Here is a 72089-nt window from a genome sequence, read left to right as displayed (position 1 = left end):
TTATGAAAGGTTACAGATTCAACCTCAAATCATTCAATGTGTCCCCTATAACCGCTAATCTCGCCGGCTTCCTTTCCATTTCATCGATTCAATTTGAATCGTGAACCTCAAAAACCCTAGACCTACATATGAAAGGTATTTCATCTGTATCTCCTTCGTTCTTTCAAATAAAGGCATACTTGATTGTGTCTTCGGCCTCATTATCACTATTGTTTGTCCAGAGGTCAAATACAGTGACCTCTGGACATTGGGGTTTGACCAACGATCTGATGGCTTCAACAGTTGGCTCTTCTCAAGTAAATCCTACACCACTTCCCTTTTTTTTCTTCTGATTTTCACCTATATTGCTATCATCATCCGTGCAATAGTCACACCCCACTACCAATTTGAAATCAATCGGAACCATATGACTTAAAGGCCACTATCATTCAATTCCTTCACCTAACACACGATCTACTACTATCAAAAACACAAAAGAAAGAAAGAAAAGAGTTAAAACTGCAGGTTTTCTTACTAGGATACTCTCTAATTCTTCTGTTTTTTCCTTTCAATCTCTGGTTTGAGTTCAACGGCTGTGTTGGTCTTGAGTTTGGATCCCTAAACGACTATTTAATTACTCTTACTTGGTTTGCTGCCCTGCATAAGGTCAGTATATACTGACCCCCTTCTACTTTGAATTAATCATATAATTATATGTCTGTAATTAATTCCTAGTTGATTCTCTGATTGTTCGTGTTAAGAACTAAAGTTGTTCTTGTTATATACTTATTTTTCATGCTATTAAATTAGGGATCTCCCGATTAAGTGAAGTTGTACTAAAACTGTTATCAAATCAATGTTAGTAAGTCCTACCTCCCATGATTTGATTCGTAAAATGACTCTATACTGGGTGATGTTCTTATGATTAACTTTATTAAGCCTCCATGATTAAGCTAAGCTAACTCTGTGCTAACTTTGTTCTTAACTTACCTCTGTCAGTTAATAATAATCATATAAGCACTACAGACTAGCTAAGATGGCTAAATCATGTTCTTGAATCTCCTTTGTGTTTCTGTACCTCCAGATTACTTGACTCTCCTGCTCGTGTCATTATTTATTATTATAAATAGATTCTTTAGCAGTTCATATTATGTTTGACCTGTCTCTTTCAATAGCTTTAGTCAAATAGGTCTGTTGCTAGTATCCTGTTTGTTCCACACTCTTAACAAATCATGTAGTATATTGCTATTACCTTTAAGACCTTACTGAGCTTCCTGATTAATTGACCTATATCTTATGCTAATAATGTTGTATGCAACCTTTCTGTTAACCAAGAGGTTGGAATATAGTCAGGCTTCTAAACTTCTTTGAAATGTTGTCAACACTTGCTACATTGTGCTATCTTGATACCTATGATGGTCTGCTGTTCTGATTCAGTTCTTACCCTCATGTTAACCTATTAGACCCTAAGTAGCAACCTGCTCATGTTCTTGTAGTAGAATAATCTCTATGTGTTCTCTGTAATGACTTGAAAACGTGCAATAAACATTGTTAATATGTTAGGGAACCTATATTCATGACTGAATATAACATGACAAGGATAAATCTCTATAGTGAATGTTGATGCTTGCCATTTGATGACTATTTGAGCTTTGTGAAACTACTGTTGTTATATTAATACTCTCCATGCATGAGTGCACATTTGTCATGTTAATTCTGTTGTGCTCATAGATCATGTATGACTTTAGGATTGAGGAATCGTACACTTATACCTGTGTGTTAACTCTCTACAACAACAATAATAACATACCCAGTATTATCCCACACCGTGGGGTCTGGGGAGGGTAGTGTGTACGCAGACCTTACCCCTACCTTGTGAGGATAGAGAGGCTATTTTCAATAGACCCTCGGCTCAGAAAAGCATAAGCACCACATTAATAAAAATATATACAAGAAGGGATAGTACCAAAAAGACATATAAAAGCAGAATAAAAACAACAAGATAGTAAGGTGATCAACAATGAAAGAAAATATCGGTTAGTCATAAAAACCTACTACTAAGAGGAAGCGAAACTGCGTGCCAATACTACTGTTATGAACACTCTAGACTACCTACTCTACTACCCTAATCCTCAACCTCCATACCTTCCTATCAAGGGTCATGTCCTCGGTCAGCTGAAGCTGCGCCATGTCTTGCCTAATCACCTCTCCCCACCTCTTCTTTGGCCTACCTCTACCTCACCGTAGTTCCTCCAATGTCAACCTCTCACACCTCTTCACCGGGGCGTCTTTGCTCCTCCTCCTCACATTCCCAAACCACCTAAACCGCGCTTCCCTCATCTTGTCCTCAATAGGGGCCACACCCACCTTGTCGCGAATAACCTTATTTATGATCCTATCTAACCTAGTATGCCCGCACATTCATCGCAACATCCTCATCTCTACTACCTTCATCGTCTGGACATGAGTGATCTTGACTGACCAACACTCCGCCCCATACAACATTGTTGATCTGACCACCACTCTGTAGAACTTACCCTTAAGTTTTGGTGGCACCTTCTTGTCACACAAAACACCGGAAGCGAGTCTTCATTATATCCATCCCGCCCCAATACGATGTGTGACATCTTCATCAATATCCCCATCCCCATGGATAATAAACCCAAGGTACTTAAAACTCCTTCTTCTAGGGATTACTTGTAAGTCCAGCCTCACCTCCCCTTCCTCTCCTTGAGTCTCGCCACTGAACTTACACTCCAAGTATTCTATCTTGGTCCTGCTCAACTTGAAACCTTTAGATTCTAGGGTCCATACCTTTAATTGCGCATTCACACCGTCTCGCGTCTCGTCAATCAATACAATATCATCTGCAAATAGCATGTATCACGGCACCTCCCCTTGGATGTGGCGCATCAGTACGTCCATCACCAGAGCAAACAAAAAAGTCTGAGTGCCGACCCCTGATGCAACCCTATCATAATCGAAAACTGGTCCGAGTCCCCACCCACCGTCCTCACCCGGGTCTTTACTCCATCATACATATTCTTAATCAACCTAACGTAGGCAACAAGTACACCTCTAACCTCCAAACATCTCCACAAAACTTCCCTCGGAACTTTATCGTACGCCTTTTCTAAGTCGATGAACACCATACGCAAATCCTTCTTTCTCTCCCTATACTGCTCAATCAATCTCCTAACAAGGTGGATGGCTTCTGTAGTCGAACGCCCCGGCATAAACCCAAACTGATTCTCGGAAATAGACACACTCATCCTCACCCTTAGCTCTACCACTCTCTCCCAGACATTCATATTATGGCTAAGCAGCTTGATACTCCGATAGTTATTATTATTTTGGATATCACCCTTGTTCTTATATACAGGAACCATCGTGCTCCACCTCCACTCTTAGGGCATCTTCTTCATTCTAAAAATGACATTAAATAACCTAGTAAGCCACTCCAAGCCTGCCTTACCCGTACTCTTACAAAACTCCACCGGGATTTCATCCGGCCCGGTCGCTTTACCCCTGATCATCTTATGCATTGCCTCCTCAACTTCATCAACTCTAATCCTCTTACAATACCCAAAGTCACAACGACTCCCAGAGATATCTAAATCACCTAGTACAATGCTCCTGTCCCCTTCCTTGTTCAAGAGACTATGGAAGTAGGTCTGCCATCTCCGACGGATAAGCCCCTCATCCAACAAAACTCTACCTTCTTCGTACTTGATGCACTTCACTTGGTCCAAGTCACGCGCCTTCCTTTCTCACGCCTTGGCTAACCTGAACAATCTCTTATCCCTATCTCGGCACTCGAGTTCCTCATACAAAAAACTAAAAGCTGCAGTCTTGACCGTCGTAATTGCTAGCTTTGCCTCTTTCTTAGCCAGCTTATAATGCGTGTTCACTCTCTACGTGCCATAATTATGACTCTGCTATGGTGTTACATTGGTTTATATTTGTGAATATCTCTCACTAAGAAGACTTGTTCCTAATGCTTATAATGACTAGTTCTTGTGACTCCAACTGTTAGACTGAATTGGGATACTATCCTCTTCTGTTCCCATATGGCTGGGGGAACAAGACCATGTATAGAATTATATTGATATACCTTGCTGCATGTCCAAATGTTAATGTAACCTCTTGGCCTTACCAAGTTAAAGAGATATCATTCACCTATTAGGCCCGCTCTTAACTATACTGAAACTTTTTAAAAGTGCTTGTGCACTGTTCTTATAGTGTGAACCTACACAAGAGAACTTTGAGCATCAAGTCTATAGTACAACCAATAGAACATGTACCCGAGCTCTTCTCTATTTAGTACTTGCCTGTTAACATCTCTAAGCCTAAAAAAACATGAGTAAAAACATGAGTAAGAAGCATGCCACTACCTGCACTTTGTGATATTGTGTCCCAGTAGTGATCTCATGCGTACCTTTTATCCTATACTTTGACTTGAACTCCCTTTCAGTCAATAATGTGCCCTTAGCTGCTGTTGTGCTTTGATGATGAACTGCAGTACCTTATTTCTCCACAGTTGTTGAGTTTTGTGTGTGTTTGAACTTTTAAAATGTTCACCATGACCCTTGTACCTATTGTGTGTATCTTAGTAGTATAAAATTACTCTGTTGATTATTTTGTTGGTGTTTAAACCTTTGAGAAAGATTAGAAGTAGGTGATTAATGGTATTTGAATGTGAAACTTATAGTGGTTATGATACCCCTCTTTGACACAAGCACTGCTCGGAGTCCCTGAGACCCTAGTGAACTCTGAATTGCCAAGGGCTCACAAGGGATGTCATATCCATAAATGAGGATTTATACCAAACCCTTAATCACTAGCTCCTATTAATCCTCATAGGATTAATATAAATAAAAAAATTGTCTCACCACATTCTTCAGTCCTTTATTTTATTATTATTATTATTATTATTATTATTATTATTACTATTATTATTATTATTATTATTATTACTATTACTATTACTATTACTATTACTATTATTATTACTATTACTATTATTATTATTATTATTACTATTATTATTATTATTATTATTATTATTATTATTATTATTATTATTATTATTATTACTATATTATTATTATTATTATTATTATTACTATTATTATTACTATTATTATTATTATTATTATTATTACTTTATTATTATTATTATTATTATTATTACTATTACTATTATTATTATTACTATTATTACTATTACTATTACTATTACTATTACCATTACTATTATTACTATTACTATTATTACTATTATTATTACTATTATTACTATTATTATTATTATTATTACTATTACTATTACTATTACTATTACTATTATTACTACTATTATTATTATTACTATTACTATTACTATTACTATTATTATTACTAGTATTATTACTATTATTATTATTATTATTATTATTATTATTATTATTATTACTATTACTACTACTATTATTATTATTATTATTACTATTATTATTATTATTATTACTATTATTATTTTTATTACTACTATTATTTTTAATACTATTACTATTATTATTACTATTATTATTTTTATTACTACTATTATTATTACTATTATTATTATTATTATTATTATTATTATTATTACTATTATTACTATTATTATTATTATGTTATTATTATTACTATTATTATTATTACTATTATTACTATTACTATTATTATTATTACTATTACTATTATTATTATTATTACTATTACAATTACTATTACTATTACTATTACTATTATTACTATTATTATTATTATTATTATTACTATTACAATTATTATTACTATTATTATTATTATTATTACTATTATTATTTTTATTATTATTACTATTATTATTACTATTATTATTTTTATTACTACTATTACTATTACTATTACTATTATTACTATTATTATTTTTATTACTACTAGTACTATTACTATTACTATTATTACTATTATTATTATTATTATTACTATTACAATTATTATTACTATTATTATTATTATTATTATTATTACTATTATTATTTTTATTATTATTACTATTATTATTACTATTATTATTATTATTATTATTATTATTATTATTATTACTACTATTACTATTACTATTGCTATTACTATTATTACTATTACTATTACTATTACTATTATTACTATTACTATTATTATTATTACTATTATTACTATTATTATTATTATTAGTATTACTATTATTATTAGTATTACTATTATTATTATTACTATTATTGCTATTACTATTATTATTATTATTAGTATTACTATTATTATTAGTATTATTATTAGTATTACTATTATTATTACTATTACTATTACTATTATTACTATTACTATTATTATTACTATTACTATTATTACTATTACTATTATTACTATTATTATTATTATTATTATTATTATTATTATTATTATTATTATTATTATTATTATTATTATTAATCTCTATCTTACCCCATTTTATATTTGATATACACTAATTGTCTTTTAATTTTGTGTGCATGTATCTGATGGTAGGCTAGAAATATGAATTTTTGGGCTTTACTTCACCTGTTATTTGCTGTATTTTAATTGTGTTTGAACTTAAAAGTAAAAAATTTATACTAATTAGGTGTTTCTTATTTGTAGGAGAAAGTTTGGAGGAAATTTGATCAAAAGAAATAAGAAAAATAATGGAAGCTGTTGAAGTAAAATTGCAAATTATTTTGGTGGGACCAATAATTATGTAATGATGAAGCATAAGGAAAGAGATATAAACAAATAATGGAGACAAACACAAAGAATTGGAAAAGAATGAGATTTGGATTTAAAACTTTACATAAGGCAGCAACGAATCAGAAAAAACGGCAACAGAGTTGGCATCAAACATAGAGGAAACGAAGTCCTCTGGAAATTCTCACTAAAGCGACGCACTGTGTGATGCGCACCGCGCCGCGGCTGCCTATTTCCTGCTGTCTGTCAATTGTTGAGCTCTCTGGAAATCCCCACTAATGCCTCGTATGGTGCGTCTCCCCATGTGACGTACCTGTATAATTTTTACAGAGCTATTTTCCTATTTCAGCTAGGAAAAGGTAATTTCGTCTGGACCTGACCCTACTTGGTATAAATACATGAAAAAAATATTATTTTCTGGACTTTTGACACATATTCGACCTAAGGAGGCGAAGGAGGAGCTGGAAGAACATGAGTTTGGATTGAATTTATATTTTCCTATACTTAAATTTTATTTGTGATGAATTTATCCATATCTGTAATTCTCTTTAGAGTTTGATGGATTTGGTGTTTTGATGATTGTTTGTGGATTATAACTCTAGTTTTATGTATTGAAGCGTTTTTGGATGATTTAATTATTACATCTTTATTCAGTAGTTCGTGTAATCGAGAGATGCATAACTTGTGATATCCTTGCATTATATTATTGGTTGAGTTCATAGATTCTTCTAAGTAATCGAAAGAGGCTAGTTGAATCATTGATTAAACCTAGTTAGGAGAATAATCGAAAGAGGTTTTCCTAAAGACCAATCCATTACACATTCTTACATATCTTCAAGTGCTTAAATTGGTTCATCTTGTGAGGTTGAGACTTAATCGCAAGAGGAGTTTCTACTAAACGTTTGAACTAATAATTGAGTGAATTCGAGAGACTCAATTGAACATTAGAAGTAAATTATCTAGAGTTAGATTCCGAACAATTATCTTGCACCTATCCTATCAAAACCCTATCTTCTCCCATTGATAACCTTCTTTGCTTATTCCTTGTTTCGATTGTCATTAGTCAATAACTTTAGATTCTTAGTTAATTTTAGTTAGACATCTTATAAATCTCAACTGTTGATCATCTTGGATAGAAACCAAGCTAGAAACTACGAGAATACTGTTTAAATCCAATCTCTGTAGATACGATATTATACTATACTATATTTGATTAGCGAGCAGAATTAAGTGTGTGTTTTGCACTCGTCAAATTTTGGCGTCGTTGCTGGAAATTGGCAATCAATAGTGTTTGAAATAGTTTGTAGTTCTAATTGAGGAATTTTTATTTTTATTTTTCTTTTTTCTTTTACGTTTGGTGTTCTTTGACTGTGCGTAGATTGCAGGTTGAGGTTGGTGCATGACTCGAGCTTCTGCGAAAGAAGTGCTACCATACAAGCCAGAGATAGAAAAATAACTGCGACAACTGAGGAAGGAAAGAAATCTTACTGAGATATTAGAAAAGGTTAGGCATGTCACGCCCTAAAACCGAGGATCACGACCGGCGCTCAACCGAGTGGACCCGATCGAGCAAGCCTGTTAGACACTATCTACCCGACTCACCTATGATCCAGATAAGGCATGCTTTCATTAGTTAGAGAGTAGAAAGTTCATACATATATACATTACTAAGTCGTTTCATTTTGTTACATCATTGTTAAGTTTCAAAATACATCCATCCTTATGACTGAGCGGAATAAGATCCCAAAACACAACATGATCCGTTGACCTTTCTAACACCCATATACAACCCACATAATGTCTACGGAGCCTCTAAAGATACAAAAGAGAGTAAAGATGGTGCCGGTAACAAGGCTCCGGCTATACCTTAAAATACATAAGAAACAAAAGATGCACAACCCCGAAATGAGATGGGGCTTACCAAGTTAGCTGGGAAGATTGAGCACTGCTATCACTCGTCAGTATCCTCCGTTGTGGAACCACCTGTATCCATTAAAGATGCAGCGCCCCCGAAAAAAGGGACGTTAGTACATGACGAATAGTACTAGTATGAAAACCAAACATCAATTTAAGAACTCGGAAATATAGTGTAAATATGATGAATCATGGCGACAATAGAATAACATAGATAGCCGTTTAAACCAAAGCAAGCTTATCAAGAGCAATCATTAACATTTATAGGATTTAAGATGAGATCCTCTGTAACTATTTTCACATAAAACGGCCCCTCCGTCTCACACCAATATATGCGGGTAGAGGTGTAAACACAATACCAAAACTCTACTCAAGCGGCCCTGCCGCCTCACCCCAATGTATGCGGGTAGAGGTGTAAACACAATACCAAAACTCTACTCAAGCGACCCTTATGCCTCACCCCAATGTGGGTGGAGGTGTAAATACAATACCCATTTTCGCACAAAGCGGCTTCGCCGCCTCACCCCAATGTATGCGGGTGGAAGTGCACCAACGACACCAATACCTACACAATGTGGCCATGCCGTCTCACCCCAATATATATATATGTGGGTGGTGGTGCAACGATAATACCAAAATCATACACAAAGCGGCCATGCCGCCTCACCCCAATATATGCGGGTGGAGGTGTAATCCCAATCACAATCTCTACACAATTTGGCCAAATAGTTTTCCACATAAATCACGACTTGGAATCATAATACGTAGATACACAATCCATGGTTTGGAGCACATCCTCAATTTATAATACAATATCATGAGAGCATTTAAAACACGAATTAAACATATATCTTTATCATAAAACTTATTCGGAATACTCAACTTGTAATAAATATCTTGGAACTTAAAAGGATATTGGGGTTCCAATTCTTAAAGAAGATTTTAGCCAACATACCTCAATGGAGTTTCCTTAAACTCTAAAATGTTCCGAAATTCTTAGCAACTTCAATCTATTTTAGAAATATAACAAATTGAACCAAAATTAGGAAGATGCTCATGGTTCTAGCTCATTTGGGCATTTTATCAAACACTAGGTGTGCATTAAGGTTTCAAGGTCCTTTTATGGAGGATTCCATCATCCCATTTAGCTCAACAATATTCCTATACCCTTTGATAACGCATGCATGTAAAATAAACAACTCTCATGCCCAAATATTATCTTGCTAATTACCCATTTCTAGATAAAATTCAAAATTGAGGGTTAGGGTGTATAATCTTACCTCTAGGATGAAGACCTAGTGAGTTTTCCTTCTTAATCTTCCAAAATTTGAGCAAGAATTGAAAAACAATTATTGAGGAACACTTTCTCACTCTAGGGCACTCTCTTTCACTCTAAAATGTTAGATTTTAGCTCAAAAATGGCCCAAAGCGTGTATTTAACGAAGTAGGGTCGTGTTTTAAAAACCCAAAAATGAAGCTCCGGAATAAGGTCTGCGATCGCATATGAGATCGCATAATCGATATTCGGACCGCATAATTAGTGTCCAAAACTGGCCAAAAATCTATCTGGGTCTGCGGTCACTATACAGTTCTGTGGTTGCATAATGTACCGCAGAACGGTTCTGCGATCGCATAGTGCACCACAGAACCTCCCTTCGAAAAATCCCAAAGCGGGATATGCGACAAGAGTGCGGCCCACGAAGTGGTTATGCAGTCGCATAATGGCTGCGAAATTGACATAAAAAATGACCCAGAAAACTGACTCACTCTGCGACCATTCTGCGGTCCGCAGAGTGGTTCTGCGGTCGTAGAATAGGCCGCAGAATGCCTACTTCTGCCCAACATTTTCTTCAACTCCCCAGGGGCCTTATAGGGCAATCCTCAACCAAAGAAACTATGGCTGGAAACGGTGATGATAATGTGGATTTGGCTGCAAGAGAGGCAGCCCAACAATGAGAACAAATTGTACGGGATGCTGAGGAAGAAGCTATTAGAGATGCGCAGATTATCTATGAAGAAGAGAGGGGTCGGAGAATTGCTCAGAATCAACCCTTGGCTGTAGATCAGTTCGGAAATATAACTCTTATGCCTGGGAGATCATTGGGCAATTATGCTCGACCGGTCTACAATCAAGGCTTATCAAGTGTTAGACCACCTCCAATTACAGCTAACAATTTTGAGTTAAAGCAAGGGTTGCTTCAAACCCTGCAGGATTGTTGTGTCTTCAGAGGGAAGATGAATGAAGACCCAAATACACATCTAATGTACTTCGAGTAGATTATGAATACCTTTCAATATAATGGTGTGTCACGAGATGCAATTTACTTGAGGGCATTCCCCTTCACACTCAAAGATGATGCAAAGTAGTGACTTCGAAGCTTACCCACAAGATTAATTAGAACTTGGGAGGAGATGACCAAAACATTCCTTGATAAATATTTCTCCTCAGCTAAAACGGGCAAGTATAGAAGGGAAATCCATAATTTCTACCAGAAAGATATGAAAACTGTTTTTGAAGCATGGGAAAAGTTTAAGGAGATTGTTCGAAAGTGTCAATATAGCGTAATTGAACTATGGATGCAACTCTAGGACTTTTGGGATGGATTGACACCGGCCTCACGTAGAACATTGAGAATTGCAGCTGGAGGCCCTTTGATGAAAAAGACTCCAGGGGAGATAGTTACAATTCTTGATGAGTTATCTGAAGATGCAAATCAGTGGCCCTCTGAGAGTGCTGAAAGAAGAAGATCAACTGGTGTTCACCAGGTTGATGCTAACACATCTGTGCAGGTACAACTTGATGCTATGGACAAAGAGATAAGGAAGCTGACCTTAGCCTCGATACAAAGTGAGCCTCACGCAGCTTGTGATATATGTGGAAGAGAACACCCTACTCATGAGTGTCAAGCCTCAATTGAGGAAGTAAATGCTATGGGAAACTACAATTTCAATGCAATGGGTCAGAGGCACCCTGGTTTTTCATGGATTTCACCTGGAGGTACTGCGAATGCTTGGCAACAAAACAACTCTAGACCCCAGGGATAAGGAGCTCCATCATACCAAAATCAGTAGAGGCAGCAATTTCAGCCTCAACAGCCCATTCACCCTGGTCTAGAAGATCTAATGAAGGCCTTCATTATCAAGACAAATGAGAGACTGGACGCCCATGGAGCAGCTATCAAAGAGTTGGGCACATCTTTTCGAAACCTAGAGAGACAAGTGGGACATATTGCAACAATATTTTCTGAGAGGGCTCCAGGAACTCTCCCTGCTGATACTGAGAGAAAAGAAACGGTGAATGCTGTGACCTTGAGAGGTGGGAAAGTGTTGAAAGACCCCACCCGATCCAAAATGATGTGAAACATGAAAACGAAAGTGGGGAGCAGCATAAAAAGAAGAAGGGCCAGATAAAATCTGAGGAAAAGAAGAAGGGAGAAACTTCGAGAAGTGAGGAACACGATGAGAGTGAGCATATGCTTGATTTACCTTTCCCTCAAAAGCTATGTAGAGAAAAGCTGGACAAGCAGTTTGCGAGATTTCTGGATGTGCTAAAACAGGTTCATGTAAATTTTCCATTCACAGAAGTACTCTCACAAATGCTTGCTTGCGCAAAATTTTTGAAGGAGATCCTTACAAAGAAAAGGAAAATCGAGGAGACCTCAGTGGTCAAGCTCACAGAGCATTGCAGCGCGATATTACATAAAAAATTCCCATAAAAGTGTGGAGATCCAGGGAGTTTTACTATACCTTGCTCTGTAGGAACTATTCATTTTGATAAATCATTATGTGATTCTAGTGCCTCAATTAATTTAATACCTCTATCTATTTACAGGAAACCGGAGAAGGAGATTGAAGAGATAAGGTGCCAATATCTTTGCAGCTGGCAGACCAAATGACTTTATTACCCTAGGGGATAGTGGAAGATATATTAGTTCGGGTATATAAGTTTGTATTTCCTATAGACTTTATAGTGGTGAATATGGAGGAGAACAATGAGGTCCCCCTTATCCTAGGAAGACCATTCTTAGCAACGGGTAGATCTATATTAGATATATATGAGAGAAAACTCATGCTTAGAGTGGGTGAGGAAACTGTGATTTTCAAGATGAATGTAGAAAAGGGGGCATAAAAGGAAAAACCACCTGCGAGTGTTGAGTGGAAAGTGAAGGGCTCAAAAGAGAAGGATGCACTGAGTGAGAAAGATAAGTGTGGGGTGTACCCCAATAAGGCTGAGAAGAAGCTGTCTGCATGGATATGCACATTAGTTCGAAGGCGAGGAATGGATCCCAATTTCGAGTCAGACCCCGACTAGATATTCAGGAAAGTTTCCTTTACCTTATGCTTTTTAATTGTGTGTCATGGGGACATGCCACAACTTAAAGTATGGGATGGGGGATATGTTGTATGTATGCATGCATGCATGCATGTATGTATGTATGTATGTATGTATGTATGTATGTATGTATGTAGTTTTAGTTTTTGTTAGTTGCAGCAGTTAGAGATAGAAAATAATTGAAAAAACCATAAAAAATTTAAAATTTTCGATTTTTCCCGACAATGGATATCATCGACATGTTTCTTGAGGGATTAAATTCGAAAGAAAAAGACAAAAAGATTTTCTTTTGTTAGGTATGTATGTAGTTTTAGTTTTTGTTAGTTGCAGCAGTTAGAGATAGAAAATAATTGAAAAAACCATAAAACATTTAAAATTTTCGATTTTTCCCGACAATGGATATCATCGACATGTTTCTTGAGGGATTAAATTCGAAAGAAAAAGACAAAAAGATTTTCTTTTGTTAGGTAGTGTAATAATTCCCCCTTGGTTTTTCTTTGTGTTGCGGTTCTTTTTCAAGGGTTTTGTTTGAACCGGGTGTAGTTAGTTTTTTTATTTTTTTAGGAGTAGGAAACCTTGTGCTATGGCTTGAATGGAAGGCAATATCTCATGACTTTATTATACCTTGAGAATAGTGAGTATTTTAGTGTGACGCTTAGGCTCAGTTTTTGACTCTTGTAAAAGTACCTTAAGTTGTATGATCTTAACTCTGCTTAACTGCTTTGACTAGAGTGTCTTGATAGTCCGATCTTGAGTGAGTTTTGTGCCATGTGTGTGTGAGGTTTTGTATTATTCTATGCATTGTATTTGATATCTAGAACTTGCCCCTTATATTTGCAAAGCGAAATGGTAGTTTTATTCAGTCTTGGAAGTGATTTAGGCGTTTCTTTGTTGAGCCAGTTATAAGCTTTTACCCACCTAATTGTTATGTATCGTAGTTAACTCTTTTGAGCCTGTAATCTTATTTCTTTGACAACCACAATACAAGCTTTTCCCATTTGTTCGAATTGACCATCTATTTGAACCTTGTACCTCTCATGAGCATTTGAATTTGTTATGAACTTTGTAAAATTTGAAGTGTGGGGTGGTTGGTTTGGCTGTTAAGTGGAACTAATGAAATAAGGAGAAAGGTGCACTGTATTTAAAAAGTAAGAGCCACTTGAATTGAAAGAGAAAAGAGAAAAATGTTTTATTGTTGTGCAAATTACTCTTTGATAGTGGTAACTCTTGATGTAATTGTGCTTAAAGAAGTAGGGAGTTAATGTATATTGATGTGAATGTGGAGTTATGGTTTGACATATGTGTGGAGTTTTTGAATGGTTAAATGTATGTATTAAAGTGCTTAGGGAGGTGTAGTCACTCTTATATCTAAAATGTATCCTACCCATCTCGCAGCCTATATTACAACCAAATAAAGTCCTACTTGATCCTTGATTGAATGATCTAAATTAGTAGAGTATTACACTACGGGCAAACCTATGGTACGTCTTTTGTGGCATATGAATGTTATTTCTGAGAGTGCGTGAATTCTTTCTATCTTGAGTTCCTAATTGTTCTTAAATTCTATTATGTGTGGAACTACTTTCTTTTGTTGTGTGAGGGCACTTAATTCATGAAGGAAAGGTAATGTCATTGACCTTTGTGTAGAGTAAGTGAGCGGGTTGTGAAAAATGCATGGTGTTTTTGAGTCAAATCTTGAGGCGAGGATGTTACGGTATTGTGCTTAATCTGTTTTAATTATTCTTGGTGTAATTTGTTAGGGAAGTTATTTGATGAAAAGGTCATCTCTATGTGAAGTGTAGTTTGATTAATCGGGGACGAGCAATGGTTTAAGTGTGGGGTGTTGATGGTTGGCTAGAAATATGATTTTTTGGACTTTACTTCACCTGTTAATTGCTATATTTTAATCACTTATTGCACTCTAAATCACTGCACTTTATTTGTGTTTGAGCTTTAATTGGTAGTGTTTTGCACTTATTGTGTGTTTTATGCCTTGTAAGAGTGATTCTGAGCTATGTAGATGTTATGGAATGAATCCGAGCTATTTAGAGCTTTGAAGTCTGAGTAAAAGCCTAAGGGATTAAGCCAAGATCGTGTTCGGGGGTCGAGGACTAAGTCTGGACGTCAAAATGCACCAAAAATCCGTACTTTGAGAAATCCTCACTGCTGCGGCACGTGGGGCGTCGCGACTGTACTAAACCTTCTGTCTGACAGATGTTGAGCTCTCTGGATTTTCCCACTAATACCCTACATGGCGCGTCTCCCCATGCGGCGCGCCTGTGCAATATTTACAGAGTAAATATTTTATTTTGGTTGGAAAAAGGTGACTTCGTCTGGGCCTGACCCTACTTGGTATAAATACATGGAAAAAATATTATTTCCTGGACTTTTGACATATTCGACCTAAGGAGGCGAAGGAGGAGCTGGAAGAACACGAGCATGGGGATTTCATCATTCCTTCCTCACTCAAGACACGAGTTTGGATTAAATTTATATTTTCCTATACTTTACCTGTATTTGTGATGAATTTTTCCATATCTATGGAGTAGTTCTCTTTAAGGTTTGATGGATTTGGTGTTTTGATTATTGTTTGTGGATTATAACTCTAGTTTTATGTATTGAAGCATTTTTTGATGATTTAATTGTTGCATCTTTATTCACTAGTTCATGTAATCGAGAGAGGCATAACTTGTGATATCTTTGCATTATATTTTTGGTTGAGTTCATAGATTCTTCTAAGTAATTAAAAGAGGCTAGTTGAATCATTAATTAAACCTAGTTAGGAGAATAATCGAAAGAGGTTTTCCTAAAGACCAACCCACTACACATTCTTGCATATCTTCACGTGCTTAAATTGGTTCATCTTGTGAGGTTAAGACTTAATCGAAAGAGGAGTTTTGCCTAACGTTTGAACTAATAATTGAGTGAATTCGAGAGACTCACTTGAACATTAGAAGTGAATTATCTAGAGTTAAATCCCAAATAATTATCGTGCACCTATCCTATCAAAACCCTATCTTCTCCCATTGATAAACTTGTTTCAATTGTCATTAGTCAATAGTTTTAGATTCTTAGTTAATTTTAGTTAGACATCTTATAAATCTTAACTGTTGATCATCTTGGATAGCAACCAAGCTAGAAACTACGAGAATACTGTTTAAATCCAATCCCTGTAGATACGATATTATACTATACTATATTTGATTAGCGAACAGAATTTAAATATATGTTTTGCGCTCGTCAGTATTGAATTGGGCCATTGAGTTCCATTGGGAACTCAGGCCCAAATTCAAATCCAGTCTGCCTCTTTATCTGCATGATGAAGTTGGCCGAATCCAACTGGGCCTTGTTGAGCTTACCAGGCCCAATTATCAAGAGTCCAACCTCTTTCTCTCTCTTATTTTATGCAAACTCTATTCGTTTCTGTTTGTTACTTCGCATATGTGTATCCTTGAATGATTAACTTTTTATTAGTAGATAACTTTAATACTTTGATTAGGTAGGAACATAGGCAAACCAAAGCCCATAGGTAAACCAAAGCCCATAGGAAAAATAATCAGAATCTAAAATTTTGCTCGCTTTAAACCCTTTAATATTTGATCACTTATTTATTTTCTGAACAAATGAAAGATCTTATCTTTCTATCACTAATTGTTTCAATAAGTTTGGACTTGGAAAGATCCAAAAGCAAAACGAATTCTCTTTGAAAAAAAATCAGAATTGCGAGAATAATTACGAAGCTGTTTTCAAGAGACAAAACCAAACACAACCGATGTTTGTGAACTAATGGACCTCAACAAGTTTCGAAACATAAAATTCCGATTGAAATTGATTTTCAAATTAGGTATACCCATCCCAACTTAAGGTATATTTTCAAATGGTCTCTTGTTTTACAAAGTTACATATGAGTAACCACATTTTCCAAAAACACTCAACTTTCTTTCAAACATAGAATTCTTGACAAGATTTTGCTAAAAAAATAAAGCATATCTAGTTCTCAACTTCATAAGAATATACATTTCAAAAGGGGAATTTACATAGATTATAAAACCTTGAAAACTTATAACTTCTATTTAAGGTACATACATAACCTCTTCCTCAAATAGTGAATTTTAGACAAGAGTTAGGATATTTTACAGACTCTAAACATAGAATTAAGCAGAATATAGTCATTTCGTTCCTCGAACCTAGCTTAAACCTAAGGAGCTACCTTAGGTATATTTTAAGGGATACCTAACACCTTCCCCTTAGAATAACTAGAACCCTTATCCAAATCTCACCGGTTAGTAGACCATTAGGATAATAATAATAATAACATATAGGTACCCTTATATACCTTAAAAACTTAGGTGGCGACCCTCTTTTATCAACTTCAACCATTAGTTGTATTTTGTTTGACTAGTTCAACATAGGGTGCAACAATATGGCGACTCCACTGGGGAATTTTAAACTTAGGTTCTGACCTTAGCAGAGTTAGGCTAGACTTGAAATTAGGGATATTTGTTAATATTATGCTTAATTTTGCAAATATGTGTCTACTTGTCTTACCTGTTTACGTTTCTATAACCTGCCAATATGTACTTACTTGCTTGCCTTTAATATTATTACTGCTCCATAATTATCTGTTACTGCTTTATACACTGTCATCACATTTTTCATATCGAGTCCTGACCGTACACAATCACACACAATGGCACATGAGGGTTGTCTTTTACACCCCTCGGAACCTTCTTTCAAAAGCTCTCTAGTTTCAGAGAACGGCTTTGTCAGGCCAACTGACATAACGTCTCGCAGTTGTTCAGTCCAACTCCAAGATTAGGAAACACTCCACTCTTAGCAAACATAGGTCATGTTGCATAAACCTTAGGTGACTCGGTCCTTGTCATCGACTCATAATTAGGAAAGTCACCTTAATGTCAACGGGTTATGCACCCAACGACATGCTTTCTGTGGAATGACAAATCAATCCCGATAAGACACTAAAGATCCGGGGCAAAACTTATCAAACCTTTCACCTCTTTTAGATGGAGATCAACTGCAACATCTCGGAGAATAACATGGTCATGGGTGCACCTTACAAATTGAAGCAATGGTGGAGGAACGTTCGACAGGAGCACAGAGACGAAATAAGAACTCACCTAGGAGCACTGACAGAATTGATGAACATCCGAGCAGACAGAGTAATCACAAGCTACTGATAGAGTTTTGGGACACAACTAAGGTGGTCTTCAAGGTTTTTGATTGTAAGTTGACGCCAACACTAGAGGAGGTTACTAGCTTCACGGAGTTACCATTCACCAGGCAAAAAACAATACTGTCGGTCATCATTCCAGCCCACGAGTTCCTCCATGCACTAGGTCTGACAAGTAAAAGAAATCTGAGAAACGTCGAAGATGGATGGGTGAGTATGGATCAGCTATTTGACAGATTTGGGCACCGGGAGAGCTACGAGTGGCATCTGGAGGAATTCTAATGTGATAAAGCAGCATGGGAGAGCCTCCGCCCCTAACCTTTTGTCTAGCATTGTTGGGACTTCTGGTTTCCCCGCAAAGGAAGAGGCGGATCAACATCAGCCTATTACCCCTAGTTTTGGCTACCTTCCGAGGAAATTTGCAGGTCACCCTTGTTCCCATGATACTTGCAGAGATATTCCGAGCACTATCGGCATGTTTGAGAGGATATGTTCTTTCCAGAGGCTACAACTTGCTACTATATAAATGGGCTACAGAACATTTCTTCCAGAGGGAGGTGACCGTTGACTGCTTTGTCAGTGTTAGTAACATGATCCGTATCCATAATGAAAAGATGAGGCATTGGGATACACCACTTGGCCCAGAGGTGTCGTGGGAATTTTTGACCCATCTGAGTGGAGAATTCGTTAATTGGAAACTTTCCTGGTTGAATGGCAGAGCAATACTAAGAAGCCCGAGGAAATACTTCATCGAGTTAATAGGTTTGGAAGGGATTCAGTCATACGCACCACTGAGGGTTTTGAGGTAGTTCAGTTTTATTCAAGACGTGCCTCTCTAGTGAAGGACAGCATTGTACGAGGATGATTACAACAGGGAGATTCTGATCCCAAGGGTAAGAAGACTCCAGGATTAGTGGAACGATTTGATCATAATGGGAATGGGGCAAAACCCCTGGTGCATGCCTGAATACTTTGGATTGATCAACGAAGAAGACGAATTGGCAAGGCCTAGCAGAGAGGGATTGACCGATTTGGAGGATTCAGTGGCATCTCTGTAGATATGCCACGAGATCCTGCCCCACTATCTCGTCACTATGGCCATGCATTGACAGGTAGTTCCGAGACCGGTCGACCACATGTTGCCACCGCCGGGTGACGGCAACCCGGTAATTGAGTACATAGAGATCGAGTCTGAGGCAAAACCATAGAAGGATCTAGAGGAGGAACCAGAATACAACAATGATGAAGACGAGGAGGAGGTTGAAGAGGACCCTGAGGAAGATCCGGAAGAAGAGAGTTTAGGACGAGACTTCGGGGATGATTAATAAGTTGGTGGTTGATTTCCCTTCTTGTACTTTTCATTCCCTAAGGGTGAGTCTATAAGCCTATGCAACCTTTTGTAAACCTTTGAAAATCATATTATAGCCATTAGCAACTATCCCTATCTTGTTCCAAGCAATGAAACCTGGTTGTAATCTACAAATCTTAGCAGTGAAAATTAAAATTTGCTCTAGATCTGAAGGTAAAAACTGATTGATTGTCAAAATGTTCGCGATATAGGCCTACCTCCGGCATAGAGAGGTCCCTACGTATTTTAGGAAACACACTTGTTTGGATACGTGAGCTAATTTCTCTATGTGCTTATATATGTGCACTCCTTGATACCGACTTCTATTTTTCTTCATTTTTCTTGCTTTATCGCTTTATTTATTTATCTCCGAAATAGAGGTTGATTAGTGTTGATACTTAAAACTGGCGAGCCACCGTACAATCTAAGGTCCAAAGGGAAGATAACTTCTACAGACGACCCGACTGGAAATTCTCTGGTGGTAGCCAATAACCTAGGGATCGGGGGAGAGACGAGACTCAGAATGATGACCACGTTGTCCGATTGGAAAAAGAAATAGAGTCATTAAGGGAATAAGTACAACATATTAGGGAGTTGGCACACCTGGCTGTGACGACGCTTCCACAACCACCCCTCTTTCCATCACTTGGTTCACTTCCCAACCATTTTCCTTCATCAACCCGACAGCCTACTAACACCCCAACAACTATCACCATAAACCCTGCCATAACTCAAGTCATACCGCTAGTAACCTCCGCAAATCCACCAAACCCTCCTTTATATACACTCTATGTTCCTAACTATGTTCCAGCTCCACAAAATCCCCCAGCCAGTACCAATTTGGTTCACACCACTCCCCATGACAACGTCACTTTCACCAACAATCATATGCAGTATATACCCTCGGAACACAATTACAACCATGAGCGATATGTTCTTCCCGTATATACCACATATGAACCTACCTTTATTGCGCATGTCACAGTCAGAGTTACTTGTGAGATAGACCAGTATGTTGAAATGGAAAGAGAGGCGAGGACCAAAAAAGAGAAGAATGTCAAAAAGACTACGAGTACTGAGGAAACATATGAAAAACCTGCAAGTTGCTCTAGGGAGAGAAAGTTTTGATTATGAAAATATATGCATACACCTTGATGTTGATATGCCTATAGGGTACAAGACTCTGAAGTTCGATATCTTTGATGGAACTGGTGATCCCCACTCTCACTTGAGAGCATACTGTGACAAGTTGGTCAGAGTGGGAAGAAATGAGAAATTAAGAATGAAACTGTTCATAAGAAGTCTGACTGGAGAAACGCTTACTTGGTATACTAGACAAGACCCCATGAATTTGAGGGAGTGGCAGGACATGGCTGAAGATTTTATGTTTCGCTTCAGATTCAACACTGAGATCACTTTAAATAGAAAAAATGGCTCGCCGTTGGAGATGCTGCTCTGAGTCATTTCAATAATACGCTCGCCGTTGGAGATCGGAAGCTGCTAGGACTCAACCTCCATTGGATGAGAACGAGCTAACCAAGTATTTTATCCGTGCTTAAGAAGGGATCTATTTCGAAAAAATGATGGGTATGATGGGCCAGAAATTCCCGAGATGGTTAAAATGGGAGATTCTTGGAGGAAGATGTAGTACCCTGGTGCTCACAAAAGGTATCAAGTCAGGAAAGATACAATCAATAGCGGTGCTACAAGCTGCTAGCAAGGCTATACAATCTGGTTCCATCGGCAATGGGAAGAAGAAGAAAGAGGAAGTAACAACGATCGTCCCCTACTATCAGTCAAGTCCTCCCCGTCGAACCAACTCCTACCCCACAAACACTCATCCTCCCCATCAACCCGCATATACCCAAGTATATAACGCCCAACCGTACTACAATGCTTAACCCCATTAGAACCCGGACCGAGCCAACATACATCCAAACCCACCACGACCATACGCTCCTATCCAAACTACCACCCACCAAAATAGACCCGCATATGCTCCCAAACCATGTCCAAATATTAGGGTAAGGAACCCCAGAAATTTCACCCCAATTGCCGAACCTTTAGTTAACTTATTTGAGAGATTGAGAAGATCCGTACTAATATACCCAGTGGAATAAAGAATCCTTGACCAACCTTACAAATACTTCGATGCAAACATGCGCTATGCCTATCATTCAGGTGTTCCCGGACATGATACTGAGGATTGTTACAAACTGAAGAATGGGATCGAAGAACTGATCAAGTGTGGAGCTATCCAATGCACCCCAACCTCACCAAACATAAACTGTAACCCACTACCAAACCACAGAAACCAAGGAGCAACACGATCGTATTAGACGAGGACTATGACTTGAAAGGGAATAACGTCACTATCGGAAATGCTGAAGCGGCAAGGGCACCTCCTCGAGCAACCCCATTGATTAAGGTACAACTAAAGCCTCCTGTGATGGTTGAGACATACCAATAATGGCCCGTCGTAGCCATGTAAAGTGAGGAGCACCAAGAGTACTAAGCGGTTCCATAGACTTATCTGTCGAAGGGAAAGGCAAAATGATAGATACCGCAACTGCTCATGGTATTACTAGATCTGGAAGGTGCTACGCTCCAAAAGAGGTGAATCTAGCGGAAATGGTATGTCTGAAAGGGAATAACGTCACCATCGGAAATGCTGAAGCGGCAAGGGAACCTCCTCGAGCAATCCCATTGATTAAGGTACAACTAAAGCCTCCTATGATGGTTTAGACATACCAACAATGGCCCGTCGTAGCCATGTAAAGTGAGGAGCACCAAGAGTACTAAGCGGTTCCATAGACTTATCTGTCGAAGGGAAAGGCAAAATGACGGATACTGCAACTGCTCATGGTATTACTAGATCTAGAAGGTGCTACGCTCCAAAAGAGGTGAATCTAGGAAATCCGAATAGAGAACAGAATTAGAGGAGGAATATAATAGACACGGATGCAACCGAGTTTTGAAGGAAGAAGCCAGTTAAGGAATACTCTGTAGAAGAACAGCTGAGGAAGACCCCTACTCACATATCAATTATGGATTTGTTGATGAGATCCGATAGTCACAGGGAATCTCTGGTGAAGGTAATAAGCAGAGTAAGTATGCCGGACAATACTACTAGCGAGGCGTTAGCAGCAACCATTGGAAAAATGGTAGAAGCAAACAAGATTTCCATTCACAGGGGATGAACTTCCTGTGGAGGGGATGGATTACAACAAAGCTCTACACATCACTGTCAAGTGTGGAGATAAAGTTATATCCCGAGTACTTGTCAATGAAGGATCTGGAGTAAATATTTGCCCATTCTATACTCCACGAGAATTAGACATTCACCTGAGAGAAGTAAAAAAGAGACATGTGAGGGTAAGAGCTTTCGATGGGTGGCAGAAGGATGTCATCAGAGAAATCTATTTAACCTTGCAGATTGGACCCGTTGAGTTCCCAATATTGTTTCAAGTAATGGATATTTCATCTTCATATAATCTGATACTCAGAAGGCCTTGGATACATACGACATGGGTTGTTCCTTCCACTCCCCACCAGTGTATAAAATTTGAATGGGATTGCCAGGAGATCATAATACATGGGGAGTGGAGCCGGTCAACTTAATTGTAGCATGCGGTTCCTTTCATAGAAGGATTAGATGAGGTCACCTTCCGTCCGAGAAATGATAAAGTATGGATACAGACCAAGGACTGGTTTGGGAGCCCGATCTGATGGGATAATGGAGCCAATTTAACCAATGGGGCAGAAAGGTACCACTTGCTTAGGACACCAACACATAGCTAGGAGAACCTACAACGGTAATCTTGGGAAGAAGGTTTTTGTACCAGAACATGTTCTGAGCCCGACTCAGAGTTCACCACCAGAAGAGGACATCATTGACGGGATGGGAAGATTTCTCATGTCACTGATCGAGGAATGCTATGGCGAAGCTCATATCAAGATACCAACCATTCAGGATGCCGAACCAGGAGATGACTTGCAGAACTGGGCAACCAATCTATCTCTGGTTCGCCGGGAGTCTTGGTAGTGTGGAATTGTAGTAATTTTGAAAACTGCATGGTCAATCGAGGCTTGAACCATGCATGTTCTTTTTTGTCAAATTGCCTCTTTTGAACACTGAGACGTTCCTTTTGATGAAATAAAAGAATTATTTTCCTGAATATCATCGCAAATTTATCTTTGCCTTTATTAATACTCAGTTTTTCTTTTTAGTAATCAAACCGATAAAAACGCATGTTTCTCGATTATGACATGTAATGAAACCCTTGAGCAAAAAAATCTGGATTACGAAGAGTACGATGAGAGTATGATGCCCGAGAACCTCCCGTAAGAGATAGAGTAGCATGAAATCTAGAAGAGGCCCAATCTTGAAGAGACAAAAGTGATCAATCTTGGAAGTGAGGAAGATGTGAAAGAGACTCGAATCGGCATCCACTTGAAAGCAGAACATAATAAAGAATTGGTGGAGCTGAGTCTGAGGATGTGTTCGCTTGGTCATATGATGACATGCCCGGAACCGACATCGTTTCGCATCAATTGCCCACCGACCCTGCCAGACCACCAGTCAAGCAGAAACCCAGGAAGTTCAAGCCCGACCTGAGTCTGAGGATCAAAGAAGAAGTCACCAAGAAGATATAAGAGAATGTGGTGAGGTCACCAATTACCTTACATGGTTGGAAAACATCGTACCGGTACCAAATAGGATGGGAAGATCAGGATATGTGTGGACTACCTAGATCTCAACAAAGCAAGTCCTAAGGAAGACTTTCCTCTGCCAAATATTCATATCCTTATCGGCAACTGCGCGAAACATGAGTTACAATCATTTGTAGATTGTTTCGCTAGATATCACCAGATCCTGATGCACAAATATGATGCAGAGAAGACATGATTCACCACACCATGGGGAGTTTATTGTTACAAGGTCATGTCGTTCGGTCTCAAGAATGCTGGTTCTACCTACATGAGAGCCATGACAACTCTCTTTCATGATATGATCCACAAAGAGATCGAGGTATATGTGGATGATGTCATCATCAAGTCTTGAATAAGTGTGAATCATTTGAGTGACTTAAGGAAGTTCTTTGAGTGGTTGCGATGGTACAATTTAAAGTTGAATCCTGCAAAGTGTGCATTCAGAGTTCCCGTAGGAAAATTGTTAGTTTTCATCGTCAGCAAAAAAGGGATAGAGCTGGACCCGTCGAAGATCAAGGCCATTCAAGACTTGCCTCCACCCAAAATCAAGAAGGACGTGATGAAATTTCTCAGAAGATTGAATTACATCAGCCAATTCATAGCCCAGTCTATAGTAATCTGCCAGTCGAATTTTAAATTACTGAAGAAAAATGCTGCTATGAAGTGGACAGAGGAATGTCAGAAAGCTTTCAATAAAAATCAAGGAGTATTTGTCAATTCCACCAGTATTGGTTCCCCCTGAACCTGGGAAGCCACTGTTACTATACCTATCCTTCTTGGATAATGCATTCGGATGCGTGTTGGGACAACAGGATGAGACCGGAAAGAATGAGTAAGATATCCATTGACTGAGCAAGAAGTTCACACCATACGAAGCCAAATATACCTTGTTAGAGTGGACCTGCTGCGCTTTGACCTAGATCGCTCAGAAGCTAAGACATTCCTTGTCGGCATATACCATATATTTGATATCCCGACTCAACCCGCTCAAGTACATATTTCAGGAACTGATGCCCACGGAAAAATTAGCTAAAGGCAGATTCTTCTCTATGAGTTCGACATTGTGTGCATGATGCAGAAAGCTATCAAGGGAAAAGCATTGGTTGATCACTTTGCAGAAAACCCGATGGACAAGGATTACGATCCGCTTACCACATATTTCTCATATGAAGAAGTTTTGTTAGCTGGAGAAGATATTTTAGAGTCATACCCAAGGTGGAGAATATTTATCGATGGGGCGACAAATTTAAAGGGAGTAGGAATTGGGGCAGTCCTAATTTCTGAGTCGGGACAGAATTATTCGGCTTCAGCTAAGATAAGGTTCCCTTGCACAAATAATATTGCAGAGTAAGAGGCATGCATCCTCAGAATTAGGATGGCAGTGGACATGAACATTAAGGAACTTTTGTTCGTAGGAGATTCTGATTTGCTGATACACCAAGTTCAAGGTGAATGGACTACCAATAATGTCAAGATCCTTCCGTACCTTCATTGTGTAAAGGAGTTGTGTAAAGAGTTCACCAAGATCGAGTTCAAGCATGTTCCCAGAATCCAGAATGAGTTCGCTGACGCTCTCGCAACTTTGTCATCCATGATCCAACATCCAAACAAGAATTATATCGACCCTATCGAGATAAAGGTTCGTGATCAACGCGTATATTGTTTCCATGTAGATGAAGATCCAGATGGAAAGCCTTGGTATCATGACATTAAAGGTTTCTCTAAGCAAAGGAATATCAAGAGAATATCATTAACGGTCAGAAGCGAGCATTAAGGAGACTAGCAAATCAATTTTTCCTTAACGGGGACGTCCTGTATAGGAGGACCCCAGACTTGGGTTTTTTAAGGTATGTAGATGTTGCTGAAGCAACAAGGTTATTGGAATAAATACAAGCAGGAACGTGTGGGCCTTACATTAATGGTTTCACTCTAGCCAAGAAGATTCTGAGGGTCGGATACTTTTGGATGACCATGGAAAGTGATAGCATTCGCTAAGTGCAGAAATCTCACCAGTGTCAGATTCATAGGGATTTCATTCGAATACCGCCGAATGAGTTAAATGTAATGGATTCTCCTTGGCCGTTTTTCGCTTGGGGCATAGATGTGATTGGACTTATAGAACTAATAATGTCTAAATCCACTACTAATAAGTAAATGGACATGGTCACATGCAATATAATTTACCCAACTATGAGTCGGGGTCGAATCCCACAGAGAACAATATGTAGGCGATTAGGCGTGTAAGAGAATTATCACTTATTATGCTAAGCCAAACACTTGGAATGATTTTGAGAAAATATTTATAACTAATTGCAAAAATATAAACTAACCTAGAAAGCAAGTAAAATGATCAATGGCTACAAGCATGGATGCACTGGGAATTACACTCAAGTAGCGATCCAATGTATTTCACGATTTTATAAATATGAGCGAGTTTATGTTAATTAGCCTCATGTAATAATTCTATATTATCTTCTTTCGAAGACTAACAAGACTTCCTAATTGAATTATCCCTAAAATAATTAAGAGATTAAGCACACCTGAATATGGCTACAAGTAGTTCAATCCTATTCCTAGGTAGAATCTATAAAGTGAGGGTTAACGCCTCAAGATCTTGTTAATTAATCTTTCCCAACCCCAAATTATCTTTCCCAAAATTAATTCGAAGTGAATGGGCGAGTCCTAGGGTTAGCTAATCCCTTTGAAAACATTAAAGAACAAGAATAATTAAAGAAACAATAACTCATTTCATAATAAATAAAAATCGTTCAATACATAAGCGCAACAAGATATTTAATCTACACTTTAAATATGAATATTCCCATAAACACGATTTAAGTGTTGGAAAAAAATACTACACACTTAGATATTCAATACAAAGTAAGGAAATAAAGAAATGAACATAAATGGGTAAGAAATTCTTAACCAAAAGCTTCAAATCTTCAAGACCCAAGTATGTGTGCAAGAACCCTAGCTCCAAAACTTGTCTTCTCTAGTTAAGAAACTCAAAAATAATTCAAAGATATGCCAAAGATATGTTTCCAATAAGCTAGGTCGTGTATTTGTGGGTTTGGAATGGAGAAAATGTGAATTGCCAAATCTGTCCAGAGTTGGAGCCCGTTGACCGCACCTGCGGAAACAATAATCGCAGGTGCGACTCTGCAAAAGCGAACATTCATTCGCAGATGCGAAACTTGAGGAGAATTGCCTAGTCCGCAGAAGCGGACATGTCGCCGCAAAAGTGGCTTCGTAAATGCGGACCTCAACCGCAGAAGCGGTTCCACAGAAGCGGATTTGTGGTCGCAGGTGCGCTTCTAGTGCAATTTCTCCTATTCCGCAGACACGCCCTTTTCTCGCAGGTGCGAGCCTGTAGAAGCGGGCACCCTTCCGTAGATGCGGTTTCACTGAAGAAATTTTGCACTTCTTTTCCTCTTTTTTGCTCAATTCCACTTCAATTCTCTTCAAGACTCGTTGTACCTGAAAATCTAGCAATACACACCATAAATCACCTCATTTTATAATTAAAGGACACAAAAATTAAAGAGAAGAGACTAGAATAAATAGTAAAATCACCACTCATCAACACTTCCAACTTAAAGCTTTTGCTTGTCCTCAAGCAAATCAAAACCAAATACTCAATGAGGCTCTAACATTTAAAGCTCAATTAGCATCGCTTTCATCTTCAAATTACATTCTCCAATTAAGCACAACACTTATGGTTTTAGTTGGTATTAATAATTAGGCTCAAGCATGTGAACTTCAACCAAATAACTCCCTCATTTAAAACAATCTCAAGAATGCAATGGAGTTTCAAAATAATCAAGTGACAACAACCAAGTCTCAAGTGACTCAAAAGCACTAGTCTACTACATATGCTCAATTTTCTCAATTCGGAATATAGCAATGTCATCAATCCATCATAATCCATGTGCCTTCACAAGAAAGAAAGTCCCAAAATCACCATATTTACAATAACAACACAAGGGACAAATGCACAAAGACACTCACTCTCAACAAAGAATTTTAAGTGTTACAAAATATCATGCCATAAGCTTGCTCTTATTTTAATCCACCGCCTATTCAAGAACATTCGGTTGGAGATCCCATAAGAACTTTTTAAGCTTGTAACGTAGGCTTAGGGAAGAGTAGGATAAGCATTTGGGATACAAGTGACTACACCCTCCTTGAACACTACTCACATTTGTCTTTTCTTTTTGCACTTTGCTTCTTTTTAAACTACATAGCCCTTATTGAAATCTAGTTACCAACATAGAACCACCTTAAAGTACCTCTCTAATTTTCTCAAGAATCCTTATATTTTTATTTTTTATTTTTTTATATAACTATTTTCTTTTGGAGCTTGATTATCTTCATATAAACAACTTTGAGGTATATATTTCTACACACAATGTACATCTTCACCATTTTCCAATTAACACCAACACCCCCAACTTAGGCTTTTAGCCTCATTCTTAACATTCAAGGAGGGACGGGTTCAAAAGAGGGAATTATTTCACAAAAAAGGGTAAAGGTTTGTAATGAGGTAGCCAAAGAAAAGGTTAAAGGCTCAAATGGGATTAACTAGTGATAGTATTTATGCAATGGTAGGTTTGAAAGGCTAAAGAGGCTTTTTCAAAGATCACAAAGAATGCCTAAGGTCATTCCTCCAACTAAACATAATTAACATTAGCATTGAAAGACCAACCGGGTAAGTTCTAAATGATAAAAGTAAACACAAGAATTATTTTTTACAAAAACTAACACACATGGCACATGAACTAATCAAGACGGATCAATTTCACTTCTTAATAAGAACAATTAGAGCAATATCATGCAAACTAGTGGGCAAAGAGTCACAAAATGAGTCAAAACGTTATCACAAAAAATATTTTCCCCACGCAACTTACATTTTCAATTTACAACCACAATTTGGAGGGGTATTCTTAATTCACACATAACATACAAGAGACTAATTTTATTAATACCAAACAATCCAAAAGTCTCCATATAACAAAACAAGACTAATTCCCTTAAGAAAGTCGTCACGCCATCCATCATAGGGAAAAGTCACCCAGTTCAACACAAAAATATTCCTCGGAAAAGAACCTTAGCATAAAGAGAACCCAAGAATAATTTATTGAAAATTATATTACTACTAAATAGATAAAAATAATATAAACTAAAAACTACTAAAGAAAATAAAATAAACACTAAAGGAATAAAAATAAAAAAACTAAAAACTACTAAAGAAAATAAAATAACAAAAGCAACTAATACTAAAGGAACAAAAATAACATAAACTAAAAACTACTAAAGAAAATAAATAAATAAATAAAAATAAAATAGAATAACAAAAGCGTCTAATCCACAATTATATCACCAATCACAAACTACGCCCGACAAAGGCACATGATAAACAATAGTAGAACAAGACCGACACGGGCACACAATATCCATACAAAAGCATAAGCCCGGCAAGGGCACACGTTAAGCATCAATGTACAAATAAAGTATATTCCCTAAAGCTACTCCTAACTAAAAACACTATAGTGTCCTCACTGTACAATATCAAAGTAAATTAAGAGTAGTTTGAGGGTCTCCCTAAGGTCTGCATCAGACTAGCAGACTGCGGAAAAAGGATAATAACTTCCGTGTAGAGCTCTCGGCCTCATCATCATCGGAGCTTCAGTATCAGCATCAACAGAATTCAACAACAAGGAATACTCTTCACTATCATCTTTGTTCTCTACCGGTATCTTCCTGTTCGGCTGCCCCCATTTGAAGATGGCCTTGATGCCTCTCCACATCTTTATCATGAACTTGCTCTTCTTCTTATTTCTCTCTTTCTCCTTGTTGAAGTCTTCCTAAAGATCTACATGTGCCTTGGCTATATTGCCATAGGCTTCCTCGAGCCTGCTAACAGAAGCTGCCAACTTCTCATGCGACTCTGCTTGCTTCTTCTGGTTCTCCAGGTAGGTCTTCATTTCTTCTCTGGTAAAATACTCGGGAATAGGCTGGGAGTGTAAGGGCCCACTAGGGAGATGTGACACTAAGTCACGAATGGAGGCAAGCTGGGAATTTAGCATCCCAAATGGTCCATCGACTTGAGTAGCTTGTGAGGAGGACCCCTCACCTACAACAATCTCCATTTTCCTCGTCTTACCTTTTACCACATTGCCTTCTCCTGTCACTCTCAATGGATGAAAGGGCTTGTCCGCCGGTATCAAATGATGTCCATTCCATTCGTCAACCTGCATACGCCTGAACAACTCTGTAATCAATGATGGAAATAATAATGTCGAGCTACCTTGAAGCACATACTCCTTTAGCTCCTGAACGATGTAATGACCAACATTCAATGGAATGCCATCAAGGATGCAAGCAATTATCAGGCCTCTGGTATATGTAAGATCAGACCCGTTCCCACAAGGATACACTATGATCGCAACGATATACAACCACATTTTTGCTTAAGCTGTGAAATCACCACATTCGATGCTTTTTTCTTTTTTAGACCAAGTCACTGTTTGACCTGTAGGACAAAGCTTTGAGACTAGCCAATCACCATTGTCGCATGTATCACTTTCTCGCATTGGCTCGAGCTAATGATTTTGAAGCCCATAAACATCATTTATCTCTTTAACTCCAAATTTTACAATCTTGCCCTTTATTGTAAGTTCATGGTTTTGGAAATGTGTACACTTTAAGTTGGTGTAAAACTCCCTAACCCATTCCTCATTGGTCTTGCATGGAGTGGGGATGAAGCAGGTCCAGCCGCTTGAAACTAGCCGGCCATAGAAATCCGAAAAGAGCTCGGCCACTTTGTCATCGACAATTACTTTCTCAAGTTTGAGCTTCTTCGTGAGGAGATCATCATAATACCGGTTTTGGCACTCAGAAGACATGAATCTGCTGGCATCATAGTTCAAATCCTCAGCAACTTCTTCAATTTCATGATCAATCGCCTCATTTTTATTCATGTTCGGGTCCATGTTAGAGAAGAGACTAGAATAAATGGTAAAATCACCACTCATCAAGAACCGGACGCATCTAATGGGCATCATTTCATCTTGGTAGGCATCGATTACTTCACCAAATGGGTCAAAGCCTCTACATACAAGGTTGTCACGAAGAAGGTGGTGGCAGATTTCGACCGTAAGAGCATACTCTGGGGATTTAGGATTCCTGAGTCAATCATAACTGACAATGCAGCCAATCTCAATAGCGATCTATATGAGGGATATTTGCAAGAAGTTCAGAATCATCCGTCGTAATTCCACAGTATACAAGACACAAATGAATGGAGCCGTTGAAGCAGCCAACAAAAACATCAAGTGCATTTTGCGAAAGATAGTAGACAATCACATGCAATGGCATAAGAAATTATCATTTAATCTACTTGGTTACTGCACTACCACGAGGATATCCACTGGGGCGATGCCATACATGTTGGTATATGGCACCGAAGTAGTAATACTCGAAGAGGTCAAGATACCATCTTTGAGGATTATCCAGGAAGCCAAGTTAGATGATGCAGAATGGGTACGTATCCGGCAAGAACAACTCATTCTCATTGACGAAAAGAGAATTGACGTAGTATGCAATGGTTAGCTATATCAAAATAGGATGGCCAACGCATTCAACAAAAAAGTAAAACCTTGACAATTTGCACCAGGGACTCTGGTCTTGAAGAAGATATTTCCCCATTAAGAGGAGGCCAAGGGGAAGCTCGCACCGAATTGGCAAGGTCCTTATGTAGTCCATAGAGTATTTTCGGGAGGAAAACTAATCCTAGAAGAAATGGACGACAGAGTCAGTATGAAGTCTATCAAATCAGACGCAATCAAGAGATACTACATCTGAAAACAATAGAGTTAGATTTTTGTTGTAACAGAACTACGCCCGACCTGACTTCCCACTGTGGGATACGTAGGCAACCCACACAGGATCCGTTCCTATTCTTGTAATAGAAATTCCAAATATCATTTTGTATGTATTAGGAACTATGGCATGACTTGATTTCCTATGGCATGATTACGTAGGCAATCCAATTCGGATTCAGTCATCTATTGTAATTGAACTACGTTTTGGCCTGATTTCATTTGGATACGTAGGCAGTCTAAGTTAGACTATGCCATATCATTTTCAAATTTCACCTCCTTGCATCTATTATAATCGAACTACGTTTTGACCTGATTCAATTTTGGATACGTAGGCTGCCCGAGTCAGGCTCGGTCACTCTATTCGTTTCATTTCATACCATCATCCTTGAATTACGTTCAGAACTAATTCCGCTCGGATACATAGGAAACCTGAAAAGGTTCGATCATAACCCTAGGAAAGCCTTTATAATGCATTTGTTTAGATTAGGACGAGATCGTGATGGCAAGAAGCTACGTCATCAAGGGCATCTCCAGAAATCATCATCGACAGAACAGAGCCACCTATAAATGATACTTACGATGGAAAGAATTTCAAAGCATGTCATAATCCAGAACAACAACGTTTGCCATAACCATAAACAATTTTTCAAATAGCTTTTAAGAAATTCTACTCTTCCACCTTCCGAACTTCGTGGCATAAACCACCAGGTCCGGGGCAAGGCCAGATCTACCATCAACACAAATCAACGTCCCCCCTACCAAGAATTTTCTTTGAACGCAGGATTGACAGGAATCAAAGGATAACATAACATACCGGGGTCAAGGACGGACCCGCTACAATTTCATGAGCCCCTATCTCGCCTTCATTATTTTACTTATTTTCTCATATGGTTAAAGACTAACTTATAATTCTTTGTAGGTATTCCGGAGTCAAGACTTCGACGCAATCGAGATTCCCTATATATATCAAATCGTATACTCTACCAATCAGAGCGTCCTATACATATCAAGCCGCCAGCCCTGCCAATTAGAGCTTTGTATATAGCAAGACATCTACTATACCAATCAGGGCATCTTGTACATATCAAGTCACTAGCCCCACTAATCGGAGCCCTGCATATAGCAAGTCATCCGCTTCGCTAATCGGATCCCTGTATATAGGAAACGCTTTGCTTCGCCAACTGGAGCACTTCACACAGATCACACTGCAACTCCTCCACATCGGAGATTCCAAGTAGATAGTTTCACATCTCATCGCCAACTTCGCCAATCAAAGGATGGACCATCCGATTTTGTCACACGTTCCGCTGATCAATGGTCGCAAATTAGTTCTGCAATCAAGAGTATCTCTAGGGTGTGCTCATTTACTTCTTTGCTTTATCTTGAATGTTTTGACATTTTATTTGTGCAGCTTACATGCATTTTTTACATTCAATGTCAAATACTCCCGTCGTGCAGAGATTTTACATTCAAAGTTAACTACTCCCATCGCGTGGAGATACTCCCATCGTGCAGAGATTTTACATTCAAGACCAATTGCTCCCATCGTACGGAGACACTCCGATCGTGCAAAGATTTTAAATTCAAAGTCAACTACTGCTATCGCATAGAGATACTCTCATTGCATGGAGATTCAAATGCTCCAACAGCTGCAGAACGGTACACCGCTCAACTAACAATCAAGTCAAATTCAAAGGCCCTACCCCGGCATCCCAAATTATGCTCTAGAGCTCGGAGACTTCAAATTCAAACATCTTGTCTCCCCAAGATCCCGATAATGGCTAGCCGGAAGCCAAGCATCATCATTCCTACATATTTACATCATATCTTAACGTATTTGCAGTAAGATATATGGGTATGTGTGTATCTTCTTTTTGCAAGTTCAAACACTACAACATGGAATTACTTCTAAGCAGCAAACCAAGTTACACCGCTATAAGGGATGACAAATTCATAAACGAGCCAAGGATCCAAATGCCAACCAATCCAATCAGTAGAACACCAAAATTGTTGAGTCCTTCAAATCTCATCATCAAGCTACAATCTGTGAAGTCATTCGGGTTACAAAATCATTATGTCGTGCAGTATCGCCATAACACTATACTGGGGCAATTCCTACAAGCGCAACCCTCACCAAATCATTCAAGAACTACACGAGGATGGATCCTCGTTAAGCCCGAGGTATGTAGGTGATTCAAAGCCAGAATTCGGCCCCTAATCTCATAACTCATGATCTTTCCCAACCCCGTATACCATCTCTGCAATACATGCTTAGAGTCAGGACAAAATTGGTCATTAAGTCAATTTCTTTGCTCGCAATCTCTTTCATCGTCTCCGGTCCAAGAGATATAGTTGTTGACGACCAATTTTGGCCCTCTCTTTTAAAATTAAATTTGTTATGCTTATTAATTAGCAAAAAATATGGTAAAATATTTTTAATCAATAATACATATTTTCTTAAACATGAAATAATAATTAACATTATTGAATTAAGAATAATTTGATATTAAATATTTATAAATTATATTACTCTTACTATTTTTGAGTTATTAAAATAACCTTTATATTTTAATAAAAAACTTTTACAATTAATTTAATGAATTAGTCTTTAATTTATAATTATATCATTTTTATTACTTTAATTAATCAAAATTAATTTCATAATTCAATAATAAGTGTTTTAATAAATAAATAATTAGTTACAGTAATCTATAATATATTTGATTATTATATTTTATCATATTTAATTAGAATTAATTAAGATTAATGAAGTTTATCATTAAAAGGGTTAAAAGCTCAAAAGGCTACAATTGTAATTAATTAACTAAACTCAAAGTGGCTATGGTTTAAATTCTATTTCCACTGTTCTTGGTCCAAATACACAAGTCCAAACCCTTGACCCGGTCCAGACCCACCTCCTCTATTCCATGATGGCAATCCTGGCCATCTCCTTTGAGCCAATGACATCGTACCACGTCGCTCATCTCCCACACTCACAGAGAAAGCACAAACAGATCCGGACCGTTGATCCAACTCATCAACGGTCCGTAATTCAATTTTATTTTTCGCTTTCTTTTAATTCTTATTAAAACCCTATCTCCATCGTCGGATTACAAGGATCCAATGGCCGTCTTTTTTTTCATAATATTTTTTTAATTAATTCCTATACCCTGAAATATTAAGACCGTTGATCAAGCGATCCAATGACTCAGATCCATTCGTGCACTTCAAACTAACCTAAGACCCCTAAACCCTAATCATTTCGATGTTACCCCAGCCTCCTCATTTCCCTTTACTTACTCTTTTCTCTTATCCCATCAGAACCCTGTCAATCAAAATCCTTGCACACATTTGTGCAAGGACACAAATTCGACCTCAAATCATTCAATTTATCCCCTATAACCGTGAATCTCGTCGGCTTCCTGCCATTTCATCGATTCAATTTGAATTTTGAACCTCAAAAACCATAGACCTGCAGATGAAACTTAGGATTTCGTTTGTCTCTCCTTCGTTCTTTCAAATCAAAACATGCATGACCGTGTCTTCGAACCCATTATAAATATTTTTTGTCCAGAGGTCAAACACGATGACCTCTGGATATTGGGGTTTGACCGACTGTCCTGTGGCTTCAACAGTCGACTCTTCTCTAGTAAATCCTACACTGCTTTTCCCCTCGTTTGCTTCTGATTTTCACTTATATTGCTATCATCATCCATATAATCCTCACACCCCACTATCGATTTGAAATTACTCAGAACCCTAAGACTTAAAGGCCACTATCATTCAGTTCCTTCACCTAACACACAATCTAATACTATCAAAAACACAAAGAAAGAAAGAAACCAGTTAAAATTGTAGGTTCTCTCACTAGAATACTCTATAATTCTTTTATTTTTCCTTTCATTCTCTAGTTGGAGTTCAACGGTTGTATTGGTCATGAGTTTGGATCCCTAAACGGCTATTGAATCACTCTTATTTGGTTTGCTGCCCTGCAGATGGTCAGTACACACTGACACCCTTCTACCTTGAATTAATCATATAATTTTGTGTTTGTAATTCATTCCTAATTGATTCTCTAATTATTCATATTAAGAACTAAAGTTCTGCTTGTTATATCAAGCCTTGTTATGCTATTAAATTAGGTATCTCCTGATTAATTGGAGTTGTACTAAAACTGTTGTCAAATCAGTGCTGGTGAGTCCTACCTCCCATAATTTGATTCGTAAAATGACTCTATACTGGGTGATGTTCTTGTGATTAACTTTATTAAGTCTCCATGATCTAACTCTGTGCTAACTTTGTTCATAACTTACCTCTGTCAGTTAAACAATAATCATATAAGCACTACCAGGCTAGCTAAGATTGCTAAATCATGTTCTTGAATCTCCTTTGTGTTTCTGTACCTCCAGATTACTTGACTCTACTACTTGTATCATTATTTTGATATTATAAATGGATTCCTTAGCAGATCATGTTATGTTTGACCAGTCTCTTTCAATAGCTTTAGTCAAATAGGTCTGTTGCTAGTATCTTGTTTATTCTAGACTCTTAGCAGATCATGTAGCTATATTGCTATTACCTTTTGCACCTTAGTAAGCTTCCTGATTTATTGACCTACATCTTATGCTAATAATATTGCATGCAAGCTTTATGTTAACCAAAAGGTTGGAATAAAATCAGGCTTCTAAACTTCTTTGAAATATTGTCAACACTTACTATATTGTGCTATCTTATTAGCTATGATGTTCTGCTATTCTGGTTCAAATCTTACCTTCATGATAACCTGTTAGACTCTAAGTAGCAACCTGCTCATGTTCTTGTAGTAGAATAATCTCTATGTGTTTTCTATAATGACTTGAAAACATGCAATAAACCTTGTTAATGTGTTAGGAACCTGCACTTATGACTAAATATAACTTGACTAGGATAAATCTCTATAGTGAATGTTGATACTTGTCATTGGTTGACTGTTTCAGCTTCGTGAAACTCTTGCTGTTATATTAATACTCGACATGCCTGAGTGCACATTTGTCATATTAATTCTGCTGTGCTCATAGATCATCTATGAATTTATGATTGAGGAATTGTACACTTATACCTGTGTGTTAACTCTCTACGTGCCATGATTATGACTCTTCTATGGTGTCACATTGGTTTGTATTTATGAATATCTCTCACTAAGAAGACTTGTTCCTAATGCTTATAATGTCTAGTGCTTGTGATTCCAGTTGTTAGACTGAACTGTGACACTATCCTCTTCTGTTCCCATATAGCTGTGGGCACAAGACCATGTATAGAATTCTATTGACATACCTTGTTGCATGTCCAAATATTAATATAGCCCCTTGGCCTTACCAAGTTAAAGGGATATCATTCATCTATTAGGCATGCTCTTAACTATGCTGAAACTTTTTAAAAGTGCTAGTGCACTGTTCTTATAGTCTGAACATACAAAAGAGAACTTTGAGCATCAAGCCTTTAGTGGAGCCAATAGAACATGTACCTGAGCTCCTCTCTGTTTAGTACTTGCCTGTTAACATCTCTGGGCCTAAAAGAACATGACTAATGAATTATTCCTACTACCTGCACTTTCTGAAATCCCTTTCAGTCAATACTATGCCCTTAGTTGTTTTTGTGCATTGATGATGAACCGTAATACCTTATTTGTCCACAGTTGTTGAGTTTTGTATGTGTTTGAACTTTTAAAATGTTCACCATGACCCTTGTACCTACCGTGTGCATCTTAGCAGTATACAATTACTCTGTTGATTCTTTTATTGGTGTTTAAACCTTTGAGTATGATTACAAGTAGGTGATTAATGGTACTTGGATGTGAAACTTGTTGTGTTTCTGATACCCCTCCTTGACACAAGCACTGTTCGGGGTCCTTGAGTGACACGACCTGGCCGATCATTTTGAGTATTGTAGCACAATTCCCCTATTTATTGCTTATTCTATGTTCACTTATAGCTATGTGACTTTCCAGGGTGATTGGTTTGGTTTCGGGGATGTTTCGGAATGAATTGGGACACTTAGTCCCAATGTTGGAAGCTTAAGTTGAAAGAGTTCACGGGTTGTTGACTTATGAGTAAACGACTTCGGAATGGAGTTTTGATAGCTTCGTATGGTAATTTTGGACTTATGAGTATGTCTGAATATTGATTTGGAGGTCCGTAGGCCGTTTTGGCTTGAGTTGGCGAAAGTCGAAAAGTTGAAGGTTTGGAACGTTGAGAAGTTTGACCGAGAGTTGACTTTATTGATATCGGGCTCAGATTTTTGTTCCAAGAGTTAGAGTAGGTCCTTTGTGTCATTTATGACTTGTGTGAAAAATTTGAGGTCAATCGGAGTTGGTTTGATAGGTTTCGACATCAATTTTAGAAGTTGGAATTCCATTAGTTTCAATAGGCTTGAATTGGAGTGCGATTTGTGTTTTTGATGTTGTTTGGTGTGATTTGAGGCTTCAACTAAGTTTGTATGATGTTTTAGGATGTGTTGTTATGTTTGGATGGGGTCCCGGGGGCCTCAGGTGTGATTCAGATTGAAATCGGATTGAGAGTTTGATTTATGGAAAATCTGCTATGTTTCAATTCTGGTGCAACCGCACCTGCAAGTGCGAGGTTTTTTCCTCATCTGCGAGCCCGCATATGCGATGAAGTTGCCGCAGATGTGGATCTTGATCAGGAGCAATGGAATCGCAGAAGCGGAAGGCTTCCGCATATGCGTTCCCGCAGGTGCAGGGCATGGACCGCAAAAGCGAACCACCGGCGGCTGGTCGGGAAGTTTAATGAAATCCTGCAGAAGTGAGCTTTCTTCCGCAGAAGCAGAGCTGTAGGTGTGGCTGGTGAGCCTGCAGAAGCGGGAATGCTGGACATAATGATATAATAGAGGGTTTTGAGATTTCTCTCATTTTTGGACTTTGGAAGCTCGGCTTGTGGCGATTTTTAGGAGGGATTTCACTATATTTCAGAAGGTAAGCAACTTTTGATCACTTTTATCGATTAATATTGAATACCCATTGATTTTTCCACCTAGACTATGTCTTTTTGAGGTAAAATTTGGGGGATTTGTGGTCTATGTATTGGAGAGTAAGATTTGAGGATTTGAGGTTAGAATTGGATGATTTTGGTATAGCGGACTCGTTATTGAATGAGTGTTCGGATGTTGTGAATTTTGTCGGGTTCCGAGGCGTGGGCTCAGGGTTGACCTTTTGGGTTTACTTTTTGAATTTGGTTAAAGAAGTTAGCTTTATCGTATGGAATCAATTCGTATAGCTTGTATTGATTATATTAAGTTGTTTGCGACTAGATTCGACTCGGTCGGAGGCCGATTCCCTAGGCAAAGGTTTGTTGGAGTATTGAGTTGCGCACTTTGAGGTAAGTAACACTTCTAAACTTGAAACTGAGGGTATAAATCCCTGGAAAATGTGTTATATAGTTTTTGTTGGGGTGACGCACATGCTAGGTGACGGGCGTGTGGGCGTGCACCGTGGTATTCATGATTCGGTTGATTCTTTTGGACTGTGTTGTTAGCAAGTATTGTTCTTGTATAGGGTAAAATATGTTATATTAAACGATCGCATAAGAAAGTGGCACGTGGAGCCGAAGACAGAAGATAGCTGAAACCGAAAGCAACTATCCTGTTTGTTACCAGAGAGAATGATACTCATAAAGATGAAATAAATGCTTGCCACCTGGTAGCATTTAATGAAGAATATTCTACATCACTAAGTACACAGCCCGTTACAAAGAATATGGACTTCATGCCCGCCGTTACACATTCTTCAATGGCCCTCATAATTGACACTAAAGAAGGGCTTGATCCTAGGACCTTGTTCCCTAGGTGCATCTATAAATAGTGAGCTATATTGTCATTGTAAATGACACAAATTTTCTGGCAAACATACGCTACACTCTATTCAAAGCTTAATATAATCTTATCTTCTTGCTTTTTGATTTCATTGTTGTTGTGCCTGGAAGCCCTGCTCCCGGAACTATTATTTCTGCTATTTCATTTTCATCTCAAGGCTAAGTATTGCATATTTATATAATTCATCTATTATTTCAGGATTAAATTAATTCACTTGTCTAGAAACCACGTATAAATGCAACTGTACCATTTTACGGTTAAACAATTTGGCGCCCACCGTGGGGCCTAGACAGTTGTGTAATTAAGTTAGTCCTTGCCTCTTTTACTAACGTGTTTTGATTATTTGTTCTTAGCAAAAAATCATAGAAAATGGCAGATAATGGTGTTAATAACACATACAATCTTGAGGCCCAAAGAAACAGCCTCAGCACGAGGATTCAATCAGTGATACCCGTGTTAGGAGAACGATGTCACACTGGTCCACGACAGTCGATACCCGCGACATGTTCGGGAGGCGAATCCAGATGATGCTGAAGAGGAGCATGTTGTTGAAGCGGTAAGGGTCCTACAGGAGCAACAAGAGGTCATTCTAGTCCATCTCACATGGAAGGATAAGGTTATGACAGAACTAAAGCAGGCGTTATCGGGTGCTTCCAATAACATGAACGGACGAGGTCCAGTTCCTCTCTGTACTCCTGCAAACCAAACAACGCAGAGGGTCGACAATAACACCCTAAAGGGCGAGGTCGGCTTCGATGGGGCCGGGGGTAGTGGATCCGGTCACAACAATGAGAGTGATCCCTTCAAAAGAGAACTCATACGGTTTATGAGGGAAGTGAACGCCCGCATGGACCAAATCCCGAGTACACCACCAGTACTGAAAGGGCCGGACTCAAAGAAGTACACTCAATTGCCGTACAAAGTGAGCGCGACACCAGAATTTATCCCGAAGCCGTTTAAAATGTGTGACGTACCAAAATATGATGGGACCTTGGACCCTCAGGAGAATATTACCACCTATACAATTGCGGTCAAGAAGAACAATTTAGTTCCCCACGAGATCGAATCAGTTTTGCTGAAAAAATTTGGAGAGACTCTCAAGAGGGGAGCCTTTACATGATATTCGCTGTTGCCCGAGCATTCCATAGATTCCTTTGAGATACTCGTAGATTATTTTATTAAGGCCCATGCCGGGGCTAGAAAGGCGTAGGCCCAGAAGGCTGACATATTCAGAATTGCACAAGGAGAGTCCGAGTTGCTGCGGGATGCCGTAACCCGATTTCAGAAGGAAAGGATGTTGCTCCCGGCTATTCCGGATGAATGGGCGACTAAAGCATTCACAAAGGGTTTGAATCCGAAAAGTTTTGATGCTTTCCAAAAATTGAAGGAAAGCTTGCTCGAGTTCCAAGCGATGACTTGGGAGGATGTTCACAAATAGTACGAGTCAAAGATAAGGATTGCGGATGATCAGCTTGGCTTCCCAGCGTCGACTAAAGGTCGGGAGAAGAATAAAGAGAAATCAAAAGACAATTTTGAAACAGATTGACAATCTTCGAGGGGCCGGTTTTTGCCCTATGAACGGGCCGAAGGACTCGACAGAGGTTTTCGGTCGGCAGATAGGTTCGTTACCGATAGAAGAACTGATCGCAGCTGGAACAACACATCATTACATGACAAGGAAATGTCAGGTTCTCGAGATCCTTCCTACCCTAGACTATCAGAATACAACTTCAACGTTGGTATAGTAGAGTTGGTATCGGCTATGAGGAACAATGAAGAAGCACGATTCCCGAAGCCGATGAGGTCCAGTCCCAGCCAGAGGGACCCTAATTTGTGGTGCGAATACCACGGGACAAACGGCTATCAGACTGGGGACCGCCGACATCTGCGTGAAGAGGTGGCGGCACTACTAAAAAATGGCCATCTAAGGGAATTCTTAAGCTACTGGGCCAAAAACAATTACGGTCGCAACTGTGATAAGATCCCCCGCGCAAGACGATCAACATGATTTTCGGGGGGAACGAGATTAACGGGGTTACCTTCTCGGTAGCAAAGAAGACGAATGTATCAGTAACCCACAACAAGAGGCTTCAGGAAGTCGCTGAAGACGACATCACTTTCATGGAGGAAGATGCAGACAGATTGTTGCTACCGCACAATGACGCACTGGTAATTTCTTTAAATGTATTAGATTTTAAAATTAAACGTGTTCTAGTGGATCCAGGAGGTTCGGCCAATATTATACAATGGAGGGTATTGGAACAAGCCAAACTTACCGGAAGCATCAATCCGGCCACAAAGCTCCTCGTCGGGTTCAACCTCGCAAGCGTGACAACCCGAGGAGAGATCCTGCTGCCCACAAATGCCGAGGGGGTGATGAAGACGACCCTTTTCGAGGTTGTGGATGGTGATATGAGCTATAACATTATCCTGGGAAGACTGTGGTTGCACGAGATGAAAGATGTACCATCGACGTATCATCAGTTGCTAAAATTCCCAGCTCCCGAGGGGATTAAATAGATAAAAGGCGATCAACCGGCGACAAGGGAGATTAATGTGATTTCGGTCTCCAGTAGCAAAGGAAAGGAGCATGCGGCATAGCAATTACAAGAGCTGGCTCCTGCTCCCGAATCAAGTGAAGTCAATCAGGGGGAAGAGGTGTCAGAATCTTATCATGTGCCAAGATATTTCCAGGTACCAGAAGAGACAGACGCAATGAAGTCCACGACGGAAGAGCTTGAGCAAGTCGCATTGTTCGAAAAGTTCTTGGAAAGGAAATTCCACTTGCGGACAGGACTGCACATAAGGGTGTTCATGGTTAGGTTTAGATCGGTTTTTCCTTAAAAATAAACCAAACCAAGTTAGTCGGATTTTCAAATATTAGAACTAAACCAAACCAATTAAGTTGGCTTTTTATCGATTCGGTTTATATCGGATTTTGTCATTTTTTTGGTTATTTATCAGATTTTTCTTAAATATGATACATACACTACCAAACACATATTTCGGCGATTACATTTTCAACGTAACACTATCAAATCAATTGCCTTTGAGAAATCTATCATTACCAAGATATATTGATGATAATTGAATCAAATAATGACGAATAATTTAAGGACTTAATTAAAAATAGATTATTTTAACATGAAATGAATTCTTATATTTAACAAAAGAAAACTAACAATCAAACTAGAATATAAAGGCAAAGTATTGTACTATAAAACTTTAGAAACTTGACATGTACCATAAAATTTTAGAAACTTTGTACAAATATATATATATATATATATATATATATATATATATATGTGTGTGTGTGTGTGTGTGTGTGTGTGTGTATGTGTGTGTGTGTGTGTAATAATAAATTTGAAATAGCTACTTCTATAGTCGGTTTGGTTCGGTTTTTTTCGATTATGTTTTGATTAAAACCAAAACCGAATCATCGACAAGATATTTATCCGAGAGATTTTATTATGGGATACAATCGAAGAGCTCATAAAATTCAAAACTTGAGAAGTAACTTCTTTTAGGGATGACTATTCTACAGCGGTAATTGCAAACAGAAAGGGGGGATTGGTTTAAATAGTCCTATTGACCAGGAGAGTCAGTATTACCGCAGCTTTGACTCTGTTGCAGGTATGAAGTGAGTTCCATACCATAAAAAAGATTTCAATGGGACCAGGAAGACAACCCACCACTGGAACATGCTTTGCTCTCACTCCGCTCGTTCCCACTTGTCTTCTTACCACTATAGTGAAAGATCTTTCACTTCACTCTAAACCAGTGAGACATCAAAGTTTGATGCATACATTCTTTTCTAGGCCGCTTTCTCTGTAGTGGTTTCACACAGCTGCCTGCCTAGCTCATTCCCTTTCGTGTGAATTCCCCAGCGGCGAATTCAAAACTTGTGGGGTGCTATCTATTCCATCTCTCGAGCGGGGCTTGGGCCTACTACTAGAGATCCCATTAATATGGTAGGCCTTGATGATCTCTGAGATTTCTTCATATGATAAACCAAACGGGTCGGGTCAACTTCCCAAACACTTGCTTTACATTCACTCTCTACCATTAAGCTATTTCCACCAGCTAGGGTAGTGGCGAAGCACTACTGAGAAATTCACGTATCACTTGATACAGACGGCTTTTGTTTTTCTGCTGGACCACAGTCTTGACCTCCGATCGAGCTACAAACACGAGTAGATAGGCGGTTTTTTTCTTTCCCTCATAAGCCTCTTCTACTTCCATAACATGGGCCTTTGATGTGTTCCCCCATATATATGGATTCTTATCTTCTTTAGTGATGTATGCACAGATCGTACTCTAGACCTTTTTTGTCTGGATGTTGCATTGCATTTGCTCGAACTCGGGAAACACTTTCCTAATCTGCAACGCAAGTGAACTGTGCTTAGACGCTTCGCAAAACCACACCAATCTATGAGGGGAGCTGATAGATGAGTAGGCTTCCCCTTTCGATTCACGGAATGTGATCCGCTCATCTAACTCAATAGGCTACTGGTGCTTATTATGTTCCCAATCTATGAAAGAATAGTTGAATTCCCCAAAAGAAGATTCGCCGAATGGAGAATAAGTTGTAAATCTTAGTTCTCGAAAGTGAGTGAATCAGTCTTTCTTATAGCTCTTTCATCGCTTTGCTTTGGTTGTGTTTAACCGCATTTGTGGAAAGGCCCATTCACAGCAACGCACTATGGTAGTTCATTCGCTATCATAACAACTGGAACATTTTTTTTCTTCGTAAAAAGTCTTCCATACTTTGAATCCAGCCGTGGCGGCTCCTCCATTATGGGTAAACGGGAAAGCCAACTCTATGAACCCGAGGAAAGGCTGCACAACAGTAGTAGGGGCGTTAAGACCGGAGCTTTTTGTAGTGCTAGCAGGAATGCAAGTGAATGAATCTCATCCCCTAGCGAGTGAAGTGCTTACGCCCCTTTAGAGACAGGGGCAAGAAAAAGAGCTCGTTCTTCCATTTTGAGATCTTTAGATTTGTAAGATCATAATAGAGTCCCTTTACTTTCTATTATATTAGTCAACCGCCATAACCATGCTTTAAACCTCGATCCATCTCTCAAACTATATGATCCTCATCACCAGTCAGCTAATACTGATAGTTGTCCTCCTATGGACCTTTGCCTTCCCTTCGTTTTCACAATAAGAAGAAAAAGAAGAATTTTTCCAACTTGAATATGAACTACGACTGTAAACCGGTAGCTGGTAGATCTGATCAGATCCCGGACATACTAGAGCCCAGCCCGGGAGGAATGCATGGTTCCCTGGCGCTTCATAGGGGTAGGGAGGCAGCGTATGTGTGACGTTTGGAGTTGCCGTTCGTGCACCTGTCCCCAATGGAAGAATGATTTAACCAAACCAAATTTGATCGATTTTTAAAATTCAAAACCAAAACCAAAACAAACCAAAGAGCATCCGTTTTTTGGTCGGTTTAGTTTGGTTTGGTTTTTTGAGTTTTTATGAACACCCCTAACTGCACCCCGAGCTCATGTCTGGTTTATTGAATTTCTTAAATTTAATGCCGATTGTTTTGCGTGGTCACATGCGGATATGATAGGTATCCCGATGGAAGTGGTCGTACACAAGTTAAGCTTGGATCCCAGCATCCCTCCGGTAAGACAAAATAAATGTCCTATTGCCGAGGCCAAAAATAAATTCATCAAAGGAGTAACTTTCCTACTTGATATCGGTTTGATCCTAGAGGTAAAGTATCCGAACTGGCTAGCTAACGTAGTAGTAGTTCCTAAGAAGAACAATAAATTTCGCATGTGCGTAGACTATAAGGACTTGAATAAGGCATGACCAAATTGATGCAACAGCCGGGCACGAGTTAATGTGTTTTCTTGATGCTTACTCCGGGTACGACAAAATTAAGATGAACCTAGAGGATCAGGAAAAAACTTCGTTCATAACGAAATTTGGCACATATTGCGATAATGTGATGCCCTTCGGGCTAACTAACGCCGGAGCCACTTATCAGCGGCGAGTGAACAAGATGTTTAAAAAATAGATAGGAAAAATCATGAAAGTTTATATAGACGATATGCTTGTTAAGTATTTGAACGCATGAGATCATCTTAAACACTTGCAAGAAACTTTTGACATCCTAAGAAAGTATAACATGAAGCTTAACCCCGAGAAGTGCGCGTTCGGTGTCAGCTTCGGCAAATTCCTAGGATTTATGGTGACACGGAGGGGAATTGAGGTAAACCTCGATAAAATCAAATCCATTGAAGATATACCGGACCAGCTATCAAGCGTAAAAGAGGTTCAATGGCTCAGAGGGAGATTGGCTGCTTTGAGCCGGTTCATTTTCCGGTCATCAGAGAAGTGCCACCGTTTCTTCGCGCTACTCAAAAAATAAGAACAACTTTGAATGGACACCGGAATGCCAGCATGCTTTGAGGAATTTGAAAAGGTACTTGTTAAGCCCTCTATTACTATCAAAGCCGGAGGAAGGTGAAAAATTATTAATCTACCTAGCAGTCTCAGAGGTAGCGGTAAGCGCTGTTTTCGTCCATGAGGACAAAGGTACGAATCTCCCATTTATTACGTTAGTAGATTTTTAACAGGAGCGGAAACTCGCTACCCGCATTTGGATAAGCTAGCCTTAGTTCTCGTAGTTGCCGCTCGGAAGCTAAGGCCTTACTTCCAATGTCACCCGATAGCTGTGGTGACTGTAACACCCCGAAAAATTCCAAAATACTTAAATGTAAAGCCCGGTAAAATTTGCAAAGAAAATAATGTTTCATGGTGCCGGACTAGGCTTACGTGTTTAAGGATTGCAGTTATGCGGATCGCATAGTAACCGCATACACATGCAGTTCTTTTGGCTATTTTGTAACCAAATATGCGACCGATATGCGGTCCGCATATCGGTTATGCGATTGCATACCTTAATCCGGAGCTCCATTTTTGGGTTTTTAAAACCCGGCTCTACTTCGTTAAATACACTCTTTGGGCCATTTTTGAGACATAGTCTAATATTTTAGAGTGAGAAAGAGTGCCCTAGAGTGAGAAGGTGTTCTTCCATAATTTTTCCTCAATTCTTGCTCAAGTTTTGGAAGATTAAGAAGGGAAGCTTACTAGGTCTTTATCCTAGAGGTAAGATTTTACACCCTAAACCCTAATTTCGAAATTTTCTGAAAATTAGTAACTAGCAAGATAAATTTCGGGCATGAGAGTTGTTTATTTTACATGCATGTGTTATCAAAGGGTGTGGGAAGATTTTTGAGCTAAAAATGGTAAAGATTGGGTTGTGGGATGATGAAGTCCTTCATAAAAAGGACATTGAAACCTTATGCACACCTAGTGTTTGATAAAATGCTCAAGTGAGCTAGAACCATGATCATCTTCCTAATTTTGATTCAATTTGTTATATTTCTAAAATAGATTGAAGTTGCTAAGAATTTTGGAACGTTTTAGAGTGTAAGGAAGCTCAAGTGAGGTATGTTGGCTAAAATCTTCTCTTAGAATTGAATCCCACGATATTCATGTAAATTATGTAAGTCCCGAGTGATTCATTATGAAATTGGCTATTCCGAGTAAGATTGGGTTGAACGATATATGTTCAACAAGTATTACAAATGCTCTATTCATGTTATGCTACCAATTGAGGATGTGTTAAAATATGGGTTGTGCATTAATAATGTTTTGACCTTAAGTCAAGTTCAAATAAAGGCTATTATGCCAAATTTTGTGATATCTCTATGTGCATTAGACTCTAAATTGCTCACATGTGTACTACACACTTTGATTTGAATTGTGTTTGTTGTTGATGATGAGGATGATATTTGAAATTGATAATGTGAGCATAAAATACTGAATATGGCCAATGTGCCAAGAATGATCTTATAATTATGGCCACTAGTGTCAATGAAATGAAAAGATGTGAAAGTATTATGAAATGCGATGATTGATATAAAAAGGTTGATGTCTCAAATAAGATGGCCTAGTCGATCGGGTCGTGATCGGACACCATGCCGCACACATGGTGGTGATTGTGCTGGAAATTGTAATTGAAATGGTAATTGTGGTTGATGTCCCTAATGGATAGCCTAGCCGATCGGGTCGTGATCGGACTCCGTGTTAAAGACGGTGGTATTGATATTGAGAAAAATTGTGGTTGATGCCTCTAATGAGATGGCCTATCCGATTGGGTCGTGATCAGACTCCGTACTGAGAGTACGGTGGTACTGGTTTTTGTGAATAATGGTATTGTAAATAATGGTATTGTGGACAATGGTATATCGATACTAAAAATCTCCCAATGTGAGATGTGGAAATTAATTTCAATATTGTTTTGATCCTAAATTGAGGTTTGATGTTGATTAAGTCTTTCACTGATATTATGATAATCTTATTTGTATTATTTGTCATTCTATTGAGAGGGTGTTTAATTATACATACTAGTGCTATTCGACGGTACTAACTTCCATTTTGCCAGGGGAGCTGCATCTTTAAATGGATGCAGGTGATTCCACAGCAGGAGATATTGATCATTGATAGCAGTACACCTTCTTCCCAGCTGACTTGGTGAGCCCCACTTCATTCCGGGGTCATAAATCTTTTGTACTTTGTGTATTCTATTTGAGGTATAGCCGGAGCCTTGTTGCCGGCATTATCATTGCACTCTTCTTTATCTATAGAGACTCTGTAGACATAGTGTGGGTTATGTATTGGTGCCGGGGAAAGACAAACTATGTTATGTTGTGGATGTATTACTTGTCTATTTGAGACTTTAAAAATGATGAAACTATTGGAAATGAATTGGTATTGTAGACATGAACACATTTTGGTCTAATTAATGATAATATGTATTTTCTCTATTCATGGATGAGTTTGGGTAGAATGAAATCTAACAGGCTTGCTCGGTCGGGTTCACTCGGTTAAGCGCCGGTCGCGCTCCTCGGTTTTGGGGCGTGACAGTGACCACCTTTCCTCTGTGGAATATCCTTCATAAGCCCGAACTCTTGGGTAGGCTGGCCAAATAGGCCATCAAAATAAGTGAATTTGACATATAATATAAACCTAGGACTACAATTAAGTCACAAGTTTTGACTGACTTTGTGGCCGATTTCATTCCGGGATTGCTGCCTCTGGCAACCAAAGAAGCAGTGATGGTGTCAGAATTGACATCAGGAATTTGGACCCTATTTACGGATGGAGCTTCCAACGTAAAAAGGTCCAGTCTTGGCATAGTATTAAAAATGCCTTCGGGAGAAACCCTAAGGCAGGCCATAAAAACGGTCCCTTTGACTAACAACGAAGGAGAGTATGAAACTTTGATTGCAGGACTTGAATTGGCCCGGGGACTAGATTCTGAGGACATAGAAATCAAATACGACTCCCAGCTGGTGGTAAACCAGGTCTACGGGATCTTTGAAGCTAAAAAGGAGCGCATGCAACAATATGTAGTGAAGGTTCAGGCTCTGCTTGCTCGATTCTAGGAGTGGTCAATTACGTATATCCTGAGGGAAGAAAACTCGAAAGCAGACGCAGTAGCTAACCTTAGCTCTTCAATGGAGATGAAGGGATCGAATTCATGTACTGTAGTACAACTTATGCACTCGGTTATGGACGCAGATAGCTACTACGAGGTAAACATGACTAATTTGGTATGGGACCGGAGGAATGATATTATTTATTATCTCGAACACAAGAAGTTTCCTGAAGACCCCAAGTCATCTCGAGCGTTGCGTACTAAAGCAGCATATTATAGCTTCAAAGGAGGCCAATTGTACAGGAAATCTTTTCAAGGACCGCTGGCCCGATGCTTGGGAGACTCCAAAGCTAATTATGTTATGTGAGAAGTCCACAAAGGGATATGTGAAAATCATTCGGGCGCAGATTCCCTAGTATTAAAGTTGGTAAGGGCAGGATACTACTGGCCCCGAATGGAACAAGATGCCAAAACTTTTGTTCAAAAATGCGATAAGTGTCAACGCTACGCACCATTGGTACATCAACCAGCTGAACGATTGCACTCAGTTTTGTCTCCATGGCTGTTCATGAAGTGAGGGATGGATATCGTCGGACCACTGCCGTCGGCCCGTGGCAAGGTAAGGTTTCTTTTGATTTTAACTGACTATTTTTCTAAGTGGGTTGAGGCAGGTCCTTATCAAAAGATCGGCGAATGTGAAGTGGTGGATTTCTTATGGGAGAACATAATTTGCAGATTTGGGATACCGAAAGAGATATCCTGTGACAACAGGCCACATTTTATAGGCGCAAAGATCACAAAGTTCCTTGAAGACTTGAAAATCAAAAGGATCACATCTTCTCCCTATCACCCGAGCATAAACGGTCAAGCAGAATCAATGAAGAAAGTAATTATACAAAATCTCAAAAGGAGATTGGAAGAAGATAAGGGTAAATGGCCCGAGGAACTGCCCGGAGAACTATGGGCGTACTGAATAATGGCCAAATCGAGCACATGAGAGACTCCCTTCTCCCTTGTGTACGGAGCAGAAGCCTTGATCTCGGTGGAAGTAGGGGAGCCTACCTTGAGATACTTCCGGGCAAATGAAGAATCAAACAACGAAGCAATGTTAATCAATTTAGAGTTGCTCGATGAGCGTAGAGAGTTGGCGCATATAAGGATGGCAGCTCAAAAACATAGAATAGAGAGATATTATAATCGAAGAGCCAAGCTCTATTATTTTAAAGTGGGAGATTTATTTCTAAGGAAAGTTATTCAAAACACCCGGTAACTCAATGCAGGGAAGCTAGGTCCAACATGGGAAGGCCCATACCGGGTTTCAGCTTTTACCGGGAAAGGTTCATACGAGTTGGAGAATCAAGATGGAGAAAAGTTGCCAAGCAACTCGAACGTGGCACATCTCAAGAGATACTATAGCTGATAAACATCACATGTACTGAAAGTATGTGCTGCACACTTTTTCCCTTCGTCTAGTTTTTGTCCCAATTGCGTTTTTCTGCCAAGGTTTTTAATGAGACAATAACGGAAAGCATACTATGAAAGAGGTTTCAACAGCAGCAATAATACCTTTTGAAAAAAAGGCACGCAAGCGAAGAACCACTCCGGAGCGATTAGATAATCTTTTGCTCGATAGCAATATTCCCACCGGGAAGTTAAGTTTTCTAACAAACAAAGGTTACCCGACCATTCACAAGTGCAAGCCACTAGGGTATTGTTAGATAGTCTTTGGACTGATAGCATAAATTCCTAAGGGGAAGTGAAGTTTGTTACCGAACTGAATATTATCTAGCAATTCATTAGTGGAGTCATCAAAGGTGCAAAATTTCAAGTGTTCAAATTCGCATTCTTTGCATTCGAATACTGGGAGGGAATGATATGAGGATATGACAACAATGACTGTCACATTGACCAGAATAGGAAAACCGGAAACATAGTCGTATTATCGGGACCGGGGACTACGTGACCATCCCCGTAGAAACAAGTTGTACAAGTAGACACATGAAATGGAAATTTCTTTTTAGCATAATGAATGCTTATGTATTTTTTGAAAATGGAAGGAATAAAGTAAAGTCCTTTTATTTCTATCTTGTTTCTTGTCTGAACGATGAATTGATTTTGTCATTTGAAAGATAAATAAGTACTTCAAATGATAGTGTCGTAATAAGCAAGAGACGTCTTCTTCAAGAGAACCGTAAATATAAGAGGGCCCTCTCTAATGAAAACCCTCACGATAAAGGGTTGATTTCGGAAGAACTTGTGCCCGAATCCAAATTCTTTCAGGGGAAAATACACTAAAAGCCTTGCATAATCAGACGCAAATAGTAAAACTTGCGCAAAATACTTGAGCAAGAAAGAACGCAAAGATTAAAACTTGCATAAATGTTCAAACAAAATAATGCATAAAGACTCATGCAATACTTAGAGCAAAATATGTTTTTATTTACAATAAATGTGCCAAAATGGCACAAGTACAAAAGTTGGGAAAGAAATGAAAAGTTAAGCTGCTGCATCTCCGGAATCCGGAGAAAGAGAAGTATCCGCGCCCCCAGGAGAAATGGGTAGATCTGCCTCTGGATCGATATCTTGACCCTCATTATTTTGGCCCTCAACATCTTTGCCTTCTGGTTCCTCTTCAGTCCCGAGGATTTGGAACCGGAACCAGAAGAACCGGAAGCATCAGGCCTGGCTGGAAGACCCCTTTTAGCAGCAGACTCTAGCTCACGAGTTTTAGCGATTTTAGCATCAAAGTCGATGACACCTGCTTTAGCCTCTTCCAAGGTTTTTCTCCTGATGTTGTACATAACATATGCTTTTTCAACAATGAGGAAAGCCGCTCGGTGCTTGAGTTTTTCTTTAAGTTGATCAACCTCGGCAAAACGATTTTCCCGTGCATATCTAATGGACCAGAGGCTAACATCGAGATCATGAAAAATAGAGATGAAAAGTCTATTATGCTCAATGTTTATCTTATAGTTCTCCTCCAATTGGGCATATTTCACCTCAGGAGCAGCAAGCTCTTCAGTTTTGGAGTTCAAGGCTGCCTCCAAATTATTTAATCTTTCAGCGGAGGCAGACTCGCGACCGGATGCAGCAAGAATGACACTATGGACTTCATCCCATTTGGCCCTAGCCTCTTCAAATTGATCCCTCATCGGGGCGATCTCTTGTATAAGGGTCTCTACTTCTCGCTTGCTTTGCTGCAAACGAGTCTCCAACACAACAGCCTCACTAACTTTGGCTTCAAATTCTGAGAGGCGAGCAATAATTTGGTCCCGCTTGGAGGTAAGTTCCTCCTTTTCCCGAATCAACCTTTGGAGGCCTTCGGAAGAAAGTAAATTGGCCTACTAAACAAGAAAGGCAAACTCAAAATACTGCTAAATCAAAGATAGAAGAAATGACACAGAAAATGAAGAGTATACCGCTGCGGCATTGTGCATAGCATTATTCAACAAGAACTCTCCCGAGAGAGCCTGTATCTTTTCCCAATCATTTTCTAAAGCCAAAGACTTCAGTTAGTTAGCAAGTTCCACTAGCCTGGACAACAGATTGCACCCGGTAGAGACACAGAGAGTAACGCTCCTCCTCCTTTGCGGATATTCTGAGGGGACGGTGTAATTTTGCCCTACATTCCCATGAACTGGGGACTGGGGGGAGGAACATCCTCTTCTTGGATGGATGTGGACAATGGAGATGATGTAGCAGTTACTGGTGGAAGAGTCGGCGAAGAAGGGGATGAAGCTGATGGTGTTGAAGGATGAGAAGTGGTTACGGCAAGCGCAGTGCTAGGTGTTGGTTGCTCGTCGACCGAAGACAGAAGGGACCCAGTACTCAGCCCCATAATACCGGGCGCAGCGACTGGGATACAGAAATGGGAGTTGGCATTTTCCACCATCTCAAACTCCCCTAGAGCGCCGAGGCATCATCCTCGGTTGGTGTAACTAACTCAACAAATTAAGCAGTCTGTTGAGCTGAGGAAGGTTGTCGTCTTCTGTGTAGAGAAGCCCCTTCCTCGCTGGCTTCTCCATCATCGTCAATCATCACGGTATCTATGGTCGGCCCGGGCAGAGAGCTCGTCACCACGACTTCCAGAGATGACTCGGGGGCAGCATTCTTTGCCCTCTTATTTTTTCCCCCGGCCACGGAGGAACTCCTTCTTTTTGGTTGCTTGTTCTCCGGTAGGGGACTCTGAGAAGAAGCACTCGCACCAGAAGCAGGCCCGGAGATGCCTGTCTGTGTAAGAGCCTCCTACAACAGCCTCGCTGCATCAGCAGGATTAGCCAAAACGTCCTTCTCGAGGATGACAACTGAGCCCTGGGGTAGACCTGTATTCAATAGGAGAGAAGAATAAAAAAACTTCCTTATGAGAAAAGGTAAAAATAATATGAGTTTAACTTACCATGATTTTTGGCCTTCCACTCGTATTTTAGGGACAACGCTTTCCACATGCGGGTTTCGGGCGTGGTAACATCCAAAATTTTCTGAACCCATTGGTCCAAGCCCTCAACCCTAGGGGGAACCCACTGAGTCACTGAGACAGGTAAAGGAAAAAAAGTCAATAATGATGAGGAATGATCTTTAACAGAAGAAGAAACAAACGATAGACTTACGAGTGCGGTTCCATAATTCCAGGAAAGATGGAGCCGAGGTCGGGATGATGTCACTGGTGGCGACTGAAACGAATCGTTCCATCCACCTATGATCGTTATCATTATCCATGCTGGATAGGAGTGCATGGTGGCCTCGCTTGCTAAATTTAATCATTCCTCCACTGAAGATTTTGGGGGAATAAAGGTTCATCACTCGAGCTAAGGATAGCTCTTCTACCGTCTCCTGGCACAGGCGCCGAGACAGGCAATTGTCCTCCATGCGGAAGGGCTTACATGTTCCAAACACACTTGATAGCGGAGGCAAAACTCCACAATGATGGAGTCAAGCTCTCCGCTCAAAGAAACCGCTCCCAAAGTAAAGGGATACGTGTAAGAATATGTATAACACTTCTTGGGTAAAGTTATCCGCTCTGCCAGGTCGGGAGCGATGATATCCAAATCTTGACAATGACAGTCTTCCTTTACAGCAGGGATACTGTAAGGACGTATAGAAGAAGGGTATACGCTAACAACCCACGTACGAGGGTGAGCAGAAGGGTACTTCTCTTCAAAGTCTTTGGTGGTAATCAGGTTCTTTGGGACGATGGTACTCACCATAGGGGGAGCAACATTATCAACTTTGCCTTTGTTCTTTGAAGAACTAGGTTTTCTAGAAGAAGAGGACATGTTTTATCAAAGAGATGGTTTTTCTATCAAAAAAAGAAGCTAAAGAAAGGTTAAAGTCGAAGTATGAGTTGAGTAAAAGAAGGTCATAGAAAATTTAGAGTTTTATGAAGTAAGAATGAAGGAGGTTGATGCGTATAAGTAAAGGTTTAGGCGGCTAAACTCGTGGCCAAAAGTTATGTTGAATCATGAGATGACGCGTGTTCGGGGCATTAAATGCGGAGAGACGTGCGTCTAATCAACATTCAGAAACTTTTAAGAGGGGTCAGTAAATTTCCCGCCAAAAAGAATATTTCTACCAACTTTCCGGTGACACAAAGTTATGCCACCGAAAAGCAGAGGGACTATCTATATAGGGTAAAATATGTTATATTTAATGATCGCATAAGGAAGTGGCATGTGGAGCCGAAGACAGAAGATAGCTGAAACCGAAAGACAACTATCTTGTCTGTTACCAGAGAGAATGATACTCATAAAGATGAAATAAATGCTTGCCACCCGGTAGCATTTAATGAAGAATATTCTACAGCATTAAGTACACTGCCCATTACAAAGAATATAGCCTTCATGCCCGCCGTTACACATTCTTCAATGGCCCTCATAATTGATATTAAAGAAGGACTTGATCCTAGGACCTTGTTCCCTAGGTGCAACTATAAATAGTGAGCTTAATTGTCATTGTAAAGGACACGAATTTTCTGGCAAATATACGCTACACTCTATTCAAAGCTTAATATAATCTTATCTTCTTGCTTTTTGATTTTATTATTGTTGTGCCCGGAAGCCCTGCTCCCGGAACTATTATATCTATTATGTCGTCTCCATCTCAAGGCTAAGTATTGCATATTTATATAATTTATCTATTATTTTAGGATTAAAAAATTCACTTGTCTAGAAATCACGTATAAATTCAACTTGTCTAGAAATCACTATGTCACATTAAATCTGATATGCATATTTGACATGTAGGCATAGAGATATAACATTCCTCATGCTAGCTGTACTTGGCATATTTTATCAGTGTTAGGCTTAAATTATTGAATTTGAAAGCATGTTTAAATTTCTGTACTGTGAACGAGCCGAATTTGGAAGTTTCTTTGAGTTATTGCTATCATTTTCTTTGTTATAGATGTGTTGTTACTATTTTGGCTCTGACTGTATATTTCTGAGCTCGTCACTGCTTTCAGTCCAAGGTTAGTCGTGTTACTTATTGAGTATATTGGGTCAGTTGTACTCATACTATACTCTGCACTTCGTGTGCAGATCCGGGTATATCTGGACACAGTGACAGCTAGAGTGGTGCTAGTACATGTTCGTAGACTTTGAGGTAGCTGCTATGACGCCCCCAGACCTTGACTCTCCTTCCTTTTATTTTTATTCAGTATTGTTCTATTTTCTCAGGCAGTTGTACTAGAGTCTCAAACTATGTTGAAACCTAGTAGCTCATGTACTTAGTGACACCAGGATTTGGGATGGTTGTAGTTGAATTATAATTGTTTTATCAGTTATTTATGAGACTTCTCACTGTTGGGCTTATTAAATTATGTTTTAATTCAAATGCGTAGTTATTATGTGATTGTCGGCTTGCCTAGTAATGTGATAGGCGCCATCACGACATGTTAGGATTTGGGTCGTGACAGTGAGACCTTCGTGAACTCTGAAGTGCCAAGGGCTCACAAGGGGAGTCATATCCATAAAAGAATTTATACCAAGCCCTTAATCACTAACTCCTATTAATCCTCATAGAATTGGATAAATAAAATCTTTTGTCTAACCACATTCTTTAGTTCTTTATTATTATTTCTTCTTAATCTCTATCTTACCTCATTTTATATTTGATATACACTAATTGTCTTTTAATATTTTATGTGCATGTCTCGAATTGGGCCACTGAGTTCCATAGGGAACTCAGGCCCAAATTCAAATCCAGTCTACCCCTTTGTCCACATGATGAAGTTTGCCGAATCCCACTGGCTCTGGTCGAACTTACCAAGCCCAATTGTCAAGAGTACAACCTCTCTCTCTCTCTCTCTCTCTCTCTCTCTCTCTCTCTCTCTCTCTCTCTCTTATTTTATGCAAACTTTATTTGTTTCTGTTTGTTACTTCGCATATGTGTATCCTTGAATAATTAACTCTTTATAAGTGGATAACTTTAATACTTTGATTGGGTAGGAGCACATGCAAACCAAAAAAGAATCAAAATCTGAAATTCTACTCGCTGTAAACACTTTAATATTTGATCACTTAATTATTTTCTCAACAAATGAAAGATCTTATCTTGCTATCACTAATCATTTTCAAAGTTTGGACTTGTACAGATCCAAAAGCAAAACAAATTCTCTTTGAAAAAAACCAGAATTGCAAGAATAATTACGAAGCTGTTTTCAAGAAACAAAACCAAACACAGTCGATGTTTGTGAACTAATGGATCTCAACGAGTTTCGAAACACAAAATTCCGATTGAAATTGATTTTCAAATGAGGTATACCCATCCCAACTTAAGGTATATTTTCAAATGGTCTCTTGTTTTACCAAGTTACATATGAGTAAACACATTTTCCAGAAACACTCAACTTTCTTTCAAAGATAGAATTCTTCACAAGATTTTTCTAAAAAAAAAAAGAATATCTAGTTCTCAACTTCATAAGCATATAAATTTCAAAAGGGGAATTTGCATAGATTATAAAACTTTAGAAACTTATAACTTCTATCCAAAGTACAAACATAACCTCTTTCCCAAATAGTAGGTTTTAGACAAGACTTAGGACATTTTACAAACTCTAAATGCAGGATTAAGCAGAATATAGTCATTTCTTTCCTAGAACCTAGCCTAAGCCTAAGAAGCTACCTCGTGTAGATTTTAACGGATGCCTAACATATTTTCCTTAGAATAACTAGAACCCTTACCGAAATCTCACCGGTTAGCAGACCATTAGGATAATAATATTCAAACCCATAGGTACCCTAATATACCTTAAAATATTAGGTGGTAATTCTCTTTTATCATCTTCATATGAACCATTAGTTGTATTTTGTTTTGACTAGTGCAAATTATGGTGCAACAGTTGTGTCTATGCCCTGTATGACCACCAAATGTATTTGTCTCCGTACCTGCACAATTAGTGTATAACTATAGTATGAGTACATAAATCAGTGCATACCTAGTAAGTATCTAGTCTAATCTCGAAGAAGTAGTGGCGAGGAGTCGGCATCGACACTTACTAGTGGTCTAATAATCAAAATACAATAAGAGTTGACATGTATGAAGCATATCAAGTAGCAACGAAATAGATAAATATGTATAACATGATTCTCAACTGAAGAATAAATACGAAATCATCAAATACCAACCTCGAATGGAATATATGTAACCGATATCAAGGGAAAATGTCAATCCGAGCCAGGATACTCATATATGTAGTGACTCCCTATTGTAGTATTATGCACAATTCTGCCGAGGTGAACGGGCCAATCCCATAAGTGTGGTATTATATGATACTGCCAAGGTTGTACGGTCTGATCCCATAAATGTATCTCATAATACTGCTGAAGCAATCAACCCGATCCCATAAGAGTATTGAAACTTTTGACGGGTCACTAGACCAACTTGCGAATATACTTACGTGTTGAATAATCATGAAACTTTCGAACAAACGAGTACGACACGGGAATAAATTCGGAAGAGAATACAATTTCTGTGGCTAATCAAGTAACACGCTAAGTCTCTAGATTAACAAAGCTCGGTACTCTATGCAACTCTAGTCTTAGGCTAAAACATGAATTAAAGCATTTAAAACGGCAAGATTAACTCAATTATCACAATCAAAGCATTGTGTATATCTAAGTCTACCCCGACATGTCAAAATCTAGCATATTCACGGAAGCTCGTTACCTCGTACTTATGTAGATCCCATAATACATAACATGTAGCAAATATAGCACCTACGGGGATAAGTTTTCACTTACAAGGTTATGAAAGATACTTATCTTGCTCCGAAATCTGGTAATCTTCTCCAACACCTCTCTAACAACTCAAATCAATACTAAAAATCTGAAACTAGCCAAAGAACATGCAAACCAATCAAAACATACTCAAAACCCCGTAATTTAACAATTAGAAACACTTCTCAACCCCACACGAAAAGTCAATCTCCTGGCCACGCACCCAGATTCCAAAAATTCTCAAAAATACATGTTACACATAGCATCACGAACTCAAATATATAATATATTCCCAATTCCATGTCTAATTCATGGTCTTACCAATTCTAGGTTTCCAACAAAAATCCCATAATTCCTACTGATTTCCATGTTAAAATCCATATATAATCCATGTATTTAGTTCACAACAAGTTGGAATCACTTACCTAATGATATATGACAAAAATGGTTTTCAAAACCTTGGCAATCGCTATTAACAACCATGTGATCAGTTATCAGCAGCTCAAAAAGGCCTAAAAGTGGTCCAAAACCACCCAATACTCACCCGAGGTCCGAGGAACTCCGTCTAATCAATAACAAGTTTATATACCCTATGTAAATATAACGACCCGACCAGTCATTTTGATTTCTAGCATATCATTCGGCGGTTTGAGACCTTGAATCGCTTCACTATATGTATTATGATTGGCACGTGTAGTCGGCTTTGATTTTCAGGAAGTTCGGAGTTGATTTGAAAGAATAATTCTCTATTCGAAAGCTTTAAGTTAGAAGAGTTGACCAAGCTTTAACTTTTAAGTAAACGACCTCAAGATCGGTATTTGAAGGTTCCTATAGGTTCGTAAGGTGATTTCGAACTTGGGTGTATGTTCGGGTTGAGTATCGGATGGTCCGGGAGTGTTTCAGTGGTTAATATCGAAAGTTTGTATTTTGAAGGTTTTGAAATTTGCTAAGTTTGTCTTGGAGTGTGCTTCAGTGTTATTGTCTTGGAGTGTGCTTCGGGTGGTGTTCCGGGACCTTGGATAGGTTTATTTTATTGATTGAAAGTTGTGCGTGAAGGTTGGTCGCGATCCGGTATATCTAAGTGTGATTCAAACGCGTTCGACGAAGTTTGAAGGTTTGAAAGTTAAAAGAAAGATTTTGATCGTCGAATCATGGTTTTGATGTTATTCGTGAACTTTCAAGCGTTTAGATAAGTTTGGATAAGGTATTGGGACTTGTTGGTATGATTGGACGGGGTCTCGGGTGTGTTTCAGTATGGTTTCAGATCATTTCTCTATGTTTTGCAACTGTTGGTGTCTGGTGTGTTTTGTATGCATCACGATCACGGATGCAGGGTCGCGATCGCGAAGGGTTAAGTGGACTAGTGGAGACTTTTTTCTTTGCGATCGCGTAAAGGGTGTTGTATTTGCGGAGCTTTATCAGGTTTTTCTTCGCGTGCGCATGGTGAGTGTCGCGAACATGATGTGTTAGTGGGGATGTCCTATGATTTGAAGGTTGTTCATCGCGATCGCATGACTTGGTTCGCGATCGCGTAGGGTAATTTCTGAGGCTGAGGTTTTTGGCCTTCGCGCTCGCGTAGCTAGGCTTGCGTTCACATAGGCTTGGGCAGGCTGAGCTTCGCAATCGCGAGATGGTCCTCTCGTTTGCATAGCAGGATTTTGTGGGCGAGGCTGGTTGGCCTTCGCGATCACGAGGGTGTTTCCGCGATCGCGATTAAGGGTCACCTGGGCAGATTATAAAGTTGTAAATGGGACTTGGCTCATTTTCATCTCTTTTCTCATATTGGAGCCGATTTTGGGACGATTTTGAAGTGGGGTTTTCATCATCCATCACAAAGTAAGTTATTTCTACTCATTGGGAGCTAAATACATCGATTATATGTGGATTTTAACATGAAAATTGGTAGAAATTGTGGGATTTTGGAAGAAAATCAAAATGGTATTTTGGAATTTTGACCATGAAATTGGACATGAAATTTGGGATAAATTATATATTTGAGTTTGTGGTGCTATGGGTAATGTTTATCTTCGAAAAAGTTTTGGAATCTGGGCACGTGGGCCCGGAGATTGACTTTGTTGACTTTTCGTGTAAAAATGGGAATTACTTCTAATTGATTAAATTACGAGTCTTTGAGTATATTTTGATTTGTTTGCACATTCTTTGACTAGTTTCAGAATATTTGGCATTGGTTTGAGGTGTTATAGAGTCGTTGGGGCTGATTATCGGATTTCGAAGGTAGGTAAGTCTCATGTCTAATCTTGTGAAACAAAAATTACCCCGTAGGTGTTATATTTTCTATGTGCTACATTGTCACGACCCAAATACCACTATAGGCCGTTATGGCATCGAACGCCTTCGTCGGGCTAGCCAACAAGTAAATCAATACGTTAATAGTAGATCTAAGTTGCATCCAAATTAATTAAAGAAGTAAAGAGTGAAAGTTCGTTCATTTATATAAAAAGTACATATGTAATTATTTTAAATGTTCGAATGTGGCAGAAATATAAACCCTAAGTCATAATAGAATATAGACATATGCAAAATCTAAATCTTCAAAACCTGGTGTTACAAGTGCATGAGCATCTATGAGGGAGTACAATAATAATACAACATCTCTCTGGAATATAAGACAGACAGGATAAAGTAAATAGAAATGATGAAAACTCTGTGTGCTGCGGATCGTAGCATGGAATGCAGCTCACCATAAAAGTCCCCTCAGCAGTTGCGTCAATGCGTCAAGATGACCACTAAATGAACCTGTCAGAACCTACGCAATTAGTGCAGAAGTGTAGCATGAGTACTAAATCAACAAGTACCCAGTAAGTTTCTAGCCTAATCCCGAAGAAGTAGTGACGAGGGGTCGACATAGACATTTACTAGTGGTCCAATAAATCAAGTACAGTAAAAAGTAGACATGCATGAAGTATGGTAAGTAAATAGTGAAAAAAACAGATATAGGTACATAGTGCGATCCTCAACTGAATAGTAAACACAAGGTCCTCAAATACCGAAAACTTACTCAAATGGAATGCGTAATGGTCTACACCAAATCAGCATTCATCTCAAGTCAGGAAAACTCGGAAGTACGCTGACTCCTTATCAAATATTTCGATGATTCTGCCGAGGCGAGCGGCCCCATCCCATAAGAGTAAAGACACAAATTTTTGCCGTGGCGTACAGTCTGATCCCATAATAGTCATGTACATACACTACCGTCGTATGGCGCGATCTATAGATGCATCTCATATATATACTGGCGAGGCGAATGCCCCGATCGCATAATGATACTACCGAGGCAATCAGCCTGATCCCATAGGAATAGTGAAGACTTGACGGGTCACTGGCCCCACTTACAAATATGCGTGTGAGTTGTGAAATTCAAGAAACTTCCAGACAAATACGTAGAACATGGGAGAAATCCGTAAAAGGAAGTGAAATCTCTACTACTAATCAAGTAGCTCGCCATATATGACAAATCGTAAGTCTGATACTTTACGCAAGTCTAATCCCAAACAAAATTTATATTAAAGTAATTAAACAGGTAAGAAAAACTCAAATATTATAATTAAAGCAGGGCGTGTGTCTAAGTATATCGGAACCTAATCATGAATTCTAGCATACACAGAGATACTCGTCACCTCATACATGCGTAGCCCCCACAGCATGTAGCACATACCAAATATAATACCTACGAGGTAAATTCTCCCTCACAAGGTTAGACAAGAAACTAACCTTGCTCTGAAATCCGATAACCGGCTCCAACGACTCTCTAACATCTCAAACCAATCAAAATATACTCCAATACTGGTAATTCAACAATTTATAATAATTCTCAACTATGCTCGAAAAGTCAACAAAGTCAACTCCCCAGGCTAACGTGCCCGGATTCCGAAAATTTTCGAAGATAATTATTACCCATAGCATCATGAACTTAATATATAATTTATTCCTAATTCCATGTCCAATTTCGTGGTCAAAATCCAAAATTACCAATTCTATATTTTCTTCCAAAAATCTCACAATTTCTACCAATTTTCATGTTAAAATCCTTGTTCTTCAAGCCCAAAGGAAAATTACTCACAAAGTTTTTCAAATAGGGCCATGAATCTGAAACGACAAAGTGTTTTAAGTTTTGCCCTCACAAATATTATCATGTTACTATCCCATGATTCTTTGCTATTAAACAATACGATTTGAATATTGTTTACTGATAGTATCATAAATTCATCTTGAAAATTTCTACTAGTCTATAAAATTTAGAAGTTCTAACTTATTCTCTTTTTTAAATAATATTCGTGCACTTCTTCCACGATCTTGACAACCCTTATGTTATTATTTTCGACAAAAAAGGAGAAACTACTACTTGAGGAGTTTGACATTAATTAAAGATGGGTATATACATATAATATATGATATATACAAATAGTATACTTCATATATATTATATGTATTGTATATCAATGATATATACTTCGTAAATTATATATATATATATATATATATATATATATATATATATATATATATATCATTAATATATTACTCTCTCTATTTCAATTTAAGTGAACTTATTTTCTTTTTAGTCCGTACAAAAAAGGATGATCTCTTTCCATATTTGGAAATAATTTATTTTTATGCAATGATTTACATCCACATAAAATATATGTGCCTCATTTTACACCACAAGTTCAAAAGTCTTTTTTTTTTCTCTTAAACTCTATGCCCAGTCAAATAAGTTCATGTAAATTAAAATGGAGGGAGTATTATTTAATAGATATGTAATTTTTAGAAACTGATTTTAGCGGAAGGTTGTTATTGATGGTCTTTATAATATTTACTTTGTTTACACAAAAAAAACAAAGGAAGAAGTTAATTTATGAGTGAAAAACACTATTTATAGAGAGAATAAAAAAATACAAGAAAAAAATATGAGAGGTTATTAGGAAATGAGTGATTGTGTTTCGATAAGTTTTCCATTCTTTTAGGCTTAAAATAAGGGAGTATTCAATAATTTCGGTTGAGTTTTGCCAACTTGATGGAGATAGGAGATAATCTTTTGTTATATATAATGTAAATTTGCAAGATTGTAGTAATTGTTATATATTCTTATAAGCCTTGTAGTTATGAAAATTTCCCTAAAAATTAACTAAGAAAAGTAGGGGGCATTTGCATATATACTTATTTTTGGGGTCACCATTGAATTTATATCCGCATTGCATAAAACTTTGCAAAGTATACCTACGCGGATATGAAATAGTTCTATCTTTTCAGTGCAACTTCAGAAATTAAATATGAAGTTCTCTACTCTAATCTTTCAGCTACAACTTCAGAAATTCAAATCTTAAGTAGTTCAAACTCTTCAAAGCAACTTCAGATTTCGAATATGAAGTTCTTTCTATCTTTCAATTGCAACTTCATAAATTTTAATCTTAAGTAGTTCAATTTTTCAGTACAACTTCAGATTCAAATTCTTCTATCTTTCAATTGCAACTTCAGAAATTCGAATCTTAAGTAGTTCAATTTTTCAGTACAACTTCAGATTCAAAATCGAAAACTTAAGTAGTTCAGTTTTTCAATTCAATTTCAGACAACTTCAGATTCAAAATCTGAAGTTTTGAAACACAAACTTGTTTTACGAATTTCAACAATCCAACATCCAAATCTACTCCAAATAAGCTCAAATTTGAATCATAACTTTTTAATATCATAAAAAACAAAGCTCAACCATTAAATTGTTAAAACAACAACAAATTTAACAAACTCATTTTGAAACTAAGAAGAAGAAGAAATCCTAAATACAAAGATAAAGAAGAAAGCAACAATGAAGAAGAAGAGAAAAATGTATATATATGAAGTTACTAAAAAAAAATAAATATCAGTTAAATATTTTTTAAAAAGTGGATATAAATTCAATCAGTCGCGTAAAACTGGCCGAAAATTTTACAGAAAGTAGCTCCCATGGGAAGACGCAGCTAACTTTCTCTAGGCCCAATTCCAAAATAAACCCAACAAAAAGTGTCCCAAGTCCATGTAATCACAATTCTGATACAGCCAAGAAAATTCTCTGTTCGCTCCAAAAATCTAACCTCACCAATCTTCTGCAAATCTCCGATCAATCGATCACCGGATTTCGAAAATGTTGAGGAATGTCGCCGGAAGTATCCTCCGGCTGGGTCCACAATCATCTCCGGCAACGTCGGCGGTGTTGCGGCGGTTATATCACGAGACAGTGGTGGACCATTACAATAATCCCCGAAACATGGGGTCATTTGACAAGAATGATCCTACAGTTGGCACGGGTCTAGTCGGTGCACCTGCTTGTGGAGATGTGATGAAGCTGCAAATCAAAGTCGACGAAGAGACCGGAAAAATTACCGATGCTTGCTTTAAGACCTTTGGATGTGGCTCAGCTATTGCTTCTTCTTCTGTAGGTCTGATTACAATTTCTCTCTCTTATTTCTCTCTGTGTATCTTTTTTCTAGGAAAAACTGTTTGCTTGATTAAAAATCCCTCTATCCAAAATATTTGGTGTTTTTGTGAAGTACTGTGACACTATGGAACTTTAAACTTTCTATTTTATCCTTAATAAATTTTTTGGAACCACAAATTTCAAAAGTTTTGTCGCACAAAAACTTTTAATAACACAAATTTTAAAAGATCCTCTCTTTCTTAAACCCTGTGCGGACTGTCAAGTCAAACTACTTCACATAAATTGGAATGAATGGAGGAAGTACTAGTTTATTTATGTTTCGGGGAAAACCCTCGTATAGGAAAAAGGTAGAGAACCTAACAAAATATGATTTTCTTAGAGAAGTATGTTTTTGTGTGAGGTCTCTATTTGGTTGGTATATTATGGGTTATCCCACAACATCATTAAACTACGAGTATTACTTTGATTCTATAAAGCTGAAATGGTAATGATTCTAATTACCAAGTTTTCTAATTTTCAGCCACTGAATGGGTGAAAGGGAAACAAATGGAGGAAGTACTATCCATAAAGAATACGTAACTCCTTTATCCTTTACTTGTTTATTAAATTTTTGACTTCATTTTGCATGTAGTTCTGATCTGTAATTGTTCTCCTTGTCAGTTCTACCTTCCTCATTCTTTAAGTTACCTTAATTGCTAATAATCGAAGAGTTGAGTCTCTTTGGTGTACTTTTGAATGCTGCTGTAGTTTTAATTAGCATTTTTACTTGAATAATGATGATGTGGAATACCACAACAACAACTACTATGCTTCAGTCCCAAACAAAGTTGGGATCGGCGATATGAATCCGCAGTTCCTTATCTTAGCTTAACTCATATCATCATTATGCCAAAATAAAACATGAGTAGTAGTGAAAATAAGTTAAATATATAACAAAACATAATTAAAACAAATAAAAATGGCAATGTGCTAGGAGTTAACTTTATGTTTATATCTACATGTCGTTCCAATGAGTTTAAGTTAGATTACCACAATGAGGCATGCAACCTCCCGCCCTCTTCCCCTTCCATTTCTTCTTCCACCTCCACCCAAAGCCACCTCCAACTACCATCACTACCACACGCCCCCAAATCGGATTCAAGTTACTTTAGATTTTCAAACAACAACTATTGATTCTCATATTTATCCTAATAAGGTCTATCAACAATTCCAGCAGAGATTAAAACTAAAATGTACTGCATCAATATGCTAGAAAATACAACCAAGCTTTGGACAAAAATGCACAAATAGTCACTCTTTATTGCACTACTAGCTACATTATAGCCACTTAATTCCTTTCCCAACAATACTAGATTTCGAAGAACTTGATAGATTCTTTAGCTTTTCTCAACGCCTAGATATGGAGGTTTCAAGTTTTCTTCTCTTAAATCTTGACAAAGTCACTATAAATCTACGAATCTAACAAAAATAAATGATTTTCAGAAGATTCAAACAACAAATCACTAAATACCCATAAATTTTCAGATCTGAATTTTGAAACCCAAAATAGGTTTTTGATCTTCTTCAAAATTAATTCAACCCAAGATGGTAGCAATCCGATTTTGAGCATGCTAGAAGCTTTTGATATTTTGAGAAAAGATAAAAGAAGAAATAAGAAAAGAAAAAAAATGCGTGGAAGGGGAGATGGCTCATGGAAGTGACAACCTGGGGGTTGGAAAGTAGAAAAGGAAGAAAGAGAAAAGAAAAAGGAAACATAAGGAATCCTCAAATGAAAAAGGGAATACCGATAAATAATAATTAAATATAATTAGTTATATATCATCCAATTAGAAGATGACACATGTATAGTTTGAACCAAAGTTTCCCTCATCTTGCCATAATGGACCTCCGTTAAAATAAGGTATTTTTTGATTACTTTGTTAACGATAGGGATAATGTTAAATAACGAAGGGCAAATATGGACTATATCTGTTAATAAAAGGGCAGCCCGGTGCATGAAGCATCCCGCATTCCCACAGGGTTTGGGGAAGGGCTGCACCCCTAAGGGTTGTGATGTGGACGACTTAACCTGTTAGTGGCTGGTTTCACAGCTCGAACCCTTGACCTATAGATCACACAGCGACAATTTTACTGTTGCTCCAAGGTTCCCCTTCAGACTATTTCTAATAGTACAATGGTAAATTTGGCATTTCCCCCCCAAAAAGATATTCAATAAGCTGCTAGGCCCTTTTCAGCACTAAGAGCCCGTTTGGACATAAGAAATTTTTCACTTTTTTTCAAAAAGTTTTTAATTTTTTTCGAAATAAGCGTTTGGTCATAAATTTTCCAATTTTCACTTTTTCGAAAATTTGAAAAACTCCAAAAAGTTATTTTTCAAAATTTTCACTCAGATCACTAACAAAACTTCAAAAACAACCCAAAATTATATTCATGTCCAAACACATCTCTAATTTTCAAATACCATTCATTTGTAATTTTTTTTTCACTTTTTTTGAAATTTTATAATGTCCAAACGCCCACTAAAAATCAAGTAGGAATAGATGTGTACTTTTCCAAACCTGGATAAAAAGTGGAGAGCAGGACTAGTATGTTTGGAAGTGGGAGTTGGAAAGGAAAGGGTGGTGGAACAAAAATAAGGATAAAGTAAGAGGGAGTTGGTAGACGTTGTAAATGTGCACGAGAGTAGTTGGACATGAAGATGAAGGTGGATTCTTGATAGGACAAACCCTGTTCATTGTAAAAGAAAGAAAAGAAATAAAGGAAAAAAAGGCAAAAGAAAGAAGACAAAAAGGTTAAAAACAGACAAAGCAAAGTTATGCAAATGTTGACTTTGCTTGTCCGTAAAGGAGAAAACGTAGTGGGAAGAAGATTGTCAGGCGGAAGAATTCATCTTCAAATTTCTTTGGAAGCCTATAAAAGGTCTCTGCCTTTTCATTTGTGTATCACCCATCATAATTTCTTCTCCTCCGCTGTGTGGTGGTGGAGTAGGCAAAAATTGCCGAACCACTTAAATCTTGTCTTGTCTTTAGAAATTTATTGCTTTTTTCTTTTTATGATTTATCCCTCTATTAGCTTGGCATGCTTCCCGACAACTAGTATCAGAGCATAGGCAATGTAATTTCGGTAGAAAGTACGGTATTGGTAATGTACTATTTGTAATAATAGTGCAAAACTATTGTCCATCAATTCTAATACTATTCACAATAGTGAAAGTATTGTTCATTCATAGTGAAAGTACTATTCATTAATAGTGAAAGTATTGTTCACCAATAGTGAGTGTTGTTTACCTTATTCAGCTGAGAAATTATTTTCTTTACACAGAGTACTAATCACGGCTCACATGCACTATTCACATAAAAATTATTTCTGTGAAGAAATGGCTTCGGAATCGGAAGAAGGAAGATTAAGACCCGCAAGTCCAACGACATAGGTTTTGGATTCTGGAAAATCTAGATAGAGGATTATCTGTACCATAAAAAATTACACTTACCTCTGACTAAGGTAAAACTAGAGAATACAACCAAAGTGGATTGAGATCTATTAGATCGCCAAGCTCTTGGTGTGATTCGTTTGACGTTAACACAGAATGTGGCCTCAACATCATTTACAAGAAGGCCATCGCAGGTCTGATGAAAGTGTTATCAAATATGTACGAGAACCATCTGCTTTTAATAAAGTCTATTTGATGCGCTGATTATTCAGTTTAAAGATGGCAAAAGGTGGATATGTTACTGAACATATCAATGAGTTGAATGTAATATTAACTCAATTGAGTTCTGTTGATATAAAATTTGATGATGAAGTTAGGGGGTGGTTGATTCTACTATTGTTTCTACCGGAGAGTTGGTTTTCAACAGTATTTGCAGTTAGCAGTTCATCAGAAAATTACCAAACTCAAATTGGATGATATTAGAGACTTGGTTCTAAGTGAAGATGTTCGTCGAAGAGAATTAAATGATTCCCTAAGATCTGCTTTGAACATCGAAAGCAGAGGGAGAAACAACCAAATAGGACAAAGTCATGGTCGTGACAAATAAAAGTCAAGGAGAAGAGAGCAATCGAAGAATCGCATAGACATCACTTATTGGAATTGCGATAAAAAAGGGTCATTACAGTAGTAAGTGTAGAGAACCAAAGAAGAAGAAGAACGATCAATAAAAGGATGATAGTTCAGCAAATATAATTGCTGAACAAGTTGGTGATGTACTGATGTTCTAATTTGTTGTGCAGATATTCCGGTCGAATCTTGAATTCTAGACTAGGTGCATCGTTTCACTCTACCCCATTCAAAAAATTGTTGCATAACTATGAAAATTCTGGAAGGTTTATCTAGCAGATGACGAACCTTTGGAAATTGTCGGAAAATGTGAAATTCTTATAAAGACTACAAGGGATGCTATGGAAATTACAAAATGTCCGACATGTTCTGGCTTAGCGAAAAATCTGATATCCATGATTCAATGAAAGGATACACAACAATATTCGATAATTGGTCATGGAAGATAACCAAAGGAATGTAGGTTGTGGCACGAGGCTCCAAGACAGGAACAATGTATGCAACTACAATACAAAAAGATATTATAGCAGTGGTTGACCATGATTGTGACTCAACATTGTGGCATCGGGAGCTCGGACACATGAGTGAGAAGCGAATGAAGCAATTAGCATCCAAAGATAAATTGCCAAACCTCAAGCATGCTAAATTAGGTTTGTGCGAAGATTGTATTTATGGGAAACATAAGTTAGTTTCTCAAAGGTGAGAAGGACACAAAAGAAAGAGAAGCTAGAACTAGTGCATACGAATGTGGGGACCAGCTCCTGTAACTTCTCTTGGACGCTCACGCTATTATGTCACCTTCATTAACGATTTCATGAGAAAGGCATGAGTTTATTTTCTGAAAAATAAATTTGATGTGTTTGTTACCTTTAAAAGATTGAAAACTAAAGTTGAAAATTGGACGAGCCTAAATATAAAATGTCTTAAGTCTGACAATGGAGGAGACTATGATACTCAAGAGCTTAAAGCATTTTGCTTATGTGTTTATGAGCAATTTTTGGTTGTCTTGCTTAGGATCAAGCTTATCTCTATCATTGCATTTTTTATGCACATAAGCAATACAACTAGATGTGAGAGAGTTACCTCCTTTCTTGTCAATACCTCTTCAGGAATTTCAAAATTCAATTGTACTGATGGTCCCCTGTTTAGAAGGTAAGTTGCCGTGTGAACAACTTCAGCCCCAAAAACATTTCGGCAACCTAGAATGTATTCTCATACTTCTGGTTCATTCTTTAAGGGTTTTTGTTCATCCTCTTCGATACGCCATTTTTGTTCTGGTGTTATAGGAACTATCTTGATCATTCTGATCCTGCTCTCAAAACAAAATGCTTTGAACTCTTGACTATCATACTCTCCTTGTCTGACTTTCAACTTCAACTTTCTATTTTTTAAAGGTAATAAATACATCAGATTTATTTTTCAGAAAATAAACCCGTACCTTTCTCGTTGAATCGTCAATGAAGGTGACATAATAGCATGAGCCTCCAAGAGAAGTTACAGAAGCTGGTCCCCACACACCCGTATGCACTAGTTCTAGCTTCTCTTTCTTTGGTGTCCTTCCCACCTTTGAGAAACTAACTCTTTTTTGTTTTCCGTAAATACAATCTTTGTACAAACCTAATTTCAAATGTTTGACAATTTTTCTTTGGATGCTAATAGCTTCATTCGCTTCTTACTTATGTGCCCGAGCCTCCGGTGCTACAATGTTGAGTTACAATTATGGTCAACTGCTGTTATAATATTTCTTTGTATTGCAGTTGTATACAATGTTACTCTCTTGGAGCCTCGTGCCACAATTAAATTTTCTTTGGTTATCTTCCATGACCATGACCCGTTACCGAATACTGTTGTGTATCCTTCACTGTCATCTGACCCATGAATATCAAATTTTCTTGAAGCTAGGAACATGTCGGACATTTTGTAATTTCAATAGCGTCCCTTGTAAATTTTTTTATTAGGACTTCACCTTTCCCGACAATATCCAAAGATTCGTCATTTGCTAGATAAACCTTCTCGAATTTTCCAGCAATAGTCATGCAATAATTCTTTGCAAGGGGTAGAGTGAAAAGATGCACCTAGTCTAGAATTCAAGATTCGACTGGACTGTCTGCATAACAAATTAGTGCTTCACCAACTTGTTCTGCAATTACATTTGCTGAATTATCATCCTTGTATTGATCGTTCTTCTTTTTCTTTGGTTCTCGACACTGACTACTATAGTGACCCTTTTTTCGCAAGTGATGTCTTTGTGATTCTTAGATTGCACTCTTCTCCTTGACTTTGATCTGCCACGACCATGACTTTGTCCTATTTGGCTGCTTCTCCCCCTGCTGTTCAGTGTCAAAGCAGATCCTGTTTATGATGGACAACTTCATGTGTACTATTATTATTTATTAAAACACGGATGAGGTGACCAATGTAGGCTTAATTGGATCAAATCTACTTTGAGATGATTCTCTTGGAGTTTGAATTGTTGCTGAACAAATTTCTTGGATAGGGAGGCTTTTCTAGGTTCATTTAGTTGACATTTTGGCTAGGCTCATTGGTACTTGTTTGCCGTAAACTTCAGATATTTTTAGGGTGAAGTTAAAATAAGGAATTGGCGAGATCTGAGGAGAGCCTTATTAAAAGACGTGAGTATGTAATTGGCCAAAAGCCCAAAACTTAGGATTTCCCTTTAATAGAGGAATACTTCCATGCAAGCTTCTTTGAAATATCTTTTCCCTGACCTAAAGTATCTTTTTCCTGATCTATTTCATCTGATACTCATTCTCCTTTTTTTTTGGGGGTTATATTTCTGCATAGTTGGAGATTGTACAAGCTTCTTGGTTAGGTCTTTTTCATGTTTCTCTCCTTTATTTGTCTCGTTGTTTCTAAATACTGAAGAAGGATTGCCTATATGAGAAATATAATTAAACTATCTTGCTTGAAGGATCTAGGACTTTCA

The 72089-nt window shown here is 38.2% G+C and overlaps 4 protein-coding genes and 1 long non-coding RNA gene across 5 annotated transcripts in view; 4 read left to right on the top strand and 1 right to left on the bottom strand.

Moving 5' to 3' along the window:
- The window catches only part of LOC117275923 (uncharacterized), a 7627-nt gene extending 232 nt beyond the window's left edge, over nt 1–7395 (top strand). Inside the window, exons 1-2 of the long non-coding RNA XR_004506155.2 lie at nt 1–645; nt 6646–7395. The exon at nt 1–645 is cut by the window's left edge and continues 232 nt beyond it. This is a non-coding gene — a long non-coding RNA (uncharacterized lncRNA). The remainder of the gene's footprint in view (nt 646–6645) is intronic.
- Nucleotides 7396–20569: 13174 nt separating this feature from the next.
- LOC117275924 (uncharacterized) lies at nt 20570–20974 on the top strand. Its single transcript, XM_033655281.1, has one exon. The coding sequence runs from the start codon at nt 20570–20572 to the stop codon at nt 20972–20974; it is 405 nt and encodes a 134-aa protein (XP_033511172.1).
- Nucleotides 20975–22355: 1381 nt separating this feature from the next.
- LOC138899816 (uncharacterized) lies at nt 22356–23136 on the top strand. Its single transcript, XM_070186510.1, has 2 exons — nt 22356–22380; nt 22709–23136. Exons 1-2 carry the CDS (start codon nt 22356–22358, stop codon nt 23134–23136), a joined length of 453 nt encoding a protein of 150 aa, XP_070042611.1.
- Nucleotides 23137–25603: 2467 nt separating this feature from the next.
- LOC138899815 (uncharacterized) lies at nt 25604–26002 on the top strand. Its single transcript, XM_070186509.1, has one exon. The coding sequence runs from the start codon at nt 25604–25606 to the stop codon at nt 26000–26002; it is 399 nt and encodes a 132-aa protein (XP_070042610.1).
- A 25265-nt stretch (nt 26003–51267) lies between these two features.
- Nucleotides 51268–53281, bottom strand: LOC138899814 (uncharacterized). Its single transcript, XM_070186508.1, has 4 exons — nt 53102–53281; nt 52863–52949; nt 52062–52784; nt 51268–51339 (listed from the first exon to the last, which is right to left on the bottom strand). The coding sequence occupies exons 1-4, from the start codon at nt 53279–53281 to the stop codon at nt 51268–51270; spliced, it is 1062 nt and encodes a 353-aa protein (XP_070042609.1).
- Nucleotides 53282–72089: the final 18808 nt, after the last annotated feature.

The sequence above is a fragment of the Nicotiana tomentosiformis genome, chromosome 10, assembly GCF_000390325.3.
Source record: "Nicotiana tomentosiformis chromosome 10, ASM39032v3, whole genome shotgun sequence".
NCBI classification, from domain to species: Eukaryota; Viridiplantae; Streptophyta; class Magnoliopsida; order Solanales; family Solanaceae; genus Nicotiana; species Nicotiana tomentosiformis.
Note: the sequence above shows the minus strand (reverse complement) of the source record. Positions and strands in the feature narration are given on the sequence as shown.

Excerpts from the sequence above, each read along its gene's own strand:
- LOC117275924 (XM_033655281.1), top strand. The coding sequence starts at position 20,570 with ATGTCAAAAAGACTACGAGTACTGAGGAAACATATGAAAAACCTGCAA.
- LOC138899816 (XM_070186510.1), top strand. The coding sequence starts at position 22,356 with ATGACGGATACTGCAACTGCTCATG. Across the intron at positions 22,381-22,708 it reads GGATACTGCAACTGCTCATG|GGGATGAACTTCCTGTGGAG; the intron begins GTATTACTAGAT and ends TTCCATTCACAG.
- LOC138899815 (XM_070186509.1), top strand. The coding sequence starts at position 25,604 with ATGGCAGTGGACATGAACATTAAGGAACTTTTGTTCGTAGGAGATTCT.
- LOC138899814 (XM_070186508.1), bottom strand. The coding sequence starts at position 53,281 with ATGGGGCTGAGTACTGGGTCCCTTCTGTCTTCGGTCGACGAGCAACCA. Across the intron at positions 52,950-53,101 it reads CATCCATCCAAGAAGAGGAT|TCTTTGGCTTTAGAAAATGA; the intron begins GTTCCTCCCCCC and ends AACTAACTGAAG. Across the intron at positions 51,340-52,061 it reads GACTGAAGAGGAACCAGAAG|TCATTGTTGTCATATCCTCA; the intron begins GCAAAGATGTTG and ends TCAATGTGACAG.